Here is a 72089-nt window from a genome sequence, read left to right as displayed (position 1 = left end):
TCTTTTTGTTCTTAAGCCTTTTGTTCTTTTATAAAGGAAAAAAAACTTTATTATGTGCATTGTAGCAGTACTTAGGTTCATTGAACTATGCATACGAAAAGGATAGTTCCAAAAGACAATATAATCTTAAATTTCCATAAATCATGTAAGTCCCTTAGATTCTAATCTTTTTTTTTTTTAATCAGAGATGCAGTATTTGTATAGTTCAGCAGTTTAATGGCTTTACTGTTTTGTGGAACAAAGAGTGAGAACCCACTTTGGCTTGTTTGAGGAGCAGGAGGTCAGCCTGACTGGCAAAATGCCTTGCAATTTTAAAGGAACAGCACGTGTTTAACTCAGCTGGGGTGAGAAAAAGTTCAGCTCAGTATTCCTTGGACTGTTCATGTTGCTAAGCCTAGGAGAAAAGCAACAGCTGTTTCTTGGTAAGAGTTTAAAAAAAAATCAAAAAAGCTTAAACACTTAAGAATATATCTTTAACTTCAGAAATAGAAACAAAGCACTCTCATGACTTTCTGGTAAATGTTTTACTTTCAATTCCAACAGGCATCTACACTGCAGACTAGAGTATAACATGGAAGTACATGATTTTACCTCCAGTACCTGAGGTAGCTCTTCAACAGCTGTGTGGCGTCAGCAGTCCAGAACTTGGCTAATTAAAATACTTTAAAGTCACAGTACTCAACTACTTAAAATAATTTCAAATATCAATCCCAAAGCCAAAAGTTGAAATAGTAAGGAGAGGATTCATTAGTAGAACACTTTTGTATGTGAGGTAGCCATCATTTGTGGGACTTGGCCACCAATTCTTATCAGCTCCGTTTCTTTGACATCATCTGGACACATTGAATATTTACCTGAGTAAGTTTGTCAGTACAGTATGTCAGACATTCATGTCAAAATTCTCTTCAAAATTCTCCATCACTCTTGCAATGTAGTTCTAATATTAAAGATCTGCTTCCTTCTATTTGTTATACAGATACCAGAGGGGTAATTACATACTAAAATTGTTGCAGATAAGGGTATGATATTTAACTTGTGGAAAAAAAACCCAACAGAATAATAATGTTGGTGTCTGAGGTTTAGTAAGGTCTAGTGGTCAGTTTGTAATAGTAATACACATATACTCAAAATGGTGTTGTAAATCCATTGTGGTATCAGTTCCCTTTTCATTGAAAAAAAAAAAAAAATCTTGTTCTGACTACAAAACAATTTAAAACAAAGACTCTGTGGAAAAGTGACAGCCAGCTGAACATGAGCCAGCAGTGTGCCCAGGTGGCCAAGAAGGCCAGCGGTGTTCTGGCCTGTATCAGAAGTAGTGTGGCCAGCAGGAGTACGGAATTGGTCATGCTCCTGTACTCAGCACTGGTGAGGCTGCACCTTGAATACTGTGTTCAGTTTTGGGCCCGTCACTACAAGGACACAGAGGTGCTTGAGCATGTCCAAAGAAGGGCAGTGAAGCTGGTGAGGGGTCTGGAGCACAAGTCTTACGAGGAGTGGCTGAGGGAGCTGGGGTTGTTCAGTCTGCAGAAGAGGAGCCTGAGGGGGAGACCTTATCGCTCTCTACAACTACCTGAAAGGGGGTTGTGGCAACATGGATGTTGGTCTCTTCTCCCAAGTAACTAGTGATAGGACAAGAGGAAATGGCCTCAAGTTGTGCCAGAGGAGGTTTGGATTGGATATTAGGAAGAATTTCTTCACTGGGAGAGTGGTCAAGCATTGGAACAGGCTGCCTAGGGAGGTGGTGGAGTCACCATCACTGGAAGTATTCAAAAAATGTGTGGATGTGGCGCTTTGGGACATGGTTTAGTGGGCATGGTGGTGTTGGGTTAATGGTTGGACTTGATGATCTCAAAGATCCTTTCCAACCTTAATGATTCTGTGATTCTGTGAAAGTGCTTTCAAGAGCTTGAGAAGATCCTACTAGCACATTCAAGTTGCATTGTATAATGTAACGTCTGTAAATTTGTCCTAGGAAAACCTTCCTCCTACAAGAGACAATGATGTGAAAGTACAAGTTAGAGCTTGTGCACTGAGCTGGATAGATACAAAGGTATTTGCTTATTTTCTTTTAATAAAAGCTAGAGGTGTTTACAGTTTCTGTTGAAGATCTAAGCCAGGGCCCTAGCTGGTAATTGGCACAATGCCATTTATTATATCTGAGGATATATGGCTTTACTGCTGAGAAGGAGGGCACAGGATTGATGTGGTATTCTTGCATATCTCGCTAAATAAAAAGCACCTGTAATTTGGTTCTTAATTTATGGAGAAAGACCAGTTTTCATTTGTGAGTTCTCTTACAGTAAAATCCCTTTTATCACCCTCTGCATACTGACTTCTAAGTCACAGTTTGGCTTACCTGTTAATAACTCTCTAGTTTTATTTTTTTATATCCTTCTAAATTTAAATACAGAAAATGAGTGCAAAGTTTTTAATATTAAATTAGGAATGTGTGTACTTTTTTTTTCCCCTCAGATAACATTTTGGTAATGGCCTAACTTCCCTGCTGTGAATATCAAACACTGTAAGATGATAATAAACAGGCAAATTTTGAGCCTTAATAAGGATGTTATAACCATTATTTTCATTTAGCTTCTGTCAGAAATGAAACTGGAGAAGGAGCTTCTACCTGTTGGTCGAGAAATTTCTGGAGTTGTACTGGAAGGTAAGTTAGCATAATTGTCTTGTGAGGGTATGGAGCAAGTATTAAGGTCTGGTAATCCAGAACAAGTAAATACTGTTTGTGTGGTACACCTTTAATATAGGAACTATTTGCTTTCTTAATGAGGCTTCCCCTAAGTCAGTAATGACAGTGAAATAAAAGTTTAAAAAGGAGCTGACCTGTAATTCCTGCATATCTGTTTGGAGTTTAAAAAAAAAAAATGCAAGGCAGCTTTCTAAATAAAATATACTGAGATGTTAAGATATTACCTGCACATGCTATAACAACCTCTACTGTATTTGTGAAAATCGTTTGTTGGAATAGTGAAGACAAAATAACATTTAGGAATTTCGGCAGTGTTTCACTGGCATATCCACCTTTGATGCGTAGTTTAAAGCCTAAGTCTTTCAAACACATATACATGTGTGTACTTGCATGTAACTGTGGATGTGGTGCCAAATCATAGTGAATTAAACATTTGGTTTTGGTATGTGCACATTTAGTAGGAAAAAAAAAATTCTACTATATCTTTAGTTTTGTGAGCTAGTGAACAACAGTGCTTTCAAATGCATGTTCAATTTCAGCTATAAACATTTATCTTCTTACCTGCTTCCCTCCTTTTCATATATCCTTCATGAGTTGGAAGAAAGGTGACCTTTTTTCAGCCAGATGATGAAGTAGTGGGTAAGTTAATGCATGTTTGCCTTATCAACTAAAACAATAAGTAATCTTTTTGTAATGAATGGCTGAAGTTACAATCATTGGTAAAGCTACAATTAGACATATATTTTCAAAGATTCAGCTAGTGTCACATGAATAAACTCTTACAAATGAGAATTCTATTCTAAAAGTGTTCTCTTAGGGAAGTTTTTTGGTTATAAGAATGGAAGCTCAGGTCCTCAGCTAATGTAACCTGTCATAGTCCTACTGCATTCACTGAATTTCTAAGAATATACACGTGGGTCCAATTAACCACATGAAGTGAGTGTTCTAAAGGCAACCATCTGAATATGTACACAATTTTTTGTATTTATACCACCACCTTGATGTAATTAATATGTATCTCTTTATTTCTGTGGATGATCTGAAGTCTAGGCTTATATTTCCTGCCTCCTGGAGGATGACAGAAAAATACACTTTTAAGTCTAGTGATGAATCTCTTCTTGAAGCATACTGAAAACTGTTCAGTTTCTTCTAAGTCACGCCAATTCCTGTTTCAGTAAAGAAATCAGGAGTGGTCCTAACTTAAAAATGCAAGTAGATTTGCCAGTTCAGTTGGATTTTCTGAGTTGCCAAAAGCAGTGCGCATACTCCAGTGTTTTGCTAAATATAAGGCTACATTTAAAAAGAAACACTGATTCAAGCTGCTCATTTTCCTGAATCTTCATTTTTTGACTGCACTTTAGAGTTCTTGAAAGTGGACTTGTCTTCCCCTCTAACTTAACCACAGGGAGTCCATGCTTCATCATAGAATAATTTGGGTTGGAAGGGACTTTTTAAGGTCATCTAGTCCAACCCCTCTGCAATGAGCAGGGACATCTTCAACTAGACCAGGTTGCTCAGAGCCCTGTCCAACCTGACCTTGAATGTTTCCAGGAATGGGGCATCTACCCCCTCTCTGGGCAACCTGTGCCTGTGTTTCACCACCCTCATTGGGTAAAATTTCTTCCTTAGATCTAGTCAAAATCTGCCCTCTTTTAGTTTAAAAACATCAGCCCTTGTTCTATCGCAACAGGCCCTGCTAAAAAGTCTGTCCCCATCTTTATAGGGAATTGATCATGCCCTGTACTCGGCACTGGTGAGGCCACACCTTGAATACTGTGTTCAGTTTTGGGCCCCTCACTACAAGAAGGATGCTGAGGTGCTGAAGCGTGTCCAAAGAAGGGCAATGAAGCTGGTGAGGGGTCTGGAGCACAAGTCTTACGAGGAGTGGCTGAGGGAACTGGGGTTGTTCAGTCTGCAGAAGAGGAGCCTGAGGGGAGACCTTATCGCTCTCTACAACCACCTGAAAGGGGGTTGTGGCAACATGGATGTTGGTGTCTTCTCCCAAGTAACTAGTGATAGGACAAGAGGAAATGGCCTCAAGTTGTGCCAGAGGAGGTTTGGATTGGATATTAGGAAGAATTTCTTCACTGGGAGAGTGGTCAAGCATTGGAACAGGCTGCCCAGGGAGGTGGTGGAGTCACCATCTCTGGAAGTATTCAAAAAATGTGTAGACATGTACTTTGGGATATGGTTTAGGGGACATTGTGGTGTTGGGTTAATGGTTGGACTTGATGACTTGAAGGTTCTTTCCAACCTTAGTGATTCTGTGATTCTTATAAGCCCCCTTTAAGTAATTGCAGGCTGCAATAAGGTCTTCCCAGAGCCTTCTCTTCTCCAGGCTGAACAACCCCAACTCTCTCTATGATCCTGCTATAATGTTATAGTCAGAGAAACCCATCAGAAAGGCAGGTGTTAATCACTGTATTTTGTTTGTTTGTTGTTAAAAAACGCACTCCCAGGTTAAAAATCACATGGAAGGTCTTTGTGGCTTTTCCTGGTAAAACTTTTGCATCATTAGCTAAAATCCAATGGAATAAGATGTGCGATTATTATTATTTATTCACCACAAAAGGTGTAATCCTTACAGTTAGGAATTAATATTCCATTTTATGGGGTACAGAAGTGACTTTGCTTTGTTTAATAAAGCAGAACAGTTATGGCCAGGCATTTTCTGGTCTTGTATATGAATTAACTTTGAACTATGAATAGTATCATTATTGTGAACAGTATTGCTCATTTGGTTAAATATCTTACTGACATATGCTGCATCTGTTGAATATCTTAAAATATTATTTGTGTTTCAATCACCTTCTGTTGTAGATGAAGGAATACAGTTTCAGTAAGTCGTTAGGGAGGAAAAAAAACCCTCAGAAAATATGTCAGTAGACCTGAGAGATCTAAGTGACATTGTAAGTGGCTGTGGGAGAGTTGGGCTTTTTGTTAATTAGGACTCAATTCCATTCATGTTAATTCAAATATAGAGTAAGTAGTTTGAATCGGACAAGCTGCTTCAGTGTAAATCTGACATTAAGGGAATGGAAACTGTACTTGGGTCATGAAAGAAGCAGATTCATTTTGTCTGAGATTTTGTTCTCTGCGTTTTTTATTCTTGAATAATGAATGTTTGCAAATGCAGGCACAGAGAAGTCAGAATTACATGTATGGAAAGAGGAAGATGAAGAAAATAGCATTAAATATTTTAGCCCTAAAAGAAAGAAAACCCACTTCTTTAAGTATTGAAATCTCATAGCATTCTATTTGATACAGCTGTTCATCTTTATACATCCAATATAGATGCTATAAAGACAAAAGATAGGAGTGAAATATTTCTATTGTGGTAAATCTTTCCTAACAAGCACACTTTCCAGTTACTGTTGCTGTGAGTTTATACATAGTTAATGAATGAGCAGATTTAAAAGAAAATGAGCTATTGCTAAATGATCTGGTTACCTGTGTGTTTAATAACATCAAACTGTCCCAAAACCTATAATTGTCAGAAAAATATTTTGAGTTGAATTTTAGAATAAAGCCTGTCCTTCTATTGAAGAATTATAGTCCTGGTATCTACTCCTTGCTGAGTTTAACAGTAATAATAAGCTAATATGGTCCTTATTTATGACTTTACTCTTTTTCATGTAAGAATAGTACTGCGCTCACTGAAGTACTTGGGGTGTTAAATCATTATTCCATTCCTAAAATCATACAAAGAATTGTTTTTCACTTTTTAAGTTTTTCTCATCCTGCTTTCAATCTTCCAGAGGAGAAGATTTCTTTGTCTATTTAATGTATTCTTTTATGCATAATCATTTTTTTGGTTAAGAAAAATACAGTTAGACCAGTCAAAAATGTTTTGTTTTGAGATACATTCCTGACTTCCTTTTAAAGTTACAGTCCATTTTATTTGTTGTTCTCAGAATCTTTTAGCAATCAATTATGCCATGTTCCTCATTAAATTAAGTGCAGGGAAAAATATTCTGAGAGCTAAATTAGCCACAAATACTTAGAGACATGAACCTAAATATAAATGTAAATGCTTAGGTTTACTGGTGGTTAGCCACTCTCAGTTCTTCCATATGCCCCGTTGCTGAATACATAAATAATCAATGAATGAAAGCCCTACACTACATGGAGTAATTCTGACAAGTAAGGTGAAGAACCTCATTTTGTACTTGTGTCAAATGCTTGATGTGTATAGCATACATAAAAGTCCATACTTCATGTTGGAGCCTCTGTAAGCCTTATGAGGTATACTAAGGGGCACTGTTCTTTAAGATGCCATATGTCTTTCCCTCAGTATAAGGGTCATGTTTTTGTGAATGGTTTTAGAGTCCCTGAAAGGTTGTCTTGAGTGTCAGGAGATAATGTGACTTGTTCCTGAACTTTTGCATCTGTCAAGAAAAGGAATGTCTTCATCTATTATTCATTCTGTGTTTTGCTTTTCCTATAGTAAGGTGTTAGAATGCAAACTGGTTTAGGTGCCAAGGCTATTTTAGTTTACTATAGGGAAATTTTGCTTAACTTTTGAAATACGATATTGTATTAATCATCAAAATCTGAATGATGCTTTAGGATAGAAGAGAGATTTCTTAGGGACATTCTTTCATACATGTTTATATTTTGTATGCTAAATTAAAGGATTAGAGGATTGCTTCAGTTATGAAAAGACAGAATTGATAGTGATGTTGTAAGAAAGTGTTTTCTGTTCTGAGATTCTTGCCCTTCTTGCCTCATTTCCTAATTGCACAATAGTTGCTGTAGACAGCTACTTTAGACTTATTATCGTTATTCCATAGATAAACCGTTGAGAGATCTGCAGATGTGTACAAGCACTGTAGGATCACCATTTTTTAATGGGAATTGTGAAAGACTGGAAATAGCAGCCAAATTTGCTGAGGGTTTTAAGCCAAAGCCCTTGCTTTGGTCTAAATGGAGTATAAGATTTGGATGGGAGGGGGAAGAAAATATTGTTTTACTGAGCATAGAGGGTAGAAGACTGATCAGATGCCAGAACCTATTTACTGTATAGGAATCTCCTCCTTTGGCCAGCGGAGGAAAAAAGCACTGTTATGACCAGAATGGATTTCTTTTTTTTTCTTCTGCCTGTTCTGTGTTTGCTTTCTCTGTCTTCCATGGTGTGGTTCTTTTTCCTTCAGTTCCTCTTCTTTATTCCAGCTTTCTAAAACTTAAACTTAACACATTCTTGCTTGTGTTTCCTCTGCTTCTTTCTGTCCCTTTTTTTGCTGCCTTTGCTAACAATACACATACAGGCATCAGGATGGAAGAGTAGGGGTAGCTGTAGCATGGCTTGGTCTCTGCCCACCTGCAATATGAGAGCTTGATTTTCTTCTTCATTAGCCATGGCCCAGAGTACAAACAGGAGCACTCATCGGAGTGAGAGCAGTGTGAAATGAGTTCAGACATGACCTAACAAAAATTAAACATGCCAGTAGCAAAAAGCACTCAGTAGTGTCCCTGCTGTTTCTCTCCCCAACCCCAAAATGGTGCTTGGAATACCTCTGGAACCGTCTTGTGCACTGTGCCCGTGGAGATTACAGGCTGTTACCTTGCCTAAGTTTTCTTAACCTGTCATAAACCTGCCATGAGGGCAACTGAATCACAGACTAAGTGGGACTAACAATTTCATTAGGAGCTTGTTTTAGTTATAATGTATGCTTGTTTGAAATTAAAGGTCTATGTCCATTTTCTTTCAGGAATTTTGCCCCTGGATTCTGAAGAATCTGGTCTTTGTGAAGTCATTCTAGTTCATGAGCATTATTTGGGTATGTAGTTCATGTATTTTGCTAATATTTATATCTATTATACCTTTAGACTTCATTTTAGCTTTTCTAATAGGGAGCTAATTAACCTGGACCATTGGGCAAACATGTTCTGTATAGCAAAATTCAGGTGTTCTGTCTAGTCTACCTGTTCATAGAAGCTTTGAGTACTATGTACTCTCAAGGGTTTTTTCTTTTGCCGTTATCATTTAATGGGTTAATGTTTTGTCTAAACCACACAAGCTGATTCTGCTGATTCTTTGTTTCTTTTTTTTTTTCCCTTCTAACTTCCCTTTTTGTTGCTTCATTGTCTTTCTACTTTTTCCTCACCTCATCTGCCACAAAATTAAATGAACAGAAATTTGCTTTTTTCCTCACTTTGACTCAATTCAGGAATGTGACTTGTGGCTGGAATAACAGATGGGATAAAATTAGCAGACTAGAAGCTGGAGAAAGGAATTTTCAGGGAATGAGGATCAGGGAAAACCCGGTATTGAAACATTCTTTTAAATTACTGTGAGTTTCCAGTTTCCCCTTTCTGAATGTAGAGTGCTTTAATGTGTAGAATACTAAATTTGTGAATATATGTTCTTCTCTCAACAGTTTGTTGTGTTACTTTGAGCAAGCTACTCTTTTGCTCAAATTAGTTTCTGTGACTGTCCATGAATTCAACCTGTGTAGTTATGAGGTGACTCCTTTAAATTTGTTTATACCAAAACCAAACCCCTACTTTTATTGCATAAAATACGGTAAAATATCCTTTCCATGTTTTTTAATATATATGAGAGGTAAAGAAGTATTATTTATGTTGGCTTGTTTGAGGATGAAATCTTCCTGGCTAGCTATGGCAGTTTTTGCAAAATAAGTCATGGTCTCATGGAGGTGACAAAATAAGGTTTATTCTTTCTAACACTTAAAAGTACAAATCAAGCAAAATGAAATCTAGAGGTCTGTGCTGCCTTATCACTATTTACATTAGTTATAGGCAGAAAATATTTCTGACTTTGTATTACCTTCAATAACTTACTGTGTGCTAAGTAGTATGAACTGGCACACAAAGCGATGATGCTGGTGAAGATCCCTAGAATTCTTTTCCAGCACGCAGATAAATGATCCCAGGTGATCACATTGCTTATGTTGTTTGATGGTTTCCCTGATTCAGGCTACACTGTCAATACTTACGCTTAAACGGACAGACCAAACTTTTTCAGTCTTTTTCCTTTCTAATGTGCCTCAAGGGGATTGCGCTTACTTAGCTCAGTTCTATGCTAGACTCTCAGCTGGACTATGATAATTTTTCTAGCTTAGTATCAAGATCTCTGCTAAATAATGTAAATGGCTTACATTAAAAATGGTGTTTGAACTCATAGTTTCTAGTTAACAGAGCACTTCATTAATGTTATCTCCTCAGACTTTTAAGCATGTGGATAGAATGGGAAAACTCTTAAGAGTCTTGTAGGTAGAGACAACAGAAAACAGAGATGACAAAGAATGTTATCTTGACCTTTATATCTCTTAAAATGTGTTATAACCTCCAGAAGCTGTCTATACCTATAGATGGAGAAAGAGAATTAGGAACTCAAGGGTTGGAACTCACATTGTATGTTCTCTGTGTCAGAATTACCTTTGTGAAAATGAGAAGAGACCTCCTCAGATCATTTCTGTCTGGAGTTTATGGTAGGAAGTGGGTGTCTCTTTCTTTTTTTCTGTTTAAATACTGTATTTGTATTTGAACTTGCTCACAAGAGTGCTGCAGAAGCAAACTGATTATTCATAGAATAACAGTTGCCTTTTCCAATTGGACTCCCTGTAGCTGACCTAACACTGCCATGAACCACAACATTGGAATATTGCCTTTGTGAAATAGATCATAATTACACCTGTAGATGATTTGACTTGTATAATTTTTTTCATGTTTTAGAAATTGATGAAATCTAAAAAATAATCCTGAGGGAAATGTCAGGGACTTGCTGCTTTTTTTTCCCATCTGTTTCTGTTTGTTTGTTTGTTTGTTTCCCCAAAATTAGTTCGTAAACCAGAAAAAGTTTGTTGGGTTGAAGCAGCTGGGACTGTTCGTGATGGTGTCCAAGCATACACAGCTTTACACTACCTTTCCCAAGTCTCTCCTGGAAAAACTGTCCTTGTAATGGATGGAGCAAGTGTAAGTTACAACTGTGCAATAATAACAATTTCGGAACAGAAAGATTGCCTCCACCATAAATAACTGTCTTATCACCGGAACAGCTGGATTTCTTACAACACACAAAACTTATCAAGCCTTGTATTTTACTTCTGGCAGTGCCCTTGATGGATTAATAGGAAAAGCCCTCCCACATAAGATACTGAGCCAAGAATAGTCCTTTACATGTCATCTGGGTAGTGAAGAGGTAGTTCTTTTCTGGTGTTTTACATTGACATAGTTTTACCCTAAGCCCTCAGGTATAACTGGAGGAAAGTGCCTTTTATTCCTTTCCCACCACTGCTTTTTAACTTCTCTTAGATATAAATAATTTCATTTGCATTACTGCAATCTTTATTGCTAATGAAGATGTGGAGCTTGCCACAGCCAAGATTCATAAATGTGGCTGGGGCTTTTTCCTTGGTAACACTTCTTCCTTCAACAAGGAACCAAGCCCAAAGCTACAAGTTGCAATTGCAGTTATGGTACTTGTGTTACTTAAAGTCGAATCTGAGCTATTTTGTTGAGGAGAAGAACTAGTTAACTCCTAAAAGTTTGTTCAGAGCTTCCCAGTCAATGAAAATATTTTTTTGGCCTCACTTGGAAGAGAAGCAGATCTGTGAATATTCAAATTCGTGGTTCAGATGTGTTCTGTTGAAGGAGTAAGTTCATTTCTGGGTACTCTCCTGACATCTCCTGAATGCCCTTTGCAATATAATCTTTCTTAGGCTGCTTCGAATTGTTGCTGTAAATAAATTCATCTACCTTTTTTCTTCTGCAGCCATTCGGCACAATAGCTATTCAGTTAGCACAACATAGAGGAGCTAGAGTAATCTCTACTGCATACAGTCTTGAAGATAAGCAGTACCTGGAGAGGCTTAGACCTCCTGTGGGTAAGTTATATTTGTCAGTGATAAAGTTTATGCTAAAGAATGTCTTGAATTTTTTTTTTTTTTAAGTCTAGGGACTTATTTCAGTAGCTGAAAACTGAAATACAAATTTATAAGTAGTCTAATTAAATAGTTTTAAAATCTATTCTGTGGTTCATAGGTATTTAATTTATATTTTTAGGTGTATTTAATGGCATTTTTATTCTTCATTTAAGTTGTGATTACTGTCTTTCAGTATTTTCCATCTCACACAATAACGCTTGAGTGCTGGCTTTTGGCCTAACTACTCAGAAAGTCTTTTCATTTTATAAAATTGTTGCTTGTGAACAAGAAGAAAGCATTACTAAATCACCAGTATCACAGTATGTAATCTAGGTACCTGAGCCAGGGTTCAGATGTAATCATATACTTGAGATACAGTATTCATCAGATTCAAATTACTTCTAATAGTATTTTATCAAGCTGTGTGGCAGCTCACCTTCAAGTACTCTCATAACTGTAGTTGGATGCTCAAATTGGATGCTCAAATGCTCTACATTTTCCTATTTTCCAAATGAGCATTAGACATAATACTTGCATTCATCTCTAACTTCTTCCATTTCTTCTCTTTGATACTTAAGTTTTTGGGGGTTTTTCCCTCAAAGGAACAGTGATATTTGGACCATGGGAAAAGACTCTATGTAAAAGCTACTAGTATCTTTCCTGATTAAACTTTTTCTTATTCCAGTGCTGCAGAGTGGAGGAAAGTAGAATATTTCTTTATTCGGACAGTTCTAAAATGGCATTGCGAAGTCTAGTTTGATTGCAGTCCATGAACTCTGCTGTACCGTGAACAAAAGGTTAAAATTAGTCTCTGATACTTCCTCCTCAAAATGAGGAGACTGCCCCAGTATAATCACCAAGTTTATTTTTCAGTGTATGATTTTTTTTTTTGTCATTCAAAGAAGTGTAAGTAAGAGTAGCTGTGCCCCTTGTACAAGTATCTTCATGGGGAAAGCATTTTGTAGTCAGTTATCATGTTAACATTACAGTCGCATCAATCAAAATATATATGGGTTAAGATGAGATCTGATTAAAAAGATAATGTCAAGGTTAACTGTCCCTGACTCTGACTCCTTTCTGTTTTGTTGTTTTGCATAGTAATATTGTTAGCAATCTTGACTTTCCAAATGGAGAATCAGAGCAGTTTTCAAATCTCCTCTCTTGTTCTTACTGACTTAGTAAAATCAGGCATTGCTGATATGCAGGTGCACATAGTATTGTCCTTGTGTTCTCCCTGCTGGCTCAAGAAGAGCAAGCTAGCTGAGGGATGAAATAAGCCAGAGAGCTGCTCTTTAGACACAGAGAGAACAGAGTTCTTGTCAATTTTAATTCCTTTTGGGCTGCCGAGAACACAACTGGCAGTGGAAGCACAGAGACAACACAGTGTGCATGTGCATTCTGGGTCTGCACGTTCACACACATCTGCAGTCTTGGGGAGTGATTCACTTCCAGCCTAGCAAGTGAGCATTTAAGTAGCCCTTCCAGTAGTGGCTTTGGAGTGCTGATAATGCAGCAGGAAGTGGAGTGCTGTGCAGAGGTTATTACACAAGAGCAGGGAGAAAGACATTTGTGCTGTCTGACCTTAATGATCATCAACGGGTAACTGCAAAGTTTTGTGTTGGGAACGTAACCATTTCTTCTAAGACGTGGCAGACTTACATCTCTCTCTGGATTTTTATATTACTTCTATTTTTTAGCAACTTCATAAAAAAGCTGTTTTTTCCTTAGAAGTCTTTTTTTACTGTAATAGTAGACAATGCAGAAATCTGAACATAAAGCATTTTTGTGAATGCTGCTGATACATAGAGGTTTGTTATGCCAGCTGTTACAGGGCAAAAGAGTAAATACAAAAGACCTAAAACTTTGCTTTGTGATATTTTATTGGTATATTTTGTTAGTGATAGAACTTTATTAGCTACGAAAGGACTTTGCAATTTACTTATTATCATAGCCCTGTCAGGACATATGAATATAGCTTTCGGTTGCTTGGCGCATTTACTTCTTGCTGGCATTTTTAAATTATATGAATGTTAATATAAAATAAATGCTCTAAGTAACCTAAGCATGACTAGCTATATCTAAGATGGCTTCTAATGTCTGTGGGTGCAGGCTTTTTCAGTTTTGTGCTTGTTTAGTGGGTTTTTTTAGTTTTTAGCAAGAGTCTATCACTTGTCAATGAGCAGCAGTTTGTGTATCAGTGTGTAGCATAACTAGCTGCTTCAAAAAATGGCTGCAATAACCACCTCTTGCGGTTAAAAGGCCATTGTTTATATTGCTCATGTATGTGCTTATTTTACAACAATAGGAGTTTAGCAGTTTTGCAAATGTTTATGGAACATAAACATTGGGGAGGGAGGGAATTTTAATTGCAACTTTGCTTCAGATAAAGAGATATAACCTGGGTACAGCATTAAAAAGAGAAACAGTTTGAGTGTGAAAGCAAAAAGCCCCTGTTTTAGCATTTTTAGGTTTTTTTAATAAGTATGATTCCAGTGCCTGAAGTAGAAGTTCCTGTTAATGTTTAAGAATTCATATTTAGACCAACAGGATGGGGTCTTTGCATGTCTTCAGTAATCCCTGGAGTAAATATAATAATAGTACGAAGGAGAGGATTATAATGGATTTTGACATTTTAATGCCCATGTTTCAGACTAGAGACAGAACATTACATAAATAATGTGATGAGTTTCTGTTAGAGAACAGAATAAAAAAATATATATACACGTATATATTTCTTCTGTTCCCTAGGTTACCCTCTTCTTTTCTTGGTTTGGTTTGTTGTTTGTTTTCTTTCTTTAAAACCAAAATTTAGCTTTCAGTGGATATGTTTCTGGTAAGAACTCATCGGTGATTTCATGGCTGTCTTAAGCATGTTCAATAAACCAAGTAGCAGATCTTTCATGTGACAGTTTTTAAACTCCGTAGCTGAACTTACTGTGTGAGAGTAAACTCTGGTAGCAAGTTGTGGAAGTACTGGTATTTCTACTTCTCCCCAATAGTGAAAGAAGAGAGAAACTGAAGTCTTTCTGCCAGACAGCATAATGTTATATTAGAAGTTGTGCAAGTCACAGAAGAAGAAACTGAACCAATTTACAAGTGTTTTGTGGGAAATTTTGCATAAATGACAAAGGATTATATAAAATTATATTATAATTTGTTGCTCAGCCTTTTCCACAGTGGAGCTAAATTGTTACAGCATTTTGCCAGGAAAGAAATTGAACAGCATTTTGATGAGTACTGTTTGAACTATTGTACTGAGTTAAGTAACAAAACTGGAAATTTTTGCTAAACAGAAATCAGAAAATAGTCAAACTGACTAAACTATTGCCTTTCTTTTTGGTAGACAGGCTTTGAGTCTATTAAATAAGCATTATTCTCAAAAAGTGAAACTATTTGCAGAAACTTTATACCATGCCAAATTGCTGTGTTAAGAAAAAACTTTAAACTTCTTGATCTAAGAAACTAGGAAGAAAATGATATTATGAGGCTGTATTTGCAGATGGGGAATGTGACTGTCATTATTAATGTGACATCTTTATTAATATGTTCTCTTTAGCCAGACTTCAGTGAAAAAATTGAATGATTGACCTAGGATTTTGAATATAACTTATGATTTGATTGGAAGGAAAAAAAAACAAACCGCAAAGCATTAACTGAGTGTTTGTTAATATTCTTCTTAATGACCAGTTTCTTGCAATTTTTCTTCTCTCCTTCCTTCCCACCCCATGATCAAATTCAAGAAGGTATACGGCAGCCCCTAGTGGGTAAGTACACATTGCAAATTTGAGTTTAATCGATTATGCTTTGGAAATGTGCCTCCAAATTTATTTGACATTATTTCAATTATCATTTTGCTGAGAAGTCTTTGGCCTGTTTAGTTTCTAAATGTTTGTTCTACCTCATAATTACGAAGCAAACCAAAAAACCTTAGCTGCTACTTCTCTGCCCCAGTTATTCCTGATGCAGTGGTTTATCTTTATAATCATCTATAGATATGGTATCACAGACAGATGAGAAGAAAATGTCTTAGTGAATTCCAGCTCAGAAATATTTCAAGAGGAGATGTAAATACTTCCATCTAAATATTTATTTAATGACCCAGGGAGCCATTTAGAGGTTAAAAACATCACACAGAAAGTAGTATATTAGTAAGTTTTTCCATGCTGTGAGATAAGTAACAATGCAACTAAGCATTACTTTAAAGAAAAGATGGCTATAATAAGATTAAAAAACTTGCTGGAATCATAAGAAAAGTCAAGTCAGTGCCTTGTAAGTGAGTGTATTTACTGTGTTTTTACATGTTTACCTCTGTCTTGCACTGGGAGACAGGGCTCCATGCCAGGGAGAATAGGTTGTTTCCCACTATCATGTAGAAGCAAAAGAAGGGACTGGCAGGAAGTGGTGGGTTTTATGTGGAAGGGAACAAATAAGGGAAGAAAGCTATGCTTGGAAAACTCTCCCAAAGCATTACTGCTCTGGTTATTTGATAGATAATTTGAAAGTTGGGAGAGGTGAAATAAGGTGCCTCCTTATCTTTTGGCCACTCTTTTGCTTCAATAACATGGCTAGAACTTGGTATTTTTGAAGGCACTTTTGGAAAAGAAAAATAGCAGAATGAACTCACAGAAGAATTTCTAATTCTTATAGTAGCATACTTTATTGTTTTTGGCCTAAATAGACTTGTGAGTTTTACTCCTGCATTAAACTAATGCATACTTTTCATGTTGATCTTGCGCTGTATTGGAAAATGAAAAAACTAGTGGCTAGGTTTTTTGACTTAGATGCAAACTTCCTTGTAATACTTTCAGAAACTAGAAATTTTCTGCTCTGCTCTCAATCTAAACTCTACATTTTTATCGTAATTGACCAAATGTACTGCTCTCTCTAGCTCGAGTAATAGATGTGTCAAATGGAAAGATAGATGTGGCAGAAAGCTGCTTGGAGGAAACGGGTGGCCTAGGAGTGGATATTGTTCTAGATGCTGGAGGTATGTAACTGATGAAAATCTGGTCTTCAGGGCACCATTAGTGGGCTGGTTTTTGGGTTTTCATATTATTTCCAAGTAATATAGGTGGAGGCTGCATCACTTCAAACGATTACCTTTAATTGCTTATTGCCATACAATTTTATGTATTTTTACTCAGTAGATATCCTTAAGCAAGATCTCTTTAAGATCTCTTCATATCACCCTCTAGTGGAAGCATCTAATACTGTTAGTCATCTGCTAAATTTGTCTGAAATCTTCCTCTGTTTAAAACTGAAAAGAAAAAAATGTGTTTAGAGAGTACAGCTGTGACGTCATTGTTTGTGCTACCTTATTTTAATACAAATATGATGGCATAATCACCAGTACTGTCAACCTGTATTCTAAACCAACCGTAATAGTTGAAAGCCAGAAGTTACTATTTTTAGCTGAAATAATTGAAGAATATTAGAGTTCCACTGAAATCTGTTAAAAGAAATATATATTGAATCTCCTAAATCTTCTACTTTCTCAGATAGTCTCATGTGACTAACAGGATAATTTAATTGTAGTGCTGTTCCAGAAAGCCGTCTTTCATTGTGTGTATTCAAATGTATATGTTGCAACTCATTTGTATCTGAAGGCATAGGACTGTAAAGAATCCCAAGATATGTGGTTTTCAGTACAAGAGGAGATACTTTTCATTCTGAACAGAATTTTCTTCTGAGCTCAAATTAATTTGTTCTCCCCTCCACCCCCTCAGTGAAATTATATAATGCTGAAGATGAATCAACTTCAACATCACAGTTGCTGCCTCACAAGCATGATATCATTACTCTTCTTGGTGTCGGGGGACACTGGATAACAACAGAAAAAAATCTTCAGGTAAAGATACTGTGTCAGTAAGTTAGTTTGTACCACAGTGTGGTTTTGTGTGTTTGTGTGTGTGTATGTGTCTGTGAGCTTCTGTCATGGCTGAATGGCTCCCCACTGTTAAATTAGCATCAGTTTTCACTTAAGAAAACTTTCACATCCAGAAAATGGGAAGTATATAGCATTAAAAATAAATATTTTTGTTTTCCTTTAGGACAATTTTGGGGCTGGCTTCTCTAAAGTGATAGTATGTTATTTTAATTGCTTGGCTATACTGACAAATTTTAAAGGACCTATTTTGTCTGGCTTAGGGTATTAAACTGTTTGAGGAGAGAGAAAAACATCATTTAAAACCGTAAATTTTATAATTTTGCTAAGTTTTAAGAATGGGCAAGGGCGGGGGGGTTTGTCTGGTTTGGGTTTTTAACCATCAGTATAAAATAACCATCTAACCTATTTTTTTTTAAATGAGAAAATATAACTAAATATAATTTTTCTTTATTTTGTTTAAGCTGGATCCTCCAGATAGCCATTTGTTGTTTCTTAAAGGAGCCACAGTCTCCTTTCTGAATGATGAAATATGGAATTTGTCCAATAAACAGCAAGGGAAGTATCTCTATATCCTTTTGATAGTTGCTTTGAATACTGACTGCTAATAGGAGTGGATGGAAACAAAACCGAGAAACCAAGTAACAGATTTCCTTCTACTCAGTCCTATAACCACAGGCTTAAAGGTCAGCACAACTAAGCATAGAGTGTAACTAAAATATAACATACACGCATGTTCTAAGCTAGTCTCTGCATGCCCTCTAAATATATGTCTCTACCTGCATCATTAAAAGCAGTGCTGAAATTGAAAACACACATTCTAGAGAAACTGCAATATTTTGGCTCAAAATTGAACCAATTAATTGAAGATTTGATTGTATAAGGTTTTATATTATGTATATGACACTTTGGAAAATTTTTTTCTTCTTTTGGGCAGTAGGTGCATCATCTGTAAATCTTAATGCATCAGTTTAAACATAAAAGTTAAAATATTTTGGCTTCATAACCTTTTCCTTATTTGCAATGATACGTACATAAAATTTATTGAGCAAAAATGTGGATGTGGGAAGAGGAAAGTCTCCTTCATTTGCATTACCTACATTTGGTCTTAAGCAGCTGGGCTCTGAGCTTTCTAACAGCATGACAGTTTTCAGTGGATCACTTCAAGTAATGGAAGGTTTGTCTGTTTACGGCTTTAAGGACCCTCCCTGTTCTGTACTGCACTGCAGATTATGAGATCTGCTGAATCACTTTTGCAGTTTAGCAGAACGGCAGAGGCAGGTGAAGATTAAGTCATTGTATTTGTGAAACAACTAACTAGACTGCAAGGAAGTCCTCCCCTCCTCCACTGAACTGCAAAGTAGATTAGGCAAGGTCAGGCACACTAAGGACATACTTATGGGATGCAGGTTATCATGAATCGTTTTATAGTTTGGTATTTTTGTTGAATGCTTACTGAGTAGTGATCCACATACAAAAAGTAAGCTGCTAAACAATGAGATTCTGTATCTTTAATAACAGCAGCATGTTTTATCACAACAGGCTTTAAAGTTGAAAGGAAAAATCTGCTTGGTTTTGTTTTTATCTGTACATCTTGTGAAATTCTTGAGCATATGGCATTAATATCATCTGAAGAAATTGCAAGGCGATTACTTTTTAAAATGGCTTGAGCTTCAAATATTAACCCGATTGCTCTTAAAATGAAGGAACATTATTTTTTGAGTTTCATATAAAGACTAAATACAGCCTCATCTGTTGTGTTGTCATGAATGTTAGTCGTTAACTCCAAGATCCCTTACAGATGCACAGTGGTGCTCCAAAAATTTACAGACTCTATGTTCCCAGTTTTATTTTGATTTTTACCTCAGATGTAAATAGTAGGGATAGTTAACTGGTACCAAAGTCTGTCATCTTCATGCTGCACAAAAAATGCAGTTGCCATTCCGATTGATTAATGTTGTACGAGTGCAGGCTACATTTATCAATCTTAACCATTTTGCTTTATTTTTCAAAATTCTATTTTCCATATTTCATTTCTGCATACTATTTCAGGAAAGGAGGTTTCTGATATACAAAAAAGTGAGTAAATCTGATCTAAAGATTGTAATTAAGGTAAATTTTTATTTTTGCCGCAATCCTGCTGGTTTGTACAGGGCTCTTGCCAGCAAACATGATTATAGAAAGATTTATCTCTAGATATGTTGTTACCTTGACAGTCCTCGTTGGTACCCATCTTAGAAGATATAATGGAGAAATTATCAAGTAGCATTTTCAGGTAAGAGATGTGATTTTTTTTTTTTTTTTTTTTTAATTCAGCGTTAGAAGTAGAAAATTCTTGCCAGCACTGTACTGCAAATTTATACTGGGATGCTCAGAAAAAGATGCCTCACATAGTTTATATGGAGCAGTTTATGGTCTATTTCTGTCTGTAATATAGCAGGCTAAGCACAAGGAAATTTGTATGCTGTATATCAAAATTTAAGAGAGGCAGCAGATTCTTTTCTTGGTGGCAGAAGAGCATATATCTGGCTGCTCGGTAGTGTGGCTGATTGAGAAATGGTGTCGGCTCTAAAAGTCGTTAGGTTTGTCTAATACTCCTCTGAGAAGAGTGACAGCTTCACTAGATGTGAAGACTCCCATAATGAGGTGGGAATGGAATATCCTTTCTCTTAATGCAGGATAACAGTATTACTGTTGAGCAAAAGCCTCACCACCACCACCTTTTTCCCCGTGTAAGAAGGATATCTTTTAATTAACTTCTGTTTCCTGTTTGCTTTAGGGCTCTTCCCTTCTTCTGTGAACCCAAGCAAAGCTATAAAACTTTTATTTTGTTTAAAGAGTAAAGTTTACATAGTGAAAGTAAAGTCTACAGCAGTAGTTCTGCAATATTTCTGTTGGTCTGAGCATGCTCACCAGACATTTCTGACATACTGTTCCATTTTAGGCCTCAGCTGGATGAACCGATCCCATTGTATGAAGCCAAAGTTTCTATGGAAATAGTTCAGAAGAAGCAAGCAAGAAAAAGACAAGTCATCCAGTTCTGACACACAATTTCCTGCTTTCTAAGCCTGTGGAAGATGAAGAAATGTAATGTATTCGAGAAGTAAATCAGTGTACACTTTCAAATAATTCTGTAACCAGAATTTAAAGATCTTTTGTACCTCAGCACATGGTCTGTGAAGCTCCTGGGACTTCAGGGTTTTTATCAATCCACTTGAGCAGAATGTTCCCATCAGCAACTTCTAAAGCAGCAGTCTTGACACACAAATATTGTCTGCCCTGCCCCAATTACAAATGTCAGTAACATCTACAGGCAAACACCCTTGCCATTGTTTTTCAACCATAAGAAATTAAGGAAGAAAAAGAATTCTGGTATTTTTTATCAGTCCTCCCTTCTCCAACTCCTACCAATAGTCACCTTCATATTTACCTTTTGCTTTTGGCTGCATTGAGACTGAGCACTCTGTGGTACACTGCAAGTCTTTAATCCACATTTGAAATTGTTATTTAATTGAAAGACAGGCAAAACCATCAGAATTGGCAAGGATGCTAGAAGGGAAGGATATGGTACTGACAGTTAAGAGTTCCTCCCACGGCTGATTTTTTTTCATTTTAGCAACCAGGCAGTAAACCTAGTAAATGTAGGTTCCATAAAGCAGATACAATCATGTCCTTCAGATCTTTGAAGCACTTTATGGATCTTGTTACTGTAATGTTTGATATCTTTCCAGTAAGACCTTCCTGTGCTGTGCACATTCGCTTCCGCTCCTTTAACCTCAGTCCTATGCCTAGCACAGCTCAAATTTCTTTATCCAACATCCTCCCTTACCATGCACCATCTGCAAATCAGCAGTAAGGAAGGAACTGCTGTTTTTCTTTCTTCAAAGCATCAGGCTTCCTACTTGCTCTTATTTCAGAGCAAAAATATCTTTTTCTGTTCAAGTGTGCTATTCATTTTCACTGTGTGGATCGCTGAAACAATGGACACCAGCACTTTGAGCCAGTGTGAGAAGTTAAGTGAAAATAGATTGGTTCTAACCATGATTAATCTGTCTTCTATCATTCACCAGACTTGTAGTAGGTTCTTGATAAATGATGCAAGGGAAGCATATAAAGCATGAGTAAATCTTATTTTACCACTAATGTGATGTAATGCAGTCTTGAAAATAAATAATGCTTTTATGCATGCACGTACACACACATCTCCAAAGCATGTGAATCCTCTGGTAGTTTGACATTTCTTCTGAAGCTTTCTACCCAACTGCTTATTTTTTTCTGACGTTGTTCATTTTAGCTTAAGTGTTTGCAAAATAAAGTAGATCAGAGGAAACAAAACAAGACTTAAAAAATAAGGTTTAATAAAACAGGAACAACCACTGATGAAACAGCATAAGAACAATTTTTATAGAATAGTTTTCATTTTACTAGATCTTTTGTCAGTAGATATGCTGCTTCTAACTGCATATATAAATGCCTTTTGAACCCCACATACAATGGGCTAAAGTTAGCTATTGCTGACTTTGTCTTAGTCTTTCAGCTGGATCAGGATACGAAGCAAATGTGTCTTTGTACTTTGGGTGCTAAGCTGCTTGTTGGTGCATTTAGCTGGCTGTGAGATGCCTCAGCATTTTGTTTAATATTTCTCTCAATACTACCTTTAGATTTGCATCTGCTTGAACAAGAAGGTTGATGAGGCTCCCTAAGCAATTGACTCCTCTTTTGCACGTCCCCTGATAGAAGAAAGCAGAAAGTAGGTTTGAGTGTGAAAGCAAGGCCCTCCAGCTCTGGGGACAAAGGCTGCCAGGTGCCTGTTCCTTTCTGGCTTTGATGAGTGTTGCATACGCTTCACTCCTACCTGTACACTGACCTGACAGCCCCGTGATGGCTGCCCAGGGTCTCCTATAGTGCTCATAGCTGGTGGGAGGCATGCCAACAGCCATGGCCAGCGCAGGCTCTTGCCCAGGTCTTGCCAAGGATGCTTCTGCTCTGGTGAGCTCAGCCCCTCTTAGCAACTACCAGATGAGGTGTGGATGATGCGTACATCGCTGTTAAGGGCGGCCACAGGTCTTCAAACACAGCTTTGTGTCTAGATTAGTTTTATCATCCATCATTGTTCTATTTAATGGCCTTTAGAGCTGTATTTTGGAAGGGATCATCTGTCTAGCATGGGTTGAAAACTGCTGCCCATTTTTTGGTGATGAGGGGATGGGCACCTTTCTGCAAGGCAGTCTGAAGCAAATACGGCCGGGTGGGCCCTAGCTGCTGCCATGAATCGCAATCAAAACTAGTTTTTCTGCCCAACTATGCACTGTGTGTTTAGTCTCACGCTTCACACCACTGTAACCGTCTTCTGGTATCTTCACAGGTGATTTTAGTCTCGGTGCACCCATCTAGCACTTTCCTCGATACCTGACTGAGGACATTCAGGCTGGTTTCAGAGTGGATTCAGGAATCCATTTCCGTTTTTTAGCAATAACGCTTATTTTTTTGTCTTACTAGCCGAAGCGGGGCGGGAGAGCGACAGCAGGGCAGCGGCCGCGGTCCCCAGGGCCGGCGGGAAGAGGCGATCCCTCATGCACTGCCGTCCCCGCCAGCAAGCGGTAGCCGGAGGAAATGGCGTCCGCGTTACCTCAGCACCGCCCAGGGGCGGAGCTCGCCCCTTTCCGCGCCAAGCCGCGACAGCGGCTCGCGCCCTGCAGCTCCGCTCCGCCCGGCCATGGCCGCCTCCGCCGTGCCCGGCTATTCGCCCGGTTTCAAGAAGCCGCCGGCGATGCTGCGGCTGAAGCGCAAACGGCTGCGGAGGAGCGAGCCAGCCGCCGCCGCCGCCGCCGCTCCCCCGGCCTGCGGCGCGGCCCTGCCGACCCCATCCGCGCCCTCCCGCCGCAACCCCTTCTCCAGCCTGGACAATGCGCCGCCAGCGGCCCGCAGGGCCCAGCCGCGGGAGCGAGGCCGGTGGCCGGGCGGGTCCCCTTCGGCTGCGGCCTTCTGGCAGGTAGGTCCGAGCCCCGGCCCCGTGGTGGCCGGCGGGTTTCTCACGCCGTTACAAAACGGGGCCGGGAAGGCGAGGGGGGAGAGGCGAAGGGCCCCGCGGGCGTCACCATCGCCCCAGCCGGGCGCGGCAGCCCCGGCCCGGCGCCCGCACCCCCTCCGAAAGCCAGCCTCGGCCTTGGGCATAGATCGAAGCCAAGCTGTTTCGATGGCACCGAAGGGTGGATGTCATGTGCTTAGTACCCCTCCTGAAATGTCACTGCAAGGGGCGTTTTTTTAATGAGCTGTGCTGTATCTTACGCTGTTTTGTTTTTTTTTTTCATTCAGCTTTTAGAGCCTGTTTGTGAAGATAAGCCTGCCAGGAGAGCAGAGCCCTCTGAAAGAACCGACATCCTCGCCCTAACGGAGGTACGAAACTATGCATGCTGCTCCTGAAACATTTCCAGCTGTTCTCAGTTAAGAAAAAAGGCTGACACTGTTTAATTTCATATCTGATGGTCCATCTCTCTCTAAGATGATGTACTAAAATGTCAGTGTTCAGGAAAGTTTCTGAAATTGCTTTGAAGTTTACTGTTACGGTGACGGTCTCTTAAAAGCCAACCTTCTCCCTGATATCACTAACTGTTACTGTTCTAGTTGACAGAGGTTGTTGTCTGCTTCCAGTTTTATTACCAAGTTGACCGTAATTCTCCTGTTCCTTAGGCTTATATTTTATTGAGGTAAGGATGTTCTTCAAAGTGATGTATCTTCTGCAGTCTTTTATTTAGCTGCAGAAAGGGAATAAACACAACTTCACCAGGCACATAGGAAAGAGAGAATACCTGCAAGCCAAGTCCTTGAAGAGAGTTTCAAGTAGATAATGTCTAATGTTGTTACAGGTTCAGAAACAAGTTCAAAACAACTGAGTGGAATAGAAAAATGACCTCTCAAAGAGCACAAACTGTCCTAGAGCTCCCCAGTGGTGTTTTTTTGCATCCTCTAGGAAGCGTGTGACATATATTACAGTCACCAAGAGAGGTTGAAATGAATGCTGTTTTGACGTGGAAATTCTTTTTGTCATAAACTTCAGGCTAAGTTTTCTTTTTTTGAATCATTCATCCTTTTATCTGTTCCTAGTCTATGACTTTAGAACAAAAACCCTCTCCTGCTTTTTCATAAACAATATGATGCCGTATTTCTATTAGAATCTGTTACTGACTAAAATAATCAGTTCAGTATAAACTGTGACTTTGGTTAGCCTATGGACAGTCAAACTCTGTGGAACCTGGAATCTAGAAAATGTCCAAAAGCTTTTTTTTTAACTATGTCTCTTAACATAATGCAGGTACTTCCTTACGATCCTAAATGAGCTAAGCGTTTTTGCTGTTGCACCGAACTGGACAAAAACATGCAGGAGATGACAGGTTTAACTTGTCTTTTTATAGGCTACTAAACTCAAGGTGTTACATCTAATAGCTGTAGTCCAGTATCTGGTCTGCCTGCCAGGAAAGTTATGAACATGGGAGGAGACCTAACCATGCTAAAATATAAAAACGTAGCTACACAGGGTTTGTGTTTTGTTTTTTTTTGTTTAATTTTCTGTGGATTAACTGATGCTATTTCTGTTTTGTAAGGACCTTCATTTACCTGTTGCTGTACCCAAAGTTCCCTCCTCGCCAAGAGATGAATTTCCTGCAGACTGGAGTATTAAAACACGACTTCTGTTTATGTCCTCCCAACCTTTCACTTGGGCAGAACATTTAAAAGCACAAGAGGAAGCTCAAGGATTTGCTCAGCATTGTAGAGCTACAGAAACAAACTTGCCACAGAGCGTACAGGTAATACTTCAGAGGGTAGCTTGAAGCTCTGGCTTTAGAAAGAAGGATGCAGTTTTGGACCTTTCCTTTAACATGCTGGCAGTGAAGGCTTTTGATTCCATTTTGGTTTGGTCTTGCATTAAGAATAAGGCTCATTTAGACTACTAATCCAATTCCATCAAGGGTTGTACCTATCGTGGCAAACAGTGACAAGTGAGTCACTGAACTTCAACTGTGCAGCAGTTGCCAGTTGCTGTCCTTTTTTCTTCAGTCTGGCTTATTCACAAGCCCAGAATTTTTATTTTAATATCTAATGTAATATGTTTTTTTTTTTTAATTCATCACTTGCAATGCTGCCTTAAGTACTGTCCTCATAAAATACTTTTTGATATCTAGGAACCAAAACTGTCGACAGAACTGCGCTGTGCCTTTCAGCAAAGCCTGGTTTACTGGCTTCACCCTTCGCTGCCGTGGCTGCAGCTGTTCCCTCGGATTGGAGCAGACAGAAAAATAGTTGGAAAGGCTAGTCCTTGGTCACAGGATGAAGCCTTGCAACAAGTGCTAATGAGTGACTGGTAAGTGGAACCAAACAACGTATTTAGTAAGATTAAGACAAGGGGATTTAAATTAATGCACAAGTTCTTTCTAGGTTTATGAGAAAGCTTTTTAATTTTTTATTAATTTTTTTTCAGCTAGAATGCTCATTATTTTGAGGACCGGGTTAAGGAAAGATAAGACTAAAGCTACCTTCTTGTGTTAAACGCCCCTCTCCAATCCTAGTTGTTGATTTGGGCAGAATTCCATAAATCCTGTTAGCAGGTTGCCTTTGATGCTGCACATAAACCCAAGTGCTAGAAAGCAAGTGTGCTGGAAGAGCGCAGCACTCACAAACAGGCTGCGTTTCAGAGGAATGCGGCTTCCTAGATGTTGAGCATGTCTGAAAATCTGGCTAGTCATCCAGTATGCTCTCAAACCCGTGCAGAGTACACACATCACCAACCCCCAGCCAAATCCAGTTTGATGTGTCAACAGCAGAGAATTAACTTCAGTAACAGAATTGTTTTATTCTAATTTGCAGGTCTGTCAGCTTTACTTCTCTGTACAATCTGCTCAAAGCCAAGCTGTGTCCCTACTTCTACGTATGTACCTACCAGTTTACTGTCCTGTTCCGTGCAGCTGGTCTTGCGGGAAGCGATGTTATCACAGCTGTAATTTCTCCCACAACCAGAGGTTTAAGGGAAGCCATGAGAAATGAAGGTAGGGTGAAACCAGTCCAACTAGGATTTCAGTAACTGATAAAGTGCATTGGCTGTGTTACAAAATCATTCATTGCTTACTTTTCTCCCCTGTTCAAGGCATAGAGTTTTCTTTACCCTTGGTAGAAGAAAGTAGAACCAGGAAACAGAAAAACTCTGAAGTGAATTTGGAAACAGAAGTGGCTAACAGCCTCAAAGTGGGCAACAGCCTGGAAGATGGAGAGTATGTAATACGTCGTACACAATGCTAGAGACCCCTGCACATTCCATGTGGAAAACCTTTGTAGGAAGTACTGCCCTCCTAACACTGATTCTGTGTTTCCCAGGGAACAAGCTCCAAGCGATGATGACGATGAAAGTTTCTCTTGGCTTGAAGAGATGGGAGTCCAAGACAAGGTTGAGAAACCAGATGCTATTTCTATTAAACTGTATCCTTTCCTTGCACACCATGACACTGGAAAACCCTGCAGATGTTCTCTCTTTGTGTATAGATTTAAGTTTTATAAAAGCTTTTGAGAACTTGTTTCCAAATATTAATCCTCACATTACTACATATTAAAAGGCTCTGCATGTCATTTTGAGTTTCTTTATGACAAGTATTTCTAGATGCTTTTCTTCTTGAAGGAAAAGTCATTGTGAATTGTTAATGTAACTTTGTAAGATCCATTGTTAGGTCACAAACTAATTATGTCACCTCACATACAGGTTCACTGGAAAGACTCATCAGATAACTTTTAATTTTTTTTTTAAAGAAAAGGGTATATGTTCATGTAGGCTAGGTTTACACTCGGAAGTAGCATGGCATAGGAGGGACACAGCTGTAGACCAGAACAGCTGTTGCCAAGAACCCATACATGTTTCAGAGGCATCGACTAACTCTGTCTTCCTCTGGCACCTGAGGTTTTTAATTAGGAAATCAGAAGTCAGGTTTAAGATGCTGCCTAATATTTGAAGAACGAATCTGAATCAGCGTAAAGCTCGGTGGGGATTTTTCGTTTTGTTTGTTGAAATGACTTGATTGGCTGGAGGGGGGTCGTGGGGGTTCTCCTGGAGTTGCACTGCTCCAGTTCTTCCTTTGGTGCATTGATGCTTCTCCCTTTCTCATGGTTTTCCTTTGACTCCAGTCAATACAGCCGTAAGGAGAAGCATGAGGTGCAGATGGATCACAAACCCGAATCCCTTGCGTTAGTGAAAGGAACAAACACATTCACCTTGCTGAACTTCTTGATAAACTGCAGGAGCTTAGTGGCTGTTGCAGGCCCACAGGCAGGGCTTCCACCAACTTTGTTGTCCCCTGTTGCTTTCCGAGGTGGAACAATGCAAACACTCAAAGTAAGTAACAAACACAGCCATCTTTATTTTCTAACAAGGAACAGTTAGAAGTTGTTTCTTCACCCAGTAGATTAGACACTGAGTTTGTATAGTTTCCCTTAGGTACAGCAGAGTAATTTTTGTTGCTGTAGCCTGAGTTAGCATTTTGACTGTACTACACACAGTCTCCTCAATTGTCTCTATCCACATAGATCTATCCTGCTGAACCGAAATCCCGGTATTTCCGTTCTTCACATCCTGATAAATAAGAGGTTAAGCAGACTTCCCAGATACTAAAATGATTCTTAAAAGATTCTCCTGAGATCTTACAGGGGTCTCAAACTATCACAACTCTGGCAACGAGGGAGCTTCTGGAACCGTGGCTCACCTCCTGTTACTGTGAGGAGGTGGTGGGTACTAAAGGATGTGCTATTAAAGGAGGTAGTCATCTTCCACCAGAGGAGTCGTTCATATTGTTCTGCAGTTAACTTGGTACTGTGCAGCATTCCTGCCTACCACAGTTGGTACGTGGTAGGAGTTGTTACACAGACTGTAAAACCACTGCAATAGTCGTGTATCAAACATAATATGTTTGATATTGGAATGTTGTTTTGGAAAGTTGACAATATTGGAAACTATTTCGAACTTCTAATGGGACTGTGGCACTGTAGTATTAAAGCAAGTGTAAATTAGGACTTGATTTGGTGTGTCACAAACTAGTCCTATGTATGTGGTCTCGTCTTCAGGCTCGCAGTATAAATGCCAAAGCCAGGGTTCACTCGGCGTACGAGAATATATTCAGCCTGGAGATCATAGGCCCTGTCATGCCTCATTCCCTGCATTCACTGACCATGCTGCTCAAGCCGGCACAGAGGGGAACCTTCTCTGCTCTATTATATACACATGAGCCAACGGCTGTGTTTAACACTGATCTGGACAGTGCAAGCCCTGCCTTAAATAAGGTAAGGAAACTAGCAGAGACAATTCTTCCTCTTAGGAATAGCATCTTTATTACAAACCATAGGACGCTGAGCAACACAAAACTTTACCTTAATACATGGGTTTGCACCCAGTTACTTGTGATGACTCCTGCTGGTCCTTGTGGCTTGTCATTCCCTCAGAAATGGAGTAATTGGAAAACTAGCTTTTCAGGAGTTCCCCAGAGGTACACAAATGAGTATTAAAAACTACATGGATTTCAAACAAATACCCATCCCATGCCTCTCCTCTTCATATGAATTTCCACAGGAAAACATACTCAAAGATCTTCCTACATGTGGACTGCATCCTAAGACTTTGGATCAACTGAGTCAGTGTCCAACACTGGGAAAATCTTCCATCCGATTCTTGGAAATGAGGGATTATGCTTATACCTGGAGGTCATAGGTGTGCTAGTTCCATTTAATAGAAAAGAACACTTGAGTGTGCAGTTGCTGTACTTCTCGGGTCTACACAGGCAGCACCAGGAGGGATATAATCTAGTTGAACCTCACGGACAACAACTATCGCACAACACCCATTCTAAAACACCTCAAAGGACTTTTGAAGGAAGTTAAGGAAGAGGCCTTGGACATCTCCTTTTGTATTTTAGAAAGCCCTTTTAAAATAAAACTTGATAAAATATGATTATCTGTTTTACTGTTCTGAATTGTGCCTGGAAGGTCTCTATTCTTCACACACATGCAACTGTGCAGTAACAACCATTTTGGAGGGGTGGAATTCTTGGCAAAACCCCTCCCAAGACTGCTTACAGCTCCTTGCCAGAAGCTCGACAGCTAAACTTTGATATATTGCACCTCTTGGTTTAGAGTCAGCTCTGAACTCCACAAAGATAGACACCAGTTAGATGGACATGCAGAGTGTTCTGGCTGCAGCTGAATCAGATTAAAAGGTTAAGATTCCTCAGAGCTGCTTGGCATAGCTGTCCAATAACATAGTTATGCCATCTGATGGAAGACACAGAAAGTGAGAGGCAGCAGGGGGCTGCGGATCCAACTCTCTACGTGCATCGCAACAGTAGAGTCTGCTGGCAGGTTTAATGCAGTCTTTTTCGCTTCAGGTAGTCAAAGCTGTTCTTTTGGAGGTGTGTACGTCGCTTTTTACACAGCTATGGGGTGATCAGACTCCTGCAGCAGAGAATACCAGATCTGAAGAGTAGTGTATAGAATACAAGTCATGCTTGTGCACTCCAGCGAGACTGTGAATTCAAAAGGGTATTGTGCACAGAAAGCAAAGCAGTGCTCATGCCACAGGGTCAGCCACCCTCTCATCCTTAGCACAGTGCCCCTTCTGCTCACCCCCCTCAGAATCTGCATGTGACACTGGAATGGTAGCCTTAGACTGCAGCCAGGCCATACTTGACAAAAGGACCTGTGAGCTTTAAGAATGTGGGCACATAAAGGAGTTACAGCAGGCTGAGGCATGATGAAAGCTTTCCTGTGCCTTTCACTTACTTTGTATCGACACCACTTAACCTATCCTACCCCAAGACAACAGCATGTATAAAATTACACTGGATGCTTTGTGTTTACATCTGTTACTTAATAGTAACTGCCATGACACTGTCAGCCTAGTGGTACACTGAACAAGGTATCTAGAAAACCTAGATGAAGGGAAAGCCCCTCTCTTTTGATGGAAAAAGGCACATTAGAAGATGAAAAACCTTGATAATGTCAAATACTCCATTTCTGGTGGAGTTCAGGGTCATACAATCCAACTTTTAATTCATCTTTACACTTCTCCCTAACTAACCTAGAAGCATATTACTGAACTTTTCCCCATTGAATGAGTAGCAGACACCAAGAAAGTCCAGTGCTAATGGCATCATACAGAATACTGGAGGACACGGCTTCTAAAGCAGCCGGTGCATTAACTACTTTTAAGAGAGTAACGGTTAACTCTGTGCCTTTTTTTAATCTATCTGGCTCGTCTGCCTCCAGCAGTCATAGCCTCTGCTACTGGGCTTTGCAGTCTGCTGTAAGCTAATGTTTAGCCCCACGCTAGAGGTTCTCCCAGCGACCATGTTCTGGTGCACTGAAGAGACTGTGGCTTCCCCTGCTGTTCCAGGGGTTAGGCCTTCAGAAAGCTGCTTGTGACCTCAGAGCCCGCAGCCCCGCTTCTGAAACTGCCAGCACCTTCCGAGCGTGTGCTTGAGTAACACAGAGCATGTCAGCACAACTTGCAGAGCATATCAGCACGTGGAACAGGTTACTGAAAGCAACAGGAAAAAGCAATTCTGTAGCTGCCTCTATGGGAAAGCAATTTTAATCAAGCCAGTAACCATTCTCATATCTGGACTGGAGCCCATCTGTTTCTAAAAAATAATTACTATTAATTTCAGTTCGTTTGTATTTTCACATCTAGTACATGAGAGTTACAGAGAGATACGAACACCAAGTAATAGCTTGCAGTCATTCCCAAGACTCTGAATTGCAGTTACATTCTTGTAGTCTAGAACTGTGTAATTTCAAAAATTTACCACCAAATTCTTTATCTCACGCTTTGCACCATCACCTGAGCTGTAACCCTCCTTGTACTGTCAGCTGTCTGTTGGTTTTCAGTCCTAGCTTTGCCTGTCATTTTGGAAGCATATTCCAGTTGCTTACAGCTCTGGGCTTCAGGGCTGCTCTTGAAGGCCATCTGGCTTCAATGAACTTCCCCTGTAACAGCAGCCACAGCACAATACCCAGCCTCCTGCGCTTCCGCCTGGAGGTTATTTGAAGTAAATACTACCATTACTTCAGATGCTTGCAGAACGGTAAGATTTATTTATTTAACCTGTCCAAATGGGGTGAATTTTCATCACAACTATGAATTGTTTGGGAGAGTGAGAGACTGTAGCAGTTGATTATGACTTCGTAACAGGTTTCACGGGTTTCAAGAGGCAGTTTTTGAGTTTTCCAAGGCATAGAAACTTCACCTTCCTGCTCCTCCAGTCCTAACTTTTTAAAAACTACAAATTAGAAGACTGCCAAGAAATCGTCCTGGTGGAGGCTGGCTACAAGTTCTTGGGCACCTGTTTCAAAATGCTCCTTGCCACAGTGAAGTCAGAAGCACTTTCAGCAAGGTTACTTCTAGGAAAATAGTGCTGTAGCAAAAGGAAATCCACCAGCCAAACAGATCATGTCTTCCATCAGCACGAGCCACAGACTATTCACCTTTAAGACAGCTAAAGCGCTGCATAAATAACCAGGTTCCAAGAGAGTGTTTCCTAGTTGTTCTTTTTAATATATCACTACTTATCTATTCCTGCATGCAAAGGACACTCGAACCGATTCAAATTTACAAATTTAACAGAAGCACATCGCTGCACTAGCTTTAGATTCATATATCATTCTAAACAACAAGGAATGAAACTAAAACAAAAACCTCAAAATCAAGAAGTCATAATTAGGGCATTACAGACCTTAATTTTTTTCCTTTTTTTTTTTCTTCCTTAAGACTGAAGGTTAAATCCACATACAGTACCACATCTTTTAAGGCATGAAATCCAGAACTTGCCTACATAGTTATTTTTTAGATGGAGTCTTCAGTGGGCTGGATTCATTTGCTCCTTGCTGCTGTGAGATAACATGTATCTTTACATTACACACAGGGAATATAGACCAAATAAAAAAAAAGAAAAAAGAAAAAAGAACAAAGTAACAAGTACAAGAGATTGCATGTTCCCAAATTTGGTAACTGTACAGCTGTGAAACCAGTGCTTACATGGACACCATAGACTAAACAAAATGATCAACATCTCTGATGTTTTAGCTCTATCAAACCAGACATTTAAACAAAAGTCTGATTAGGAGCTACTGCCACATCCCAAGTTAATTACTTTAAGTCATACATCATAAAGCCAGACTTCAGCCAAGACAGATACAACACCCAATTCTCCCAGAGTAGACCCTTCCATTGCTCTACCATCATAGTTACTTTCGGTTTTTATACACACCTTCCAACTAGTTCAGCAAATGAGGCAAGGAGATCTTCAAATATTTAGTACAGAGATTGAAGGCAAGAAGCCAAAGGGGTAAAAAGTTTAATTAAAGACAACTATGTCCATGAAAAGTTAATCTTTAAGTTAGGCATTTCTAGAGCACTGTGACAGACTAATAAGGGGATTTATTTCTTGGAAATGTGTGGTGGAGAACCAAATACCATTTCTGTGCTGTACACAACATGAGACCTTGATCCTAGGAAAGATACCTTGTTCCGTAACAGTTGATGGAATACGCACGAGTCTCCTTTCTTTGTGGAACAAGAGGTACTAGTAACACTTCACCTCCACATTCCTACTACCATTGCAAAGATCATTCGCTTTAGGCCTGAGCACAGCCTTACTGCGTGCAAACGGTATTTTGTTTCCGTCCCAGAAGCAGCTCTGGTCAGTAGATGCAATACAAAGAGTCCTCAAAAAGACTTTTCTGAAATAAGCACCTGAACTACTAGAGCCCATAAATCCTGGCAATCTGCTCGTAACTCAGACAAATCTGGCAAGAGGTGTACAATGCCCTTTCCAATTCAAAGTGCACATAGCTAAAGTACTAATACTTCTTAAATTAAAAAAAGAACAAAAGAAAAAAAAAAAGGAGGAGGAAAAGCTTTCTACATCCTCTCCCTTGTCAAACTGCCAAAACTCTGGATCAGGCTGTCTCCTTGAGGGCAGAGTACCATTATGGAAAATTTAAGCCCAAGGAATTAATTTGGTAATAGTCCAAAGCAACCAAAAAGGACTAGAACTGATTCTGCAACCCCAACAGCTGTTGATAATCTTAATAAAGTGTATTTTTATACTGTGCGTTTCTTCAGAAAGTTGTTTTGGCATACATTTTAATTACTGTTTACTGACCAGTGATTAAGATTATGAACTTGTGCTGCTTTATTGACCAAGTTGGGTACAACAATTTTAAGCATCATTCTATCCCCTCCCTTCCCCCCCCCCAAATCCAGTTGTAGATTTGTTAGAGTTTAAAATTCACATTAACCACAAATTCATACAATCAACATCAGGCAGTGTGTTAATTTGTTTGGAATAGACAACTCCATCATCTCCCTTCTTAGAACATGCAGGGAGAGTCACCTTTACATTTGCAAGTCTCATCGGTTCCACTGCTGGACTTTCTGCCATCCCTTTTTAAAGCAAGTCTTTTGCCTAATCACAGGTGTCCTAGAGTATGGGCTGTATGGCTGGTCGCAGTGCACCACCGAGTTAAACCCCCAAAACAAAACTGAAAGAGAAGCCGCAGCGTTAACACTGTACAACAGGGCTGCTGCCACGTGCTCCCGCACAGGGGTCACAGTACTGGCCCGGTATCTGTCCAGCAGTACACGCCAGCCTCGACTAGACTAAGGTAAGCCGCACCACCTTTCACCAGCTGCCGGCAAATGTGCATGAGTAGCTTCACCGAGACCGGGGAAAACTGCAGCATAGTAGAAAACAGTATGAAAGTGTTAACATTCCGTATTGAAGAGAAATTGCATGAGTTGTTTTAAAACAAGGGTTTAGATTACTGATGCCGCCAGAGTCTGTCGTCTGATTTAGTCATTTAAGAAATAATTACATCACTAATGTAAACAATATAAACATACCAAAAACTAAGTATGATTTAAATACATTTTGATGGTACAAAAGAAAAACCTGAAGGTGTCTGTACAGTTTTTACAACGTGGGAATTGCCAATGTATTTACAACATGAAAGGGCAAATACCATTTTTGTGCAGAGTAAAATTATCTGAAATAATGTCAATATAAAAAACAATATCTAGCGGTGTGAGGCACTCCTAAACATGGTGGTATTAACCATGCTTTCCTTTGGTACAAGTCCCATCGCTTGGAGAGCCGCAGTTGCTGCTGTGGCTTTAGCATGCTTCTTATTAAGGCTGGCAAAAGTAGGCCTATATTCGTTTCCATTGACTCTCACCTGTTTATGAAAGAGAGGGAAAAAAAAAAGAAAGCGTTAGAGAGTACCTCTTCACTTCTGTTTCAAGGCAGCACTGCAGAGCTCCTTTAAGCACATTCTCTATGTAATTCCTCTTTAGGAGTAGACAAAATCTGCATCTGGCCTGTAAGCACAATCATTCCCAAACAGTAACTGCTAATACAAGGTATCACATAAAGAAAGCAGCCCACAACATAAGATAACTGAAGGACAAGAATACCTAAATCTTGCTCACCACCTTTGCAACAGTGAGACTTAACACCACACCTGCAACTAAACAGCAAGAATACACCACATAGGTTAATAATTTTACTGAAAGTGGAATAGTGTGTTTCTTGATGGACTGACAGATTGATGTGCTTGAGAGATCCGATTTGGCCTTTACAGAAAAAGGACTTTGAAATTTTAGCATTGAGACACTGCTTAGCAGTCCTCAGCCACCCCTGACGTGGATTATATGTTTATATACAGATATAAAAATGAATTTACGTCACCTTTAATACAGAAACCAACAGCAAACAAGGAAACTCAAACGCACCTTAAAGATAAAATGTTTGCGATGATCAGGCCCACTATCATCTACCAACACAAATTCAGGTGGTGACCATCTTCTTTTGTTACAGATCTCCATCAATGCAGAAACTGGATGTTTACCTTAAAGAGAAAATGTAGGTGACATTTCAGTGCCACTATCAAAGCAATCATTTTAAATTAGATTTTTTTTAGGCATGTGAGAATCTCACCTGAAAGATCCTTCATCACAACATAATGTCCAGATCTCTTTTGTGCCTTCTCTCCCACAGCAACAAGCCCTAAACAAAACACAATAAAGTTTACATTTATGATCCCCACCTGGTTTCTGTATTCTCATCAGTAAAGCAATAACATGTATCAGTGGAGATGAAACCTGGAGACACCATACAACTGTCTTTCCAGAAGTCTTTCATTCTTCTCTTTCATCCAGCATTTTTTTCCCCTCCATACTACACATAACATTCTTCTCAACTGCTCTAGTAACACTCTTAACAAGCCAGATAGCAGAAAACTTTGAGTAGTCTTATGCAAGCCAGGAAATACCTGGTTTTCTGTGCCTGCCTTTGGAGAAACACTAACAAGAAAGAAACTTAAAAACATTTCTCATTCAGTATTTGTTCTGTGCAACGCTAAAGTCATCCACTACCTTAACTGTTTGCCTCTGACATACTAAGCATTTGAAGTATTTCCATTACACAGTAGATGTAGTATGTCCTTTTGAATGAATATGAATACCACAGTGGTGTTCTTATAAAGTGTGCTCTCTTTATTTAACAGTATTCAAATATTTCTCCTTTATGTGCAAGTTCACAGCCCAATTACCATGACTGCAATCACACCTGAATATAAAGCAGCAGAAAAGCATGAAACTGGGCTCCCAGTCAATACAAAGGGACAAATTCCAATGGAAGTCACTGTGAAACAGGGAAGCTGAGCATTTTTCTTTTTGAACTCTTACAAGAGTAAGAAATAACATGTAACAATTGCCAAAAATGTATCAAAAGCCAGTAACCACGCCATGCTTATGAAGTGACTCAAGTTTCTTGCCATTCATTGTGCCATTACCTTAAACAGACATAAATAAAATACCTGAGCATTTTTTCAGAATTGCTCAGACTTCAACCCTTCAACATTACTTTGCTGCTTACCTCAATTTGTTTTTGTTCCTGGCTTGGGTGAATAAAGACAGGGAGATACTGCAATTGTTTCCAGTTTCTTCAGGGTTTTTTTGGTTGGCACTTTGTTTTGTTTTGCTTTACAAGAAAATCCTTCCCTCCTTACCAGATTTTTTCATCCTAATATTCATGCAGCTCCTAAGTACGGTCTTTTCAAATGGCCTGAAACCCTCATAGACAACAATCATTGAAACAGTTTCTTTTTTTTTTTTTCCCCCTTACAGAATTTTATATCCAAAATAACCAAAGTTTTCCACCGAACAAAAAAAAACTCTTATGTCATTCTCTGCATTAATAGTGTCTCTCCCTCACTCTAAGTCACTGACACTTGTCTTCCACATCTTGTCCCTGGTACAGGGGATTTTCAATCTGTAATTTTCAGTCAAGAGCTATTTTCAAAAAAGCATCAACGGACTCCGACAAGCTCTGTTGATGGACCAAGCTTCTCTGAATACAACGAACCAACAATTTACTGGCCAACAGCAAAGCTCAAGGGTTTGGTTTCAGTGCTGTCTGTGAGAGAACTACAGATCTCACTTAGTGTCTGGAAAAAACAGGCTCTAAGCAAAAGCTATGGCAAAGGCAGACAGCCTTTCGGTTCATGTCTTAGTGCAGCCTACTGAGTAACTCCTTCGCAAACTGCTTGTTCCTATACCTAGAAATAGTATTTTATTTGGGGGACAAGTTCTAAAAATTTGTTTAAAAACCCTTACAAAACAGAAATGGGTTACATAATGACAGGCTCCTTTTAAAAATTTCAGACTTTTCTTTAAACCTCTACACAGAACTTTTTAAAAAATTGACTTTTTATACATTTAAGCATCAAAGAAACTAATGTTTGAAGAAGCTTTTTAGCTACTTGTCAAAAATGTATAATTCCCGTTCAGTTGCTTTTTTGTAATGCCTGAAACATGCTGCAGCTTCACAATGCAAGTTGTCCCCCCGTATATATATGGACTTGGTTGGCTCAACATTAAATATTCTTTATCAACACAGAACACCTTTAGTTTTTTTGTTGAAATTATCAGGCGAGATTGTACATATGGTAATAATCAAATACTTTAAAACTATGAAACTAAAGCAAAGCCTGGCCATCACGAAGGTTATCAGTATTTTCAGATTAATCCATCACATGCCAGAAGAGGCATCCTTTAATTCCACCCAACATTTTTGACTGTTATTGAAAACCGAGCATTCCAAAGCAAAAAGAGCAAACTATCCATTACAGAATGCCTAGCACAATGAGGACCTGATCCTGCCTCAGGCCTTAGACCTTGATCCTTGAAACCTTGGTGTCAAGTTCTGCAGGCATCAAGGAGATTTCTGTCAGAAACCACAGGAGGATCCCGGGGCACACTTCTAGAACTGGAAACTTGAGCTGTGTATCACCAAAACGTTTTCAATGTTCAAAAAGTTCACAAATTGTGCAGCAATTCTGCCTCTTTCCCATGATGTGACAAGAAGCAAGCAACATAATGAACAGAGCTCTACTCTTCCCTCCTCACCACAAAAATCCATAACCATGTTATGCAGGCTACTTGAGAAAATACTACCGAAATTGACTGTTTTCATCTTCCCTTTGACTGATATTAATCAAGATAAATTGAAAGGACTCTTACCAGCAGCAAGAACTCCATAAAACATCATCTACAAAGACCCCAGTAACTAAGTAAAAGTAACAAAATATTTTCCAAATATTTACTTTGCAATCTCTCTGTCACCAGGTGTCTTTTTTTTTTTTTTCTTTTCTTTCTTTCTTTCTTTAAATAGAAAGGTTGCACAAAAGAAAAACATCTGAAAAGCAAGTTTGGTCATTGTTCATGTAAAATGAAGATGTCTGTATTACCGTGTTCCATACTTTGAGACTGTTGCACTTCTTTATTTATAAAACCGTATTATGCTGCTAGAAGGCCTTTAGAATTTAGAAAGCAATAGGTATTTTTCTAACATAGGCTTGCCTTCTCATTTTCTACCTCTTTGCACTTAATATTTAAATACTTAGATTGTATTTTCACTGCTAGTTTGGTCACCTGAGCAGTACTGAACTATCTCTGTGTTGAGACCTAACAATTTTGACACCTAAAGATTCCCCTAACTCCAACAGCATCTCTGCAAATAAACTTCACAATATTTGCACTTACATGCTTTGTTTTCTTCCAAGCTCAATTATGAGCATTGACAAAAGCTAATACAAACCCATAATCCAAAGTATTTTCATGCTTTAATATTAGATGTGATCTATTTAATATACTAGAGGTTCCCGTTTGTGGGGTTTTTTTAATATTTAGGAGAACAACGGTAACAACTTATTTTCCTGCAGTCAGTGTTAAATTGTTTATTTTGGTAACATGCATAACAAAACAATTAAATCATACATCTTGATTGTTGAAATTCTGCATCTTGTATTTTAAATGGTTAGAACCTGTATAGCTATTTCAGACAGAAAATCTTCATAAACATTCACTCTGAAAACAGAGCTCTTACTGACTATGCTGGCAAGATGGCCAATCACATAAACCACACTGCCTGTAATTAAAAGGATAGTTCTTTTGAATCAAATGGGATAAGTGCAACAGTTCTCCACCTGTGGATATGGACTATATAAAGAAGAGGAGGAAAGATTGCTACCGCAATGTTTAGAAACAGTCAGGGAATCATCACTGTAGTTGAGCTGGGGTGCCTGCAAAGCAGGATCAAACTAGGAGCTGGAACAGCAGGGAGATCAGATGGACAAAAAAGGAAACAGAATCTATTTGGAAGACGTAAAAACATCAGTATGACAGTCTATTCATGTCAGGACTTCAGCTGAAAGGCAGCAGTAACTCAACTCTGTAGGTCTCGCCTCTGTCCTTCACCCCAGATTAGAAGATCGAATAGTTCCATCAGTTCTATCCTGTGGTTCTAGATGAACCACAATGGCTCTTCCACAACTCATTTCCCTGTCTGTGCCTTCTCCATGCATCCAACTGAAGCACATCCCTAATTTAAGAACCACTGAGAAGGACTTTTTAAAACAGAAGATGAAGGTCAGGGAAAGTTAAAGAATGCCTGGAAGAGTTCACAGGCATAAGGACAAAGCCTATATACATAATCCAGGGCTTGAAAAACTAGTACCAAAATCATCGGCGTCATTCTCTTAATTTAATTTACAGTGAAGCTGTACCGAGAAAAAGCCTACTACTTTGAAGTCATTTTGCCTATCTCCAAAACAGACATGAGAAGTTTATCATATCTTATGCTGCCATAAGACATTTAAGGAAGGGCTTACCTTTTCGATCTGTCTTAAAATCGACCATAATAGGCTCAACGCTGCCTTCTTTGTTTTTCCCAAGCCCTTCTCCTTCTCTCCAGCCCATTTTTCTCATCAGTTGAGCTCCCATTCCTCCAGTTACAGGGGCTGCTCTTAAGAACTGATCCTATCCAGAAAAAGAAAAGTAAAACAAGTCCTAAAGTTAGCATTGGGTTTTTAAAAAAAAGTGGGAGCTTCCAAAAAATGTTTCTAACAACCTTTTACAGACTCAATTCAAAAAAAATACACCTTATAGCTTTATATACATTAACATCTTGTATAAACCAGAATTCACGCAGACACACGAGACACAGATCAATGTTTTCAAAAAAGAACGACTTAAGAAAATTCTAATGCAATCCAAAAGTGGCAAGTGACCCATTTCAGACATATGTATTTAATAAAATGATAACCGTCCATTTTTAAACACGCTACTTTGGTTCCAATGCATCTCTTCTCATCTTGTGAAAGGAGGCAGTGTTAACTGTTTAACTGGCAACATGTGTGCCAAGTGTACCTAGTTATTGAACAAAATACAAGCACATTTAGTAATGACATTCACATAGTGTTTAGGCGTATTTTAAATATAAAAAAAAAAGTTTCCCCATTTTATTATACAGCAGTTGCACATTCAAGTTCTACTCTGAAAATCCACATGAAACATACAGGTTTTTCTTTTCTTTTTTTTAAAAGGAAAAAAAGGCGCTTAGCCACACAGTTTAGCAGCAGTAGTCTTCACATTCTTTCAAATCATTAACATAATAGTTGTTAAATGGTGAAAGCTTATAAACAGAAATTTTAAAAATCTGTTTTGATGTAAAGAACTTTAAAAACTCCTTAAATGTTTACGTACCTAGGCCTCGATGGCCGCAGTGTTGTGAATAGTAGGGCTGGCATTGACCGTGGCAAGAAGGCAGCTACAAGGATTTGACCCTGAAACAAGTTTCCATATAGAGGGGTGAAAGTTCACAGGTTATTCTGTGAACTATCATCTCTCTTCTGCCCCCCCCACTGACCCAAGTAAGTAAGTCAATCATTTCCATCACAGCAAAAAATTGCTTGCCTTAAAATATACAAGTTTACACACTGGCACTGATAAGTCCATCAGTTATTTCGCATAGTAGGTTAGATGATACAATGCCTAGTATTTTTGTGAAAATTTCACTTACTATCAAAGCAAATTAATAGAACAAATTTTTTTTTTTCTCTCCTTTATTTTGACTTGTGCTTGCAAAAGTAAGCATTTCCCAGATTTGGACAAAGGCCTGATAGGTCCTTGGTTTCTATTAGTACATAAACAAAGCCAGAAGTCTTACTTTTGCAGAGACTAAGGATTTTAAGGGGATTTCAGATTGGCAACTGACACACACTAATGATGCGTATGTGTGTAATCCCCACTATACATGGTGTTAAAAAAAATTTTTTTTTAAAAATTGCTGAAGATTGTGGCAGGACTTCTCCAAATGTTCACCTATTAAACAGTCAATACCTATCGATCATGCAACTGGATGCTGCATTCAGTAACAAAGTGCTCTGATGGAAGAATAGAGAGGCTAAGTACACCTCTCCAGTTCAGCTTTTTTCTGACTGGTGCAGACCATGCAGTGTGTATGTGTGTACACAGAGACAATAAGTTTCTTCGATACAAACTGCCTCAATCTATACACCTAGAACGGCTTTTACTTACTTCCATTTTCATCCTCCCCTCTCTTTTCCAGGAACCTCTCATAAGAAAAGGGCAACCATGCCGAGAATGATACAAACCCCAGCCAATGTCACCCTGGGTTCCGATTCCTCTTTTGTACCTGCTTTACAATGATAGAATTTTCAATGTAAACATCTGTTTCATTATCACCAGTGTGTATTCAGTTCACAAATGACAGAGTGCAATTTCTTGATGAGGCCATTTTAATGTTAGCTTTCTCATCACACCTGTAAATGTACTAATTCAGGGGTTAGAAGTGATGTAGAAAGAACAGAATCAACGTATCTGTAGTTTAAAAAAAAAAAAAAAAAAAAAATCAAAGCCCCGACTTCCTATATAGGAATTATCAGAGCCTGAACAAGTTCCAAATACTGGAAATAAAGAGTTCTAAATTCCCAAGTGCAGTTTATTAAAAACACCTTTTCTAATGTGTGAATTCAGAATCCTATCTGATAACTTCAGTAGGAATTTTTTACACTATGCTGACTCTCAAATGCATACAACAGAACCAAGACAACAAGGAATTAGAAATGAAAGTTTTGTTTCATTACAGAATAGCTGTACTTGTGCATCACACTAAAAGGCTAAATGAAGTTAATTCTGGTACCAAGATGAAAGAAGCCAAGAGAAGCCTACTTTTATTCAGTTTACTGAAGAAGCATAGAAGGCCTGCAGCAGGGGAAGTTCTTCTTTCAGTTTTGTTTTTAAATAATAAACTCAATATAGATCTCTAATGTCACCTGGACAATTATATTCTATTTAACTATTTCTTTTATAATTCAAATGACAGACAACTTCACTCAGCCCATGATTTAGTAGAATATGTGTAAAAAGTAGTGCTGTGTTTGTAATTACATTTGAAAACGTAAGAGTAGAAATGTTAACAAGGGCAAAGCAGCAAGATATAAATTTCATTTCAGTTTTAAAAATCATAGAAGGCCGAGTCTCACAGGACTATTCAGCAGCTATGTACCCTTGCAGATCTGGCCAATAAGGAGGATATAAAATTGAAGAGTATGTAATACAATAAACCCCCAAGTTTCTAAGTCTTTGGTTACTGTTGTCAGAATTATTTACAAAACAATTGTTCTCTTTCTTTCACTAACCTCAATTTGAGTAAGTCTGCACAAAAAGTTAGTATCCTTTTTCTCGTCTTTTGATCTCTAAATTCCATGAAAGGCCAGTCAAATAAAGCACACTTCCATTCTGCCAGCAGATGGAGACAACTAATAAGCCACATTCTTATGTCAATGTGTTTCCTTTAAAAAGAAGGCTACACAGTAAAACCTGGTCAATTAAGAGGGCTTTTAATTAAAACTATTCCCCTTTTAAAGCTATGTTAGGGTAGAAAATTTTGGGGGACATGAATGCCTGAATTAGCATTTAAGGGCTTAGAGAAGCAAACACACAAAAATATCACACCTGAAAGATGATTTTACAGGTTTTTTTCTGAAACACAAGTTGAACAGTCATTGCTGTTTAACTGTAACAGCTGTCTTTGGGAAAAGGATCCCATACAGCATTGAGCCGAACAATCTATAAAACAGCACCCGCAACATCCACAACATTAAAGCCATAATTATTTAAGAGATCTTAAAATACATCATCAATTTCTGCTCTCAGAAAATACCCATTCCTTCTCACAATGCTGAGACTAACACCTAAGTTCTGTCAGAAGGAAGGTTTATTTCTTCTGAGCAATTAATTTATTAAGTACAAGACAATGAAGCCTTAAAGGCACTAGGTGGACAGTTTTAGCTATAGCAGCACAATGGGCTATCTTAAAGATTACTTTAAGACTAACTCCGAAGAACTTCTGAGTCAAGTACCAGGTGCAAGTATCTATCTTTGGCAAAACTTTTGCAAAGTAGTTGAATTTTCCATTATATAAACAGGCACTTTTAGCAGCAGCCACATTCCTTCCCCAATAAAAGAGGAGGAATACCTTTCTGAAGAATCCCATCAAATGCCTTACAAAAACCTACACTCACAATCAGCTTCAGGATTTCTGGTCACAGCTTTTTCATACATCAGTAGAAAGCAAGCTGAGGATAGCACATTTTGAGGACTGAGCAGGGGAGCCAGTCCAATACAACTATCATTTAGTTGATTTGACTTGCCACATGGCCTTCATTTCCAAGGAAAGCTCATTGTGTTATATACAGCAATAGGAATACTTGTATTTTGGTAAGTGGCCCTGTTAGAAGGTCAGCAGTCCTTGTGCAAGTTTTACCTCCACCATTTTACTCATCTGCTATGACTGTGGAAGAATGGAAGGAACACTTTAAGTTTTCAGAACTTGCTACACAAAGCAGAACATTCTAACAGTCACAGTAATACTGTGTGTCATACTTTAGCACAACTGAATGAAAACAGATGCCAAGCATTACCCTGTGCACATAAAACGTTGCAAAAACCTTGATTTGGAGAGCAAGTTTAGGCTATAGAATTATGCTGATAAATCCAGAAACAAGTGGTGAATCTGGGAAAGACTGAGTAAGCAGACCTCCACAGATTTTGCTTGGAAAAAAAATATTTGACCACTTCCTCTGATCTGGCATTTATTCAGCAGCATAGTGTATTTGTAAGAAAAAAGATAAGAAAAAAAAAAGCAGCAACCTCCAGAACAAGCCAGTCATATTTGTGAACTGATTACACCAACGATGATAAACTGAAACAGAAACCACTTTTCAAAAGAAAAAAAAGATGATACTGCTCATAAATCTTTTTTAACAATACAAGAAACCTAACAACATATTATTCCTTTATGAATACTGCTCAGAACCCTATGTATGAACATCATGAATTAGCACATTACTTCGAAAAATAAACCATACTTCTAATTGGTACGTCGATCATTCAAGTATGCCATGTTATCCACTTCAGTAACTAATTCCCTCAAAAAACTTTGAGATAAAATTGAAGTTGCAGGCATATTTTGGTTTGAGTACATATTACCTCTCCAGAGTAATTTTTTAAGTAAAAAAAAAAAAAGGCTGAAATCCAAGAAATGCAAAGTGAAGACAGCACTTATGAAACACGTTCCCCAAGTACTTCAATTTTTCTCCCATCCTGACACCACTCTTCTGTTTTGTTACATGTATCTAGTTTTGTGATTATCTCTGTCAAGCACAATGTCTGTACCTGTTCTAATTCTTTGTTTAATGATACACAAATAACTAGCTGACATGGGCTCTAGTGTACATCTGCAAGTCCTCTTACAGCAGCTGCTTACGGCAATTTCCCAAGCAAAATGCCTTCAGTAAACAACATCTTCAACATCTTCAGTCAGAAACGTGCATTAAATTTACACATACAACATACCCCAAGAAACTCCACAGCCCTACTAGCAGATGAAAAATTTAAAAATACTAGCGTTTTTTTTTTTTTAAGTGTTAAAATGCATTTTCTTAGGACAAAAAAAGGGAGTACAAGTCTGATATCTCTGTGCTACTTTGCATAATTAACAGGAACTAAGTTACATGACTTCAAATGCCTAAGTAAAACACAATCTGTACTTTGCATTTCATGGTTGATTTGCATTCGTGTCACTGAGAAAGATAACATGCATTCATAACCCATTATCCCTGCTGCATTTTTTTCTGTGAAATCATTCTCTAACCACAGGATGCGATTCCACATTTAAGTTCATCAAACCTAAATTCTGTGAAGGCTTTCACAGGCCCCACCATTCCTAAAAATCACAGGGCAAGTCTTGTGTAGCCCCTAATGCATTTTGTAGCGGGCTCATGACTGTAACTACTTGTCAGCTCATGAGTTTGATGGCAATGTGCGTGCAAATATGGAACCTGGAAAGAGCAAAAGAAGTCAAGCTGAGGAATGCCAGAGCAGGAAAGAGGACTGTGTCCTCATCATCTTCACCCAATAACTCTTCTTGTTTCCAGTAGCAGCTTCCTTTCTGACAAACCACATGATGGTTTGTCAGAAACCTAGGGAGGATGCCTACTACTGCAAACCATTACATTTTCGCAGCTATGGGACGGACGTAAGTGCTTCTGCTGGCTCACTTCTAGACTCAACAAAATGTTCCGATATGCTTCTGCTCCTCATAGCAGTAATGCCCACAAGCCAGAGACCAGACTCTTCTCTCATTTTCTCCCTATAAAGCATTTTATTGTTGTTTTGTTTGGTTAGTTGGGTTTTTTTAAAGCAGATCACAGAGTGAAGTTAAATGTCAGCGGGAAAACACACTTGCCTTCTCCACTTCATTTTTGTTAGCCTGTTACTGTAAAGGTACAGAAGACCACCACAGAACCTCAAGGAATAAAAACGGGATGAGAAGAGGAGGCTTGGGAAAGAGATGATCACGATGCTCCCTTTCTGTTGCCTTGGGAACTCACTCAAGGTATGCAGAAAGGGAGAATTCTCCTAGGCTTGCTGATCTCTTTCACAAGCCTCACTGAGGAGCAGCTCTCCTTTTCTCGCCAATACACCCCTGCTGAGTGCTTTATATTTTTAAGTTCCTCTGCCAAGGACAATTATTGTCATCAAAGCCAACATTTTGTTACAACCTCAAAAGTTAGTAATTATTAAAATAAGACTTTATCATCTATGCCCTGTATTAATACAGAGAAGAGCCCAAAAGATTCCCATCTAGCAAGTAACTTGGATCTCTGCATTGCCTTGCTCTCTGTATTGCTTGGCTATATAAAGTGGAAAAACAAGTTAGTGAATCTTGGCAAAGATATTTCTATTTTTAGGATGTTATAATTACAGACTTTTGTGTTCAGTTTACACAAAGTTTTATGGAAAATTCTACCTAAACCTCAAATCTAACCCACCAGTTTTGAGGGTTGTCTTAACACTGCGTTCTGGAAGGATAAGCAGATACAGCGTACACTCAACTACATTACTTGCAAAATTGACCACCATAAACTTATTATTCTTTTTGTGTGAAAGGTGGATATTGCTTGAATTCCTCAGTTCTACTTCTTGAAAGAGAACCAGTTCAGTATTCATTTTCAAAGATGAAGCATGAATTATTAAAATTATAAAACGCATGTATGTATGACGCACCACACCCCAAAAATAAGACAGTATTACTCTGCAGTAAGAAGTAGCTATTTCACTGTAGGATAACATTAAACTTATTAACTCAACTGCAACTCCTGGTTTAATACTCCAAATAATTGGCTCCCAGAAAACCCTGGTGATACAAATAGAGGCAAAGTAGCAACCAGATAGAACCAAGTCTAACAAAATGGCAGCTTGGGACTTGGTTCACTGAGGTTGATGCCAAAACATCACTGACTTCAGTAACATCAGGATCAAACCTTCCCTGATCTGTCCCAATCCTGTAAAAGTAGTGATGGACCTACCACTGCAACCATACGAGTATCATGAATGTCATAAGGTAACAGTATATATGAACCAATCTGACTCAAATACCAGACGCACACCTTATTGAAGTAGTCTACATTATGAACAACACCTTAATGCACCACAAAATGGGACACAGCAGCAGCAAGTATCTAAATTGATCAAAGACAATGATTTAACTCAACCTGTTGTATTTCACACATGCATTACCATAGGTTTTTAAGGCACATTTTTTGCCTTTTCCAATACTTCCACTGATATTTAAAATGTGATAGTTAGACAAGTATGTCTGCATAACTTCTACCTTTCTAATCCATGCTTGGGGACCACTGTTGGTCAGCTCATCTGAGGACAGAATCTGTGCTCCAGTACTTCCTGTGAACTGGCCAGGTATGGAGTTTGATTGAGCCCAGGCATCAATCTGAAAAATCAAAATCAAACGTAAGACCAAAATAAAAATGTGCATTTTTTTCCTTGGCAATTCTCTGTTGCTTCTCAGTAATTTTCAAAATGGTTCCTCACTTATGTTTAGTGCTGTGTTCATAAGACTCCTTTGTAAGCAGATGCCCCATAAAGCTGAGTATCTTTGTACATTAACCCTAAAGCCTGAGCTCAAAGTCTAGCAAGTTCATGGTTTGCTTTATCCTCAAGATCAGTGTTATGAAGTGCAAAATAAAAGTATAATTTTTAATCATGTGCCCATAAACTGGGCTTCCAAAAACCTGTACTTAAAAACGTAAGAAAAATCAGCTGCTGTGAGAGGTAAACATTTAAGTTCATCAAAATGCTGATGAAAAAGTGAACATTACCTGTTCCTGTGCACGATTTAACATGCACATGGCCTCTAAATCAAACGTGTTTTCATTAAGCCTTTTCTGAGCCACCGCTCGATCATTCATAGCTGTAGTTATGTCCACGCCCTAGGAAGAAAAAGATTATTTTTAAAAATACATCAGACCCCAATAATATCCATTTCATCTGGAAAAGCTGTTGTAGAATAAATGCTACAAATACTAAAAAGTTGTTTTATACATTGAATAGTTGGTTTGATATATAAATAGGCAATGTGAAAAAAATCCTGGGACTACTTGTTAAGAATATACAATATGGGCTTTCCTAAACAAATACAAAATCTGAAGTTGGAGTATAACACCCTGATAATTTAATATCACCTTTACATACAAAATATCAAAAGAATTATTTTCAGAGACCTATTTTGGTCACAAGAAGTTCTGGTGCATAATACTTAAATAGAGAAGCATATCATTGTTCAATGGAATCCTATTAACCAACAGAACTGAATGTAACTTAGCTTATTTTTTTTTAAAAAAGCCTTCATACAGAGCTGTTCACATGAGCACCCTACTATTAAGTAATGCTAAGACTTCAAGTTTTATGTATAAAAAAATTACAGCAAGAATCACATGTATTCCACGAACTTGGCTTTAGTGTTTTCTTAATCTTAATCTTCAGCCTAAAACAGGCTTGCATAAAAATAAAAGCAGACTGGTAGCTCTTAAAATTGACTGTTTTGGAAAGGATTATTTAAATCTGTGCTGCTGAACTAGAATAAAATGTAAAGAAAAAAAATTTGAAACCATCTCACACATACTAATCAGAATCATTTGGGTAAAAGTATGGAGCAAATGAAGCAGCTCAATGAAAACCCCTACTCTGTGTAAAGCAATCAAGAAGGAAATCCAAAACATTTGGGGATATAAAGGTGTAACAAATTACAGCTAGCGTACAGCTCTTTTGTAAAATTACTTGTGCCTTGTTCTTCAGATGATGTGCATTTTATGGACCATTCTGTTTTGAAAGAAGAAAAAGAACAGTCTCAGAGACAAGTTAAATTTCTTTGGAGATGAGCATGTGAAGGAGACTGAAAGGGCTGGAACTGTTTGATGCACAGAAGAAACCCAATAATAAAAACAGCAAGTGGCATACAGACATAAAGTCAGCTGATGGTTTAATTTTCTTTTACTTTGTATTACGAAATACCGGTCTCCTTTATTAGTCACTATCTCATAACCTTAGCGTCTCACACATTATACTAGAATAAAGGGCCAGTAGACAAAACTGAAACTAATTTAAAATTGACTCTGCTGAGCAGAAAAATACAGTTAATCCACAAAATCCCTGTTACAGGAATCAGGTCAAGAACTTCGTAAATAGTGAAGAACAGTAAAAGAGACACGAATATCTACAATCGCATAAAACAGAGTAATTATTTTTGTACTCTGGCTATTAAATCTTATTTTAAGATTAATTTTTTTTTACCATTTAGGACAAAAAGTATCTCCGTTGAGAAGATCATTACTGAAACATCTCACACTGACCAAGACAGACTTAAAGTCCCAGAAGTCCTATGTGTCTATGAAAAGGGCTTCAGTGTTTATTGTCCCAGCTGACAAAAACACAGATCATAAAACAAGGCACAAAAACAATTAGAAGGTTTTCTAACAATCACCTATCATGACAGTCACATATGTAAAAGAATGCCTGTTTACAATACGCTTTCTTGTGTTAATAAGTTTCCCTTATGTATAATTAAAATAATTCTTTAATGTTTTGTTTGTGAAACTGGTTCAGGAGATAAATAAAAGTTATTCTACTCACCAAAAGCTTCAATCCAGCAATACACATAGGCATGCAAGTAGTCCACTGAAACCACATTGGGACCACTCACATACTTAAACATACATGTGTACTTTAGTGCTTTACCGGACTGGGGCCTATTAGTAGATACCCTGGTTAGTTAGAATTCCCATACACTTTCCCCACATGGTCAGTCACCATTTTGGAGACCATCATGGCTTTGTATTATGTCAAGACACTCGATGGCAGCTTTGGATCTTGAAAAAAAAATATCTCTGCTTGAAGTATGAAAAGTTGTTATTATTTAGTCAAGTAAAACAGTTTCAAGTTCAGCATGCTATTCTCCATAAGAGTTCTACCTTTCCAATCCTGACTGCTAATAACATTTTCCCCACAGACACAACTCACAAATACTCGAGGCAAGAAGGAAGAGGCTGACAACAGAAAGCAGACATTTTTGACATACTTTGTAAGTCCGATACACCAAATGCATTTACTACATTTTTAGATTATGATGGCTTCTCTGCATAATAGTCACCTGTGTATACTCCAAACTTAAATACAACCCTTCAACTCTATACTTTCAGACTTTCAAATATAGCTTCTTTCTCTTGCTTCTAGAGACATGCCAATACTTCAGATTACTTTTTCCTCCATCTCCTACTACAACAAACAACTATATTAAGAGCATAATGTTTTATTAAAATGATTCGTAATGTATTAGCAGGGCCATTTCAGACTTCTTATTCCCATAACTAATTCTGGGACTTGAATAAAAACGTAACAATAAAAACAGTTATGTATTTTTTAATGTCAGTATAGACTGCAACAGAATGGTCATAATGAGGTTTCAAAATTAGCAACAGTGAATGGAGGTAAATTATATGTCAAACTTCCTGAGGATCCAAGGACACTCCCCCAGTACCCTACTCCAACAGCAAGGGAGCTTATCTGGCTTATTTTGCTCAAAGGAAGCCATTTTATCCACAGAGAGTCCTCATAAGCATTAAAAAAATTAAGCAGAGAAGCACTCTGTCACCTTTCAGAGTCCCCGAAGAAACATACAGGGATTCTGCTACTACAGGAGTATTCCTGTATTTCAAAATTAAGGATTGTCAAACCCAAGGGGATGGTATGCTCTGCTGTCAGCTAATGACCCTTGAAATCACCCTTAACAAAAACCAAGTTAAGGTAAATGCCAATAAAAATATTTATTTACAAAATATAAAAACAGACAACATTGTTACAAGCATTTATAAAGATACACATGACAGAAAGGAAAGTTTAATATATTTACTCCAATGTCCATTTTTAAGGCCTCTTCTACATCATCAATACACAAACCATCAGTGCTTAGCTAGCCCAATTTGTCAAAGACACAAGCCTAGCATCATTGGCAACCTGGATGCAGGTATCTACAGAGCTTGCCTGAACTACGAGTATATCATTAACCATTTGAAGAACAAAACATTTTACCACCTGGTAAAAACACAGCCAAACGTTATTATACAATGTTTCTATGCTCTGGACTTTTTACATATACACTAATAACTGGGAATGACATTCTGCACAAACATTTCAGAATGTTTGTCTTATTAGTGGTTCATGACAAAGACCAAACAGCAGTTACCAGCCACACTGAGGGAACAACAAATTGGGTGCCTGACTGTCAAACTCCAAGGTATACACTGAAAATATCTGCTGAATGAGTTATAGTCACTGTGCTTTTGGTGTTGTAAAAGACACAGAAGAAAACACCTTCTGTGCTTCACGAAGTGAATTGTACAGTCTTAGAAAGTTCTTGAAAAACAAAATGCACCAAGCGGAAAGATCATTTCATCAGAATTGATGCCAAGGCTTTTTTGTTTATTTGCTTTGAAAGGTATGAGAACAAGTCTTCAGATGGAGTGAGGTTAACATCAACTTGAAAAAATTTACATCTGCCTTAAATATTTAATTTACTTAATTACAAAAACCCCACAAAATATCCTTTTGAAGACATTTCAAGGGGAAAAACATTTGCGCTTTTTTTTTTTTTTCAGTTTATTATACATACAATCAGATTTTCCTTTGGAAGGCCACATGGAAGACAACTACTTAAGAATATGTGACTGTAAAGCTAAAAAATTAGTGGATACATCCAGATGAAATGGCAGTTTCAGAAACTACTTTCAAATCTATTTTTAATGGATTACATTTCAATGCAATGTTATTGCTCTAAGATTGGTAGGACAATTGTAATTATTATTAAATTTATAATTACGGAAGTCTCAACTTAGGGTATTAACCTCTGCAGGAAACTGGACAAGAAACTTGCTTTTCATCTTCAAGCAAAATTCTCTTGAGACAAAGAAGTCACTAGTTGACAAAAGCATACAGTGTGGGTACAGGTTGCTTTCATCATTGCCCACATGAGCGTAGCGACCAGATTTGAAGACCGCAGCAGTTCAGATAATTAGCTTATTAAGTGTTAGATATTACCTACGTAAGCGGTTTTTTTTCACAGGCTGCACTTTGACACCAGACTGAGCAGGTAATGGTTTTGGTTTTCTTATATGATATGCTTTCCTTCCCTTCCTTACCTCAATGGATGGTTTGGGGAAAACATCATCCTTGCTTTCTTCTTTGCCTTTTTCAACTGGAACCCATTCTCCGTAGACACTATCTGCTTCTTTTTTCCTATGTTGAGACCCAGATGAAACAGGAAATTCCTTTGACAGGCTGACCTGATTTTTTGGTTGTGGTGGTGGTGCTGGTTTTATGCTGGGAGTCTTAGAAGACATAAAATTAGAAAAAGTTAAAACTTGAAAACACACAATACTCACGTCTTTGAGAAATGATTTATTGCATACACTTGGTATTGAGTTTTCATAGAACAGTCATACTTCTGACTAGCAAACAGAAAGCCTTCATAACAAACCATTTTAGCACAGCCTTAAAAACACACAAGTGAGCAACAAACTGCAGTGTAAGAGAAGATGAAGCAGCTAGAAGCTAAACTTGCTTAAATCACCTTCAGCAGCCAAAAATATGCAAAACCTCACTCTGACAATTAAACTCCCTGCTTTCCCTTCACCCCATCATGAAGAGAATAATCTTAATCTGCCACATATACATTTTGTAACGGAAAGCTCCAAAATAAGAACCTTGGGCAGCAAAAAAAAATTGGCAAAAAAAAATGATGATAAAAAAAATCCACATTACTATACATAGAAAAAGCAGCTTTCAACGTTTTGTTTTCTAGTTTTTGATTATTTTTTAATAGCAGGCATGAATCTCAAAGTAAATTAAGTCTATGAGCTTGTTTCCCTTAGAAAATATTGCTAATATATTAAGAATCCACAGAAGTCTGACAGGTTCTTCTTCTAAGAGGCAAACAGAGCCCAGACAGCTCACCATATTGGGTAAACTCCTACTATCAAAGGAACATGGATGGGAATGGTAGAATCCAGAAAGAATGGAAAGCATGACACTAAAAGGCTCTCAAAACTATGGAAAACAGGCAGACCAGCCCATAACCACTAAACAACATTCCTCTTTGGAGCATGTGTTGAATCTCAAGGTTTCCCGAGTTCCTGTACTTTCTAACAGTACAATATAAAGCATAAATTTATATCTACCTTACATCTTATATAAATATGTATTCCTGCTTATTTTGTGGACACCACAAGCTTTACATATATTTGTACCTAAAAATATAAATATTATTTATATTTTCACTTAGCATATTAATACTTCTATAGTACTTTATACCGTGCAAAATCAGAGCAGACTTTCATGGACACAAAAAAACCCCGAAGATATAACTGTTAAATTTTTTTTTTAAATCTAGACAAATTCTAACCCATGCTTCAAAGCATACAAATCCCAGATACATTTAAAGAAAGAGTCCCTCATTTGATTCCTTCCAACATGCTCTATACCCAGAAAGTGTCAACACAAGCTGAGAGAGTCAAAAGCAGTGCCCCAGGGAGGCGGTTTAATGGGACATTTAGACCCTCTCAGTAACAGGCAAATCAGTAATCCTCATTCTTCAACACAGCATTTACCTCTCTATTTGCTAATCTCAAAATTAACAGAACTTTTTTCTCCTTTGGTGAACATTTGAGATCTATTGAAGAAGCAGACATACAAGACTTGGAGTCTTCACAAAGTTCAAGGCATCGTCTTGTTTAGAACACCTCAAAATGCTTTTAGAATTTTGCTGGGGTTTTGTGTTTGTTTGTTTGTCTTTTAAATAAAAACTATGCAGTTCCAAAAGTATTTTCCAATTCCAATGATGCTTGTGATTTCATACTGATATTTTTGCAATGAAAACGTGAAGTAAAACCAACCATCTTTATGTCATTTAAGCTTTAAAAGCTGCAAAGACATTAATGAAAAAAACAATTTCAATCCAATTATGGGAACTAACACAATTTCATAGACTGCAGGTAAGTTCTTATTGTAGCAAGAGTACTTTTAACAACATCCCAGTGCAACTTCACCAAGATTATCAACCCGTTTAATTTCTGTAAAATTACTTGCATTACTTAAAAATTACAATTTAAAATATTGGCAATTAAAGCAGTACTCACACTTAAATTGAAAAAAATAGGTTTGGGTTCACTGAGCTTAAAAGGATGATTATAGAAAGGACGTTCTTCCTCCTCTTCATCAGAAACATGAGGTTTGTTCACTATCACATCATCTGTGCTTTGAGCAATCTTCTTGCATTTCTAAGAAAAAAAAGGGACATAACAGATCTAAATAAACCTGGGCTTCCAACAAAAATACACAAAAAGAACATTTTTACAAAAAAGTGTTTTTCTTTTCTAAAGCAGGAGGCAAAACCTGAGAAAATCTTCTAGCAATGTCATCAATTTATGTACTTTTGACATTTTACACACATTATTCAAACACCTACCTAGTTTGCTAGGCACTCATGCAGAGAATAATTTCACAGACATAAGATTTCAGCAGCATACTGTAAAACTTGCTACACAGTGCTAGTTGCACAATGTGTGTCTAAGGCTGCAAACATTCCAGAGTAGGAACTCCCTGGTTGTCTGGCATCCCACATAATTAGCACATTGCAATCTGATAGAAACTTCACTATAACTCACAAAACTATTACACAGGAAAGCCTAAGTTATTAATAGTTACTAATGCTAAGTTCCACTGATAGTGCAGGGACCTAGTCAGAAGCAATGGCTCCAAAAGATTTCAGATTTCTTCTGAAATAGTTTGACATTGGCCAGGTACACAAGACATCCCTATTTTATATTCGACAGAAGTTTAATATAAAACATATAGGTGCTACGGGGATACTGCAGTCAAATGAGAAGAGAAGGCAGGGAAGGGAAAAAAGACATTCTAGAGGCTAGAATTCTATCATGAAAAACTCTTTACTGATCATGGTTATCTGCACTGACTGTTTACCAGTAACAACTATAACTTAGTCAGTCCAAAATGCATTTGAGAACATTATAGTCTAGTATCATGCTTCTATTATGTCCCCATTCCTGAAAAGTATACTTACAACACTCACAAGACATTTGAGGACATAATATCTGAGGAAGTAACACCGGCAAAGTGAAGTCATCATCCAAGTTCATACCACTGTAAGTCACATCTGTTTGATGACCTGATTGTTGGCATATAAGGAGCAGACAGCTCCATCACTAAAAATCAAGACACAGTGATGGCACTGTTCTCAGAAAAAAAAAAAAGATTCCTGTGCTCTCCTGTGCTAAGATGCCTCCAAACAATGACTGAAGCACATTCTTTAGGCAACAAGAAAAGCCTGCACCTATTTGGAAAGCTAATCAACAAAATGCATTATCTATAGTTATTAGTTGGCTCCCAACTAATTGGAAGCAGTTTGTCCAGTTTGCAGGTTACAATGCAGAGAGGAAAGACAATGCAGCTAGCTTTGCAAGAATCTGAACAGGCTCTGGAAGGCTTCTCCACTTGTGCACACTACCATATCACAATGGCCTGGACTGCTTCTGTGGCCAATTTTGACTCAACAGAACAGGAACATCGTCCAGATTCCCACATTTAGAAAGGGCAAGGAAGGGGCAGGTTTTGAGCTTCCAAACTGGCATAAGAAGAACCACTTACGCTGTTTGCACAGTGTATCTGCACAACCTCAGCTTTTTTACTAACAAGTACTTCCGTTTCCACCAGCCCACACACAACTATAAGACTGCTTTTCAACAATTTGAAATTTTTTCAGCTTAAATTCAGATGGTATTTCCACAAACAGAGATGTCAGAACTGTTATACTGATGATGCACTTAAAAAAAAAAAAAAAAACGGGGGGGGGGCACTTTTTTTTTCATTCCAAATTTTCTCTAGTTTCTGGGGAATAACACATAGGGGGAAATTAGCAAATTGAACAAGGTGTAAAGAACAAGTAAAAGGACAAGTAGCAATTCTTACCCCACAATCAGAACAAAAACATCCCATTTGTAAACCTGGAATTGTAACAGGATAGAACTGCAACAATAATTCTCTGAAAATATCTTAAGAGCATGTATTGAAATATATAGAACTATGTGAAGTGGGCACTAGATTTTTTAACCCAGAGATAATATTCAACAATGCGAAATTCACTAACAGAAGTAAGAACATAAAAACCTAACACCATCAGAACCAAAAACTAGAAGTGAAAGCTTTGATTTTTATGAACAGGAGTGCAAAAAAACCCTACCTACTTGCACAAAATTAGGAAACCATCAAAACAAAAAAAGGTAAAAGAATTGGATTCCACACATTTCCATGGAATTAAAAAGCCCGTTTTCAAGACTTAAAAAAAAACTTGTAGAGAATAAGGTCTCAAACCACAAGCCAGCTTACAAGCAAACCAAGCACAGAATGACAGCTTGCCTGGAAGGCACAAAAATCCAATTTGCTTATTTTCAGGTTTGATACTGTTGTTCTCACTTACCTCAGTGAGCTCCTTTAGTGTATCTCTTGATGACTTCTGATTGGCTTTGTCGTCCTTCTTTTGAGATAACAAAGGCATCAGACTTGGTGGTAAGGGAACACCAGACTTAGCACACATGGCAGCTGCATTAGCTTTGGCTATTTCAAGCAGCTGGGCCTTGTCTAAAAAAAAAAAATTTTTTTTTTTAAGAAAAATTATTTTTACAGATTCTTGTTTTAATAATAAATAAGCATTTCTGGCAGACTAAACAATGTACAAACAGAAAACACGAGATTTTACCCACACTGTGCATTTTTACGTTCTGTGAAAATAACAAAAATTGCACCTAGCTGCTCCGGACTTTTTAAGATTTGGTCTACCCAACAGACAAGTGAAATTGCAAATTTAACACAAAGCACAGGAGTCCAAATTACAGCACTCAAAATCCTCCAAACCCCAAAGTTATGATATCTATTTTACTTCACCAATTCATTCTAGTTTTGGAAATACTAGGTCATTTCCACACAGCACAAATTCCAAAGTCTACTTCCTAGCTATCTCTGAAAAGTATTCAAAGGTCTTGAAGTCCCCCTCAAGTCCCACAGTACGTAGCCTGAAAGCTATGTACAATGAACAGAAAAATGTAAGCCCTGAATTCAGTGTGCACTTGTGCAAAATACAATTACACGCAAACATACTTGCCTCTACAAAAATACTTGTCTGGTAGAGGAGCTTCCGTAACTTTATGAGACAAAACTAAATGGATCAGAACCTGAAGTCCACAAAAGGAGGCTTCCTCACACACTGTGCAAGAGCTCGTCTCTCAAAATTAAAAGTTTCTTTCTCCTTACGTAACTTACTACCAAAGGAAACTACAAGGCCTCTCTTCCTCCAGTCACAGAGAAAAGAAAAAATCCTAATGAACTGCATCTTTTATTTTCTAGTCAGCTGGGTCTGGTAATATTTTCAGAAACGAGTCTCCCTTCCCATTAAGTTCTTACCATGGGAAAGAGGCAAGACAGAGTAATGGAAACAGATACAAGCATTACAGCTGACGACAGACCCAAGAACCTGATTCAGCTACAGCATGAAAGTTCCTACTGGAAGTCACTGCCTAAAGGTAATGCACAAAGTGACTTCCAAGAAATTCCTAATGAATGCTACAGCGGTATGTTAAAATAAGACTATGTAAATGAGCACAGTATCATCTAACCATGGAACTACTAAAAATAAAATTATCACTTACCCAAGTCTGTAAGACGTTTAGGTGACCTGCTTGAAAATCGTTCGGATGACCTCGACCTACGACGATCAGGTGATCTACTGTATCTTCTTCTTCCTGAAGATCTCGATCGCCGTAGTCGAATTGGTGACCTACTAGAGCTTCGTCGTCTTCCTCTTGACCTTGATCGCCTTTGACGAATAGGTGTTCGACTCCTGCTCCGTAATCTGAGTGATATTCTACGATCTCTTGAATCTGATCTTCTTCTCCTCCTGTCAGTAGATCTTGATCTATTTCTCTGAGATCTCTTACGCCGGTCTCTTGATAAAGAGCGCCGCCTTCTTGATGCTGACCTTGACCTGCTCCTCCTTCTGTGCCTTGAACGTGACAATGAGCTAGACCGAGAGCGTCGATTAGATTTTGATCTTGATGCTCTTCTCCGCGTTACCGATCTAGAGCGATTCCGTCTAGAGCGAGATTCTGTATCATATCTCTGGGATCTGCGCTGAGAAGACCTGGAGCGTCTGCTTCTAGACCTCCGTGAAGATTCTTTATCTGCTGTTTTTTCAACAGATTTGGATCGACTCCTTTGGCGAGCAGTGGACCTGGAGCGTCTACGTCTAGACCTCCGTGAAGATTCTTTGTCTGCTGTTTTTTCAACAGATGTTGATCGACTCCTTTGGCGAGCAGTGGACCTGGAGCGTCTACGTCTAGACCTCCGTGAAGATTCTTTATCTGCTGTTTTTTCAACAGATGTGGATCTACTCTTCTGGCGAGCAGCAGACCCGGAACGTCTATGTCTAGATCTCCGTGAAGACTCTTTGTCTGCCACTTTTTCCACAGATGTCGATCGACTCTTTTGGCGAGTAGGAGATTTTGAGTGTCTGCTTATAGATCTTCGTGAAGAGTCTTTATCAGATATTTTATCAACAGATTTGGATCTAGATTTTTCACGTTCAGAAGACTCAGAACGCCTACTTTCAGGTATAAAAGAGGAGTCCTGTTCCTCCAACCTCTCAAGAGGCATGGAATCCTGTTTATCTTCATCTGCCAAAGAGGGCTCCACATCCTCACCCTCTTCAGCAGTGGTGGACCTTGACTCATGCTCATCTGATGATGTAGAGTCTCTTCGTTCAGCTGTCAAGGAGGGTTCCACGTCATCTGCTTCTTCACCAGTGGTAGACCTCGATTCACGCCCATCAGGGGATGTGGAACGTCTGTGTTCAGTTGTCAAAGAGGGTTCCATATCCTCTACTTCTTCACCAGTGGTAGACCTTGACTCATGCTCATCTGATGATGTGGAATCTCTTCGTTCAGCTGTCAAGGAGGGTTCCATATCCTCCCCATCTTCACCAGTGGTAGACCTTGACTCATGTTCATCTGAGGATGTGGAGTGTCTACGTTCAGCTGTCAAAGAGAGCTCCCGGTCCTCTGCTTCTTCACCAATGGTTGACCTTGACTCACGTCCATCAGGAGACATGGAACGTCTATGTTCAGCTGTCAAAGAAGGTTCCAAATCCTCTATTTCTTCACCAGTTGTAGACCTTGACTCATGGTCATCAGAGGATGTGGAATGTCTACGTTCACCTCTTGGAGAGGGCTCCCCATCTTCTATATCTTCCCCAGTGGTAGACCTTGACTCATGCTCATCAGAGGATGTGGAGTCTCTTCGTTCAGCTGTCAAGGAGGGTTCTGCATCCTCCACCTCTTCCCCAGTGGTAGACCTTGACTCTTGATCATCAGAAGACACTGAGCATCTACGTTCCGTTGTCAAAGGCTGCTCCAGATATTCTGCTTCTTCACCGATACTAGATCTTGACTCATGCTCATCAGGGGACGTGGAGCGCCTATGTTCAGATGTCAAAGAGGGCTCCCGATCATCCATTTCTTCATCTATAGTAGATTTCTGGTCGTGGCCCTCAGGGGACACAGATCGTCTATGCTCAGAAGTCAAGGACTCCAGACCCTCTTCCTCCATGGGAGATTTCGGCTCATGACCTTCCTGATACGAGGATGTGGAATGCCTACGTTCAGATATCAAAGAGGACTCTAGATCCCCTGTTTCTTCACCAGGGGCAGATTTCACACTGTAGCCATCAGGGGACATGGAGCACCCACTTTCAGGCATTAAAGAAGGCATTGCGTCATCCATTTTTTCAACAGGGATGGATTTCAAGTCACTGTCATCAGGGGACATGGAGGCTCTATCATTTAGCATCAACGGTTCAAGACTGCCTACTTTTTCAACAGTGGGGAATCTCAACTCCTGGCCATCGGGGGATGCTGCATGTTCATTTTCAGGTATTGGAGAAAGCTCCCGCACATCTGCTTTTTGAACAGGGGTGAATCTTACCTCCTGGCACTCAAAAGACAAAAGATGGTCATTTTCAGATGTCAAAGAAGAATCCATATCCTCTGTTTTCTCAGCATGAGTCAATCTTGATTCATACTCTTCAGGGGACAGAGCATGTTCATTTTCAGATGTCAGAGAAGGTTCCTTAGCCTCTACTTTTTCAGCAGGGCTAGGCTGCAGCTCTTGACCTTCAGGAGACATGGTACATTCACCTTCAGACATCAAAGACAACTCCTGCACTTCTGTTTTTCCAACAACAGTAGACTGCAACTCCTGGCTATCACTAGACATTGAACTTTCACTTTCAGATGTTTCAGAACGTTCCTCCATTTCTTCTTTTTCAACAGGACTGGATCTCAAATCATGGCCTTCAGGGGATACATCATACTCATTTTCAGACAGCAAAGAACACTCCTGCACCTCTGTTTTTTCAGCAAGAACAGAGAGTAACTCCTGCCCCTCAGGGGATGCAGCATATTGACTGTCTGATATTAGTGAAGGCTCCTGCACCACTGTTTTTTCAGCAAGGGTAGACTGTAATCCTTGGCCTCCAGGGAAGATGGTATATTCACTGTCAGATGTCAGAGAACGCTCCTGCACCTCTTTTTCAGCAGGGCTGGATGTGATCTCCTGGCCCCCAAGAGAGACAGCATATTCATTTTCAGACAACAGAGAACACTCCTGTACCTCTGTTTTTTCATCAAGGGAAGATGGCAATTCATGATCTTCACAAGACACAACGTATTCATTGTCAGGTACTACAGAAGGCTCCTGCATCTCTAACTTTTCGGGAGAGCTAGATCTCAAGTCCTGGCCCTCCCAAGATACAGCATATTCATTTTCAGCTGCCAGAGCAGGCGCTTGCACTTCTATCTTTTCAACAGGGTGTGACTGCAACTCCTGGCTCTCGATGGACACTGAACATCTTTCTTCAGCCATATGATAAAGTTCCCGCACCTGTGTTTTTTCAGCAGGGGTTGATGTCAACTCCGGGCCATCAAGCTCTATTGTGTATTCATTTTCAGACATTTGGGAAGGCTCCTCTACCTCAACTTTTTCAAAAGGGGCAGATGTGAATTCATGATCATCAGAGGAAACAGAACGTCTGCTTTCCAGTATCAAAGCAGGCTCCTGCACCTGTATTTCTTCATCATAGGCAGATGTCAACTTGTGGCCATCAGGGGATGCAATGCATTTCAGTTCAGATGACTTTCGCACCTCTACTTTTTCAGCAGGGATATTTCTCAGTTCATGACTACCAGGCAACAGAAAAAGCCCACCTTCAGATATCAGAGAAGTCACTGGGGCCTGTAGTTTTTCAGGTGATGTGCTTACTGATTCACTAACATTAGCAGGCTTGGAGAACCCACTTTCCAGTGAGAGAGCAGGCTTCTGTATCTCCCTTTTCCCAGCTGCACTGGATGTCAATTCATACCCTTCAGGGAAGACAGAACACCTAAGCTCAGATGCCAATGACAATTCTGCACCTTCTGTTTTCTCAAAGTAATTGTGTTTTGATTTACAGCCATCATGGCACACAGGAATTACACTTTTAGACATCAAGAAAGATCCTGTACCCTCTATTTTTCCAGCAGGCAGGCATCTCAATTCATGCATTTCAGAAGATTCAGAGCAGTCAATTTCAAGTACTTGCGAAAGTGTCGGACCATCTAAATCTTTGTCAAAAGATGATCTGGACTCATGAACTTCAGAAGACTTGCAGCTTTGTCCTACAGTTGTCAGTACAACTTCCTGCACTTTTTCAAAAGATGACTCTGAAATGAGGCCATCCGAGACCTCAACAGGACCACACTCAGATGTCAGGGAAACATCCGGAGCCTTGACTCTTTCAACAGATAAATATCTTTGTTCATTTCCATCAGGTGACTTGAAGGACCCACGTTCAGATATCAACGGAAGCTCCCCTACGTCTGCAGCAAAGCTGGATCCTGATTCACGTCCATCAGGAGACCTGAAGCTGTCAGAAGCCAGGGAAGGTTCTTGCATCTGACCCTTTTCAACAGGCAAGGAGGCTGACTCACAGACATCAGGGAATGCAGAGCATGCAACTTCAGGTGCTAAAAAAGATTTTTGAGCCTCTACTGTTTCAAGAGATAGTGACCTTGACTCAGGGCTGTCAGCCAACTTCGAAGATTCACTTTCAGGTACCTGCAAAGACTTCTGAAGCTCTGTTTTTTCAACAGGGATGTGTCTCAATTCATGACCATCAGAAAAGTCAGAGAGTACACCCTCAGACATCAAAGACCCTTGAACCTCCATTTTTCCAGAGGACGAGGAGATTGTCTTGTAATCATCAGCAGATACAGAGCATCCACTTTCAAGTGTCAGAAGAGGCTCTGGACCCTCTGTTTCTTTGAGAGAGGCAGATCTCGACTCATCTTCATGGGATGCAGAGGGCTGAAATTCTGTTACTGAAGAAGTTTCTGTATCTCCCCTTTTTTCAACAGATGAGGATCTTGACTTGGATGTGGAGTATGTAAGTTCAGGTAGTGACGAAGACTCCAGAGCCACTGCTTTTTCACCTGATCCATTTTCAGATGTCACAGAAAGCTCTGAAACCTGTGTTGATTCCACTGGCGTGGATTTCAGTTCCTGGTCATCTGTGGTTTTAGAGCTATCGAATTCAGACATCACAGAAGGCTGCAAACCCACTGTTTTTTCAACAGATGAGATTTTTTCAAGACTATCAGAAGTTTTGGAAAATCCACTTTCAGATGCTGGTGGCAGCTCTGGGCCATTTATTCCTTCAACAGACAAAGCTACTGACGTGGGACCATTAGAGGATTTGGAGGAGCTGCCTTCACTTGCAAAAGAAGGTTGAGGAACTTCTACTTTTTCAAGACATTTGGCTGACTCCTGAAGTTCAGAAGACTCCACATGCTTGCTACTGCTCTTTACTGAGGACAATTTACTCTCTCTTTTTTCTATAGATTTGGACCTTGACTTAACACTATCAGAGGACTTGGAACGTTTCCGTTTGGATTTTTTTGAAGATTCCTTGCGCTTTTTTTCAACAGACCTAGACCTAGACTTGTAACGTTCAGAAGATTTTGAGCGGCGACGCTTAGATTTTCGTGAAGACTCCTTCTTTTTTTCCACTGATTTGGATCTAGACTTGTAACGGTCAGAGGACTTTGAACGCTGACGTTTAGACTTCCGCGATGATTGCTTTCGATCCCTTTTTTCTACTGATCTGGATCTAGACTTGTAACGGTCAGAGGACTTCGAGCGCTGACGTTTAGACCTCCGCAGAGATGCCTTCCGACCTCTCTTTTCAACAGATCTTGATCTAGACTTCGAACGATCAGAGGAACCAGACCCCCTATGCCTGAACCTCCATGAGTATTCTTTGCCCCCTCTCTTTTCTGAAGACCTGGACCTAGACTTAGAACGATCAGAAGACCTGGAACGTCTGCGGCGGGATCTCCAGGAGGACAGCCTGCTCCCCCTCTTTTCCACGGACCGTGATTTAGACCTGTAGCGGTCAGAAGACCTGGAACGTCTGCGCCCAGACCTTCGAGAGGACAGTCGCTTTTCCGCTGACCTGGACTTAGACCTGTAGCGGTCAGAAGACCTGGAACGTCTGCGCCCGGACCTTCGAGAGGACAGTCGCTTTTCCACTGACCTGGACTTAGACCTGTAGCGGTCAGAAGACCTGGAACGTCTGCGCCCGGACCTTCGAGAGGACAGTCGCTTTTCCACTGACCTGGACTTAGACCTGTAGCGGTCAGAAGACCTGGAACGTCTGCGCCCGGACCTTCGAGAGGACAGTCGCTTTTCCACTGACCTGGACTTAGACCTGTAGCGGTCAGAAGACCTGGAACGTCTACGTCTGGACCTTCGGGAGGACAGCCGCTTTTCCACTGATCTGGATTTAGACCTGTAGTGGTCAGATGACCTGGAACGTCTACGTCTGGACCTTCCAGAGGACAATCTGCTCCCCCTCTTTTCCGCTGATCTGGATTTAGACCTGTAACGGTCAGACGACCTGGAACGTCTGCGCCTAGACCTCCGGGAAGACACTCTTCTCTCTCTTTTCTCCACAGATCGGGATCTAGATTTGGAATGCTTTTTTCTGGAATCTGAATAGTTTCTGCTCCCAGAACGCGCTCTTTTAGAAGTCAAACGCCTGGAAGTAGAACGTGACCTTGATTTTTTCTTCCGCTTCCTAGACCTGGACTGAGACTTGGAGCGACTCCTTTTTTGTTTCTTTGCATCATGTTTTTTATCACTGCTTCTATGGCTACTTTTTTCAATAACTTTCTCAAGTCTCATCAGAGTTTCCCTCATTCGTGCCGCCACATCAGGTTGCACATCAGATGTTTCTGAATCTCTTTTCTCCGACTCCTGTTCTGGAGTTGCTTCTTTGACAGCCTCAGTCTGTGGAATGTCTTCCAACTGGCCTTCCTCTGCCACAAGTACTGGAACTGCTTCTGTAACAGTCTCAGGTACTGGAGGTGCTTCCAAATCTTTTGTCTCTGCCTCCAACCCCAGAGCTGCTTCTGCATCTTTGAGCTCTACAACAGTCTGAGGAAGAGGAGTTGTTTCCAAATCTTTTGTTTCTGCCACAGGAGCTCCAGCTGCTTCCAACTGTTTTGTGTCTTTGATTATTTCAGATTCAGAAGTCCCTGCTGAATCTTTTTCATCTGCTGCATGTGAAGAACCAAAAGCTGTTTCTGCTATTAAAGCCTCAGATGCTCGAGTCTGCTCTGAATCTTTCTTCTCAACCAGTATCTCGCATTCCTGAGCTTGACCTGGAACTCTCACATCCTCCATTTGTTGACCCTGCACCCCTTCTGCATATTGTACTTCTGCTGCCACTTCATGTTCCAGTGCTGTTTTCAGATCTTTCATGTCCGCTGGTTTTGGAACTGCTTCAGAAGATTTCATTTCAGCAGCACTCAAGATTTCTAGAGCCTCTTCTGTACTCTTCCGTTCTGCAGCAGGTTTTGCTTCTAGAACTGCTTGCAGATCTTCTTGCTTTTCAGTGCGCAAAGATTCTGGAACAGATTCTGAAGCATCGTGTAAAACATTTATTGCCCCCATAGTTCCAGACTTTTGGGAAGTTTCCAAACCTTGGACATCCATGTGTACCTCAGGCTCTTTGATTTCAGATTCTTTCACCTCTATTGTTGCAGACTCGTTCATACTTTCCAACAATCTCAGTTCTCTAATTTCTGATGCTGGCTCCAAATATTTTGCTTTCATTGCTTTCTCTGTTTCTGAAGCTCCTTCCAAATCTTTTACATTGCTAAGTGAGGGCTCATTTTTCTTTGTGCTTGTCCTCCTTGTTGCAATTATATATTCTACAGTAGGCCCTTGAGTTCTCACATCTGTTGAAATCTTAGATTCCAAAGTGCCCTTCAGGTTTCTCATTTCTGTCACTATTTCTGATGCCATAGTTTTTTCTTCCACTCTGGGCAAAGACTCTAATACTGCTTCTGAATGACCTACTGTTTGTTCCTGTACAGATTTTGAAGTTGTTTCTAAAGTTTGCACATGTTCTAGCATTGCTGCTTTGTTCCTTGCATTTGCTTTGTTTGGATCTTCTGGAGCACCTTCAGAATGCCTCATTTCTCTAACCACATCAGATGCCAATGTCCTTCCCAAGCCTTGCATTAGTGTCCTTGTTTCAGATCCCACAACCATTTCCAAATTTTTCATCTGTGTTAAGTGTGAAGTTTTTGATCTCGGTTCCACGTCTTTTACCTCTGCAACTGCCTCAACTTCTGACAAGTTGTCTAAACTTCTTACTTCTACAGTGGCAGAACTGGTAGCTAGTGCAGAATCCCTTATCTCTCCTACCACCTCAGTTTGTGAGGTTGTTTTATGTGTAATGACCTGAGACTGTGAAATGATGGAACTCACTGTTTTGGTTGTACCAAGAGGTTCCGCAACTGTTTCTGTGTGTTTTGGTTCTCTCTCTGCTGTGGTTTTCAAATGCGTCATTCCTGCTAATGCCCCAGACTCTCTAACTGGTTCCATGCTTACACATGCAACCACAGACTCAGGAGTTCTTTCTGACCTTTCTTCTATGGCAAGAAGTCCTGGACCTGCTTCCAAGACTTTGCTATCCATTTTGGCTTCAGAACACACATTTTCTCCTAAGCCCCTTGCCACTGCAAGGGTTCTAGGTTGAAAGACTGCTTCCAAGGCTTGTATCTTTGCCATACCTACAGACCCTGGATCTCCTAAATCTCTCACACCTTTCACATGCAGGTGTGATGAAGATGTCTTCATCTCTGTCCCAGCTCTGTCAAAGTCTGCTTCTGAATCTTTCCTTTTGGTCTCTGCTACAGGTCCTATAGTTGTTTCCAAACTTGCCACTGGACTCACAGATCCAACTTTCATAGCTAGGAGACCAGCATCTGAGCCTGCTTCTACACCTGCCATACTACGTAGATTTATTTCTGAACCTTCTGACACTGCTGTTGAATCTAGTGTTGCTGCTAAACCTCTGGCCACAGTCCCACAATGCACAGCTTCTTCTGAAGCTTTCACACCTTCCATTTGCAAAGACACTGAAGCTGTTTTCAAAGTTTTTGCTTCCACCACAGCCACTGGTCTGAGGACTCCTCCTGGACTTTTCACATCTTCTTTCTGCAAAGACAGAGGAGTTGCTTCCAAACGTCTCAGATTTGATTCACTCTCAGATCCTGATTCTCTCAGGTCCTTCGGTTGTCTCAGTAACGAAGTACCTTCTGAATCTTTTGCCTCTGTTACAGCTACAGGCTTGAGAGTAGATTCTGAAATTTTTGAAGCATTAGTATTTTCGAGTTTCAGAGCAGCTTGACTTGTTTCTCGACCTTTTAGTCCTGTTAGCAGTGCAGCTTCCACAGTTGCTTGTGGACCTTTAAAACTCTCCACCATCTGGATTTCTGGAGTTGTTCGGGGAACGAAGGTCTGCACAACCGCTACAGGTTCTGAAGTTGCTCTTAAACCTTTTGCCTCTGCAACCACATTCACATCTGTCAGTTCTGCTGGAAGTGAAGATTGCTGGGTTGTTTCTGTCAAGACTTTAGGTTGTTGGAACACTCCTGATGCATTCAGCACTGTTGCAGGAACAGTGGTACCTTCCACATCTTTGACTACTTCAACTTGCAGACATTCTCGAGCTGCTTTGACATCTTTTGCTGTAACACCCACAGGTTCCATGATTGTTTCTGAAGTTTTGGGCTTTACTACAGCAACTGGCTGCAGAGCTTCTTCCAGAGCTTTCACATTTTCCATATGCACATAGCTTCTAGCTGATTCAATATCCTTCACTTTTGTAACAGCTCCTGTCCCCAGGGGTATTTTGGCACTTTTTATTTCCACCTGGGTCACAGCAGTCGCTGCAGATATTTTAAAAGTATGTTGCAAAGATATATCTGCCTTCAAGACACTTGAACTCTCTGCGGGGCTGCACTGCGTCACTCTCAAATTATCAGATATAATTGAGTGCTTCAGGGCTGGCTCCAAGGTTCTGCTCACACCTCCTAATTCCAAAGATCTTTCCACATTTCCCATATGCAGAGATTTTTCAGTTGCTTCCGGAATTTTCACTTCTTCCATGGCCACAGACATGTGAGCTACCTTCACAGTATTCAGATCTGCCTGATTTGCAGTTTTAGGAATTGTTGCCACATCACTTGCCAAAGATACAGATTCTGAAGTTGCTTCTAACTCTTTTGCTCCCCTCTGTGCCACAGATTGTAGAAATGCTTCTGAATATTTCAACACCTCCATGGTCTGAGACTCAGGAGCTGTATCCAAAGCTTTTACTTCTCCAGTGCCTTTAGATTTCACAATAACTTCTGAAGTTTTTAGTGCTTCTATTACCTCTGAAGCTAGAGTTGCTGCTGAATCTTTCTGAATTTCAGATTTACTGGCAACTCCAGATGGGATGCTAGATGAAGTATCATTTCCAGTATCAACAAGAACACCCTTTTCACTCACATTAATAGCTATAGGATAAATATTTTCATGACACTGTTTAATTTGTTCTTCTCTAGTGCAAATTTTAGTTTGAGTTATACTAGCATTTTCCTGGGTATCAGATTGGCTGCCTTCTAAATTAAATGGAGGATTTGTTGCACACAAAGTCCCCTTCTCAATTCCAAGATTTTCCGTAGATTGCTGAGAATCAGTTCTTGCATGAGAAACAAGTCCTAAAGCTTGTCTATCAAGCTCCTCACTTGTTTTTAAGCACAGTTCTCCCGGCTGCATGTGGACAGCCAGATTTGCATCTCCAAATCCTCCATGCTGTACACTCAATTTGGAGCTCGATTTCTCTGGCACCAAGTGAGGAGCAAGCTGCAAGTCTGCATGTTCTCCATGACGTGTACTCAACTTTGACTCCTTTGGCTGCTTTTTATGTTTTTTCTCTTTCTTCCTTTTCTTCTTCTTTTTCTTCTTCTTCTTGCTTTTGTGCTTCTTGTTCTTCTTTGATTTCTTCCTAGGAATTTCATCTTCAGCAGTAGAGCTTCTTTTTGCAGACTGAGTACTATTTTTCACAGTATTTTTGTCTACATCTAGGAAAAAAATGACATTTTCCTTGTGTTATTAAAATTACATTTAAAAAATTATTTTAGACCAGTGACCAAGTACATGGACAGAGGTACAAAAAATTTAAAATTGAAACCCATGCCTTCTTCACTAAAATACCATACACAAATAGCACACACTCCCTTTTCAGCCCTCTTACCCTTCCTCTCAGCAGTCACTTTCAGTAAAAATAATTCTTCTTTCAAAAAGTTAACCAAATCTTCTTGGTTAGCAACACAGTTCCAGTGGAAACACAACTCTTTCCAATAAGTAGCTGGATATACTTCCACCTATATTCAACTGGGCAGAGCATTCTTCCAGGAGGCTGGAGATAGGCTTTTAAACTACACCAAGCTGCATATGGAAGTGAAACAGGAACTCCCATGTTCCAGAAAAATTATGTAAGTGGTGGTATGCTTATTGCATAAAATGTGGCCGGCCCATTATCCCCTACTATGCTTTATCTTGTGCATGAGTCCAATATTACTAGTGTGTTAGAAATTATCCATGCATATTAATTGATTAAGTTCCTCGCTAAGTTCTTCAAATAAATTTAGGGAAACAGCATCTACTTCCCCAATCCCAAACAAGCTTTAAGGAATCGCAGGCTACTAGCTGCTCAAACTGGACTGCAGTTGCCACAAGCAACCACAAACCTGCAAATATCTAACAGAGCTTTTCCTTCAAACAGGAAAGGAACTAATAAAACCAGGTTACTGCAGGGACAAGCAATCACCGAGTGGGGAAGAAAAGAGGAAGACTAAGGTTTTGATCACCTTCTTTTAATTTTATACCTCATTTCCCCATGAATTTAACCTGTGTTAGGTTCTCATCCTTCTTTGGATCTAGTACCACATTTTCAAGAGAAAAGCACTTATATTAACGGCAATTTGTTACAACTTAAGTTAAATATGACCTATATATTCAAGTCTGCTTGCATGTTATCTTCAGTGATTATATTTATACTGGACAGCACAGCAATATGGATTCTCCAATTATAATCTGCCTGTGATTACCAACAGTTTTTGAATGAATTTGCATTGTTCGCTTGAAAGAGTATGCTTTGTAATTGCAGTACTATTAAACGAACGTGACCTAAGATTCCATAAACAAGCATCTCGGGTAGTTTTAAGCACACACATTTTTACAGAATAAACAGCTTAACAAAAAAAGTGTTTCCACCAACATTGTTGTGAATACAATGAAATAGGACAATGAAGCAGAGTCAAATGACCTTTTATACACAGTATTTTCAGATAATCTCTGTTGTCCAATAGCAACATTAACTCCTTTCCAGATATGAACAGTGGGAACATTTACTATAGGTTAAGTTTATTAACTTCCAGGTTAATAGGTCTCACTTATTTATTCCCACGTTAGCTTGCCTCATTCTTCCATGACAGAAGAACAAAACTAGAAAAAAAAACCCACAAAAAACCCCAAAACAAAACAAAGAATAAAAACCCACAGATGCCAGCCTAAAGTGCTGCTTGTACAACATGAGCATTTTCAACAGTCTTTCACTTAAGGTAAACAAACCACTGTGCATAAAAAGAAAAAGCAATTCCAAAACTTTGCAAACAGAATCTCTGAAATAAACAATTTTCCATGCTGCCTCTTTTAAAAAAAAAAAAAAAAAAATCACTCTGGAACTATACTTACCAATCACATAGCAGTCACCTATGTTTCTACTCCAAAAAATCAGCAATGCAGTAAAAGCATTCATCTCACTAATTCTTACAATTCGAAAATTTTAGAGAAAGGACTAGTCCCATGAGAAGGGATAGTCATATGCAACTTCTTGGCATAATAAATCCAGTAATTTATTGAAGTTATGAGATTGCTACACAAAAATTTCTTAAGCTTTCCAAGATTGCAATTGAGTATCTACATTTTAAGGATAAATGCATTGTTCATCTTAAAAGAACAAGACATCTTACTCTAACAGAACAGTTAATCATACAGTTCCAAATTCTAATAAATGATTTTTAGAAATAATCTTGCAAACCAATCCAAAACAACACAACAAACAATGTTTCTATCCAACAGTACCAGCTTTGTTAGTAAGAACTGCTCATTGAGACCGTAAAGTAAGCATATTCAAAATAAAGCACAATATTATACATATGGATATTATTTATACATTTTAGCATTACTGTAATGGAGATAGAAAAAAACTAACTTTTTTGCACACTAAGTGATGTTTTCATATAAGAACCAGCTTCAATTTTTAAATTATGTATTTCTCTGTCCATCTATGGTTGTAAATCACAGTAAATTAAAAAAATACTTAACAAACAGTAAATAAACATACACCTTGTCAGATGAAGCTCAGTGAGAGGAGCAGTACTGAAAAGCACTTTTTCTTCTCCATAAAACTGATTCAATTTTAAGCACGATGACAACCCTCTTAAACAAGAACATATTTGCCAAATGTGTTTTCATTTACCTGATTTGCACTGCAGCTCTGTATCAAGGGCTCCAGAGAGCACTTCCTCTATTTTCTGCACTATCTGATCATTCTGACGACTCCCAGCACCAGCAACAGTGTCATCTGAAGGGATGGCTTGCTCAGCTGGGATTGTGTCACCATTGGGCTGGCCTTCTACCTTTCCACTAACCAAAAAAAATATCAACAAGCAATTTTGAGCCTTTTTTGACTTTTTTTTTAATTCATAAGCATTTATTATACTCAATCCTTCAAAACAGTATTTTAGCCTCCTGAAGAAGCCATGCTTTTAGTGAAACATCTACGTTTTGATTAACTTTCACTTCTTCACAACATAACACGTTGTGACAACTGAGTATTAGACACAAGAGAAGCAAAGATGTTCTCGAATGTGCCACAGTCCCTGTGCTTTATGTAGAAACTTGTATAGGCTCCCCTCACAAAATAAGCACCCATCACTCTTCTCCAGCAGATTTTGATTACTTTGTGAGATAAGGCTGGGGAAAACCAGGCGAGCTTAAATATAGTAACGCTAGTAAGACAAATCGCACAGACACTCGCCCCTTCCCCGCATGCCCCTACACTGGAGACCAATACCGAAAACCCGAAAAGGAAAACGGGTGCGCGTTCGCCAGGAGACCACGCGTGCGTCCGCCCGCCCCTCCCCCACCCCTCCGTGTTTTCGCTCAAGGCGCTCGCAAGGGCGCGAGCCCCCGAGTCCCGCCATGTTAACGCCGAAACGACCCGCAAGCGGCCTAGGCCCCGCTTCAGGCCCCGGCCCGTCTCCCTCCGTCCCGAAGCGGGGCCCGCGCACTTCCCCCCTCCAGCACACCCGTGCTCTCCCCGCGCGCTAGGCCCCGGCGCGAACGCGTCTACGTCGCCTCCGCCACCGCCCCTGGCAGGATCGTTACCCGCTGTGTTGCTGCTGCTGCTGCTCTTCCTGGATCTCCCGGAATTTGCTAACCACAAAGGACCGAAAGATCTGCTCGATATTAGCCGCCATGACAGCCCTATTGCACCGGCCCCCACCTCCGCGCTCCGCTTTCCTTCCTGCCGAGACGCTAGGCCTCCGATATCCCACAAAGCACCGCCACAACTAGAGGCCCAGGGCCCTTGCTGACGTACTCGCTAGATGCCCTCTCGCGATTGGCTGCCCGCTAACGGATGACGTACCGGGGGGGGGGGTGGAACAGCCCAGGCCTCCGAGCGGC

The 72089-nt window shown here is 39.3% G+C and overlaps 3 protein-coding genes across 3 annotated transcripts in view; 2 read left to right on the top strand and 1 right to left on the bottom strand.

Moving 5' to 3' along the window:
• Positions 1-20520, top strand: part of CRYZL1 (crystallin zeta like 1) — a gene marked incomplete at both ends in the record, with an annotated part of 22204 nt that extends 1684 nt beyond the window's left edge. Inside the window, 11 exon segments of the mRNA XM_082003403.1 lie at positions 1973-2050; positions 2590-2662; positions 3299-3343; positions 8416-8484; positions 10509-10642; positions 11442-11553; positions 16481-16579; positions 17319-17440; positions 17941-18054; positions 19717-19751; positions 20421-20520. Coding sequence (XP_081859529.1) covers positions 1973-2050; positions 2590-2662; positions 3299-3343; positions 8416-8484; positions 10509-10642; positions 11442-11553; positions 16481-16579; positions 17319-17440; positions 17941-18054; positions 19717-19751; positions 20421-20520 — 981 coding nt within the window.
• A 2643-nt stretch (positions 20521-23163) lies between these two features.
• Positions 23164-29213, top strand: DONSON (DNA replication fork stabilization factor DONSON; the record flags this gene model as incomplete). The annotated part of the gene is made up of 10 exons (XM_082012729.1): positions 23164-23468; positions 23792-23872; positions 25078-25281; positions 25657-25835; positions 26339-26517; positions 26616-26739; positions 26843-26944; positions 27650-27848; positions 28574-28789; positions 29076-29213. The coding sequence occupies exons 1-10, from the start codon at positions 23193-23195 to the stop codon at positions 29211-29213; spliced, it is 1698 nt and encodes a 565-aa protein (XP_081868855.1). The 5' UTR covers positions 23164-23192.
• Positions 29214-34389: 5176 nt separating this feature from the next.
• SON (SON DNA and RNA binding protein) lies at positions 34390-71883 on the bottom strand. Its single transcript, XM_082012796.1, has 14 exons — positions 71790-71883; positions 70879-71045; positions 66977-68416; positions 61339-66880; positions 57554-61224; positions 56329-56489; positions 53972-54112; positions 51977-52165; positions 47606-47716; positions 47101-47217; positions 39731-39878; positions 35497-35565; positions 35292-35407; positions 34390-34735 (listed from the first exon to the last, which is right to left on the bottom strand). The coding sequence occupies exons 1-14, from the start codon at positions 71879-71881 to the stop codon at positions 34577-34579; spliced, it is 12123 nt and encodes a 4040-aa protein (XP_081868922.1). The 5' UTR covers positions 71882-71883; the 3' UTR covers positions 34390-34576.
• Positions 71884-72089: the final 206 nt, after the last annotated feature.

Source organism: Phaethon aethereus, assembly GCF_964289735.1.
Source record: "Phaethon aethereus genome assembly, chromosome: 1".
In the NCBI taxonomy this organism is placed as follows: domain Eukaryota; kingdom Metazoa; phylum Chordata; class Aves; order Phaethontiformes; family Phaethontidae; genus Phaethon; species Phaethon aethereus.
Note: the sequence above shows the minus strand (reverse complement) of the source record. Positions and strands in the feature narration are given on the sequence as shown.

Coding starts and splice junctions, on each gene's coding strand:
- SON (XM_082012796.1), bottom strand. CDS start 71,881: ATGGCGGCTAATATCGAGCAGATCTTTCGGTCCTTTGTGGTTAGCAAA. Junction 71,046..71,789: donor CAGCAGCAGCAACACAGCGG/GTAACGATCCTG, acceptor TTTTTTGGTTAG/TGGAAAGGTAGAAGGCCAGC. Junction 35,408..35,496: donor TGTGATGAAGGATCTTTCAG/GTGAGATTCTCA, acceptor TTTCTCTTTAAG/GTAAACATCCAGTTTCTGCA.